The sequence below is a fragment of the Schistocerca serialis genome, chromosome 5, assembly GCF_023864345.2.
Source record: "Schistocerca serialis cubense isolate TAMUIC-IGC-003099 chromosome 5, iqSchSeri2.2, whole genome shotgun sequence".
In the NCBI taxonomy this organism is placed as follows: Eukaryota; Metazoa; Arthropoda; class Insecta; order Orthoptera; family Acrididae; genus Schistocerca; species Schistocerca serialis.
Window position 1 is genome coordinate 723,344,626 of NC_064642.1, and position 72,089 is coordinate 723,416,714.

A 72,089-nucleotide genomic window follows, 5' to 3' on the forward strand; every position below is an offset into this window, starting at 1 on the left:
TACACTTCGTACCCTCGGGCGGTATCTGGGCTTTGACGTCAATCAGTTCCTAGATTGATGTTGAAAGGGGTAGTAGTTTTTAATGGCCACTTCCGTGGTTCCATAAGAGAATGTGGAGGAAGCGCACACAAGAAGTTTCTCGCGAATGCGGTGAGTGTCTATTGTCAAAAAAACTGAGTCGCCTCACAGAATTGTGCAGTTCATGTAGTATATAATCCATCGACGTCTGCACTCTGGCCAGGAAATCGTTCTTTAAAATGACATCCACGCTGTATTCCCTAACTACTTCCATGTCATACATCCTCCCATCACTTCGCAAATCTACCAAACTAGTTCCTGAAGGGATGATTATTTCGTCACCTACACCACTAATTTTGCAACGTGGCGATTTGGGAACACGTTTGTTATTTTTGAAACAATTAGCACATTGGCTTCTAAAACTGCCGAGTGAAAAATTTCATTCTGGAAACATCCGCCAGGCTGTAGCTAAACTATGTCTACGCAATATACTGTCTTCCAGGAGTGCTATTTCTGCAAGGTTCGCAGGAGAGCTTCTGTGAAGTCTGGAAGGTAGGAGACGAGGTACTGGCAGAATTGAGGCTGTGAGGACGGGTCGTGAGTCGTGCTTGGATAGCTCAGTCGGTAGAGCACTTGCACGCAAAAAGCAAACGTCTAGAGTTCGAGTCTCCGTCTGGCATACAGTTTTAATCTGCTAGGAAGTTTGGTACATGTATGTGGTTGGTTCGCTATATTCCACTGTATAATGAAAAAAAAAAAAAAAGATGTCGTGAGACTAGGGCATGCCGTCGGGTGGACTGGTCACCTGGTGCAAATCTTTTTAGTTGACGCCAATTCGGTGACTTGCGTGTCGATGGGGATGTTATCAGGATGATTAAGACAACACAACACCCAGTCCCTGAGCGGAGAAAATCTCCGATCCAGCCGGTAATCGAACCCGGGCACCTTTGCATGAGATTCCGTTGCACTGACCACTCAGCTGACTGTATAATTCAATATTGATATTGTCACTTTTCGTGGGAATTGTTGAACGATCCTTTTTCTATTTATTACAATAGAAACTATTTCCTAATTAGTTATTTCAGTCCATAAAATGAAACCAAGTGCACAAAGTATGATTCGAGGATTGTTACATATTTTTGTACAAATCTTGCACTTAAAATCATTAAAAAATCACCTAAGACCATTATCACATAAATAAAACTTCCTCCAGAAAAACATTCAGATCTGAAAGGTCAGGTTTGTCCATTATTTTGTCTATAATCAGAAGCAGGACAAGACTGCTCTTTGACACAGGGCATCAAATGTTACACACAATTAGGAATCTCTGTCTAAGTACAGTCCATCTTTGCGTCATGAAAAAGAAACTGACAATACCTTCGGGAGAGAATTCCTGTTAGTAGAGGTGGCTATTGTGGAACCCTCGGACCTTTCAGTGGGGTAAATGGAATTTCGAACAGTGAAACGAGAGTCTCATCGCGAGAGAAATTAGATGTCCTTTTCTTTTGTTTGCCTTACAGTAGTGATGGATCTCCACAAAAGACTGCTCATCTGTTGATTAAAGGATCTCGAACCATTCTGCTTCATTTCATCTTCTTTTTGGAACACCTTGTTTTCTCATTGTGACACTCGTAAGAGTAATGAATTTGTGTTCCTGACGTTTAAAGAATTTCGCACTTCGAAAATTTTGTGCTGATCCAGCGATTTTGAACAATCTCCCACTTTCCAAGCTATCGATACTTACTCTTCTGTACCGAGTACAATCAGTTACTTTAAGTCCCATCTATAGGCCACTTTGGAGAACAACATCGTCTTGTTCCTGCAAAATCTGCCAGTGTTTTATACAACCGTTCGCTCAACGAAAGATCCGTACCCAAAGACTGGAAAAATGCACAGTTCACACCGATATTCAAGAAAGGTAGTAGGAGCAATCCAGTAAATTGCAGGCCCATATCGTTAACGTCGATATGTAGCAAGATTTTGGAACATATATTGTGTTCAAACATTATGAGTTATCTCGAAGAAAACTGTCTATTGACACATAGTCAACATGGGTTTAGAAAACATCGTTCCTGTGAACACAACTAGCTCTTTATTCACATGAAGTGTTGATTGCTATTGACAAGGCATTTCAGATCGATTCCGTATAGCCCGCATCTCGTGGTCGTGCGGTAGCGTTCTCGCTTCCCACGCCCGGGTTCCCGGGTTCGATTCCCTTCGGGGTCAGGGATTTTCTCTGCCTCGTGATGGCTGGGTGTTGTGTGATGTCCTTGGGTTGGTTCGGTTTAAGTAGTTCTAAGTTCTAGGTGACTGATGACCATAGATGTTAAGTCCCATAGTGCTCAGAGCCATTTGACCCATTTTTGATTCTGGATTTCCGGAAGCCTTTTGACGCTGTACCACACAAGCCGCTCGTAGTGAAATTGCGTGCTTATGGAATATTGTCTCAGTTATGTGACTGGATTTGTGATTTCCTGTCAGAGAGGTCACAGTACGTAGTAACTGACGGAAAGTCATCGATTAAAACAGAAGTGATTTCTGGCGTTCCCTAAGGTAGTGTTATGGGCTCTTTGCTGCTTTTATCTATATAAACGATTTGGGAGACAATCTGAGCAGCTGACTTCGGTTGTTTGCAGATGACGCTGTCGTTTATCGACTAATAAAGTCCTCAGAAGATCAAAACAAACTGCAAAACGATTTAGAAAAGATATCTGAATGTTGAGAAAAGTGGCGGTTGACCATAAATAACTAGAAGTGTGAGGTCATCCACATGAGTGTTAAAAGGAACTCAAACTTCGGTTACACGGTAAATCAGTCTAATCTAAAGGCCGTAAACTCAGCTAGATACCTAGGTATTACAATAACGAACAACTTGAATTGGAAGGAACATACAGAAAATGTTGTGGGGGAGGCTAACCAAAGACTGTGTTTTGTTGGCAGGACACTTGGAAAATGTAACAATTTACTAAGGATACTGCCCACACTACGCTTGTCCGTTCTCTTTTAGAATACTGTTGCGCCGTGTGGGATCCTTACCAGATAGGACTGACTGAGTACATCGAAAAAGTTCAAAGAAAGGCAGCACGTTTTGTATTATCGCGAAATATGGGAGAGAGTGTCACCACAGAAATGATACAGGATTTGGGCTGGACATCATTAAAAGAAAGGCGTTTTTCGTTACGACAGAATCCTCTCACGAAATTCCAATGAGCAACTTTCTCCTGCGCATGCAAAAATATTTTTTTGACACCGACCTACGTAGGGAGGAGCGATTAGCACGATATAATAAGGGAAATCAGAGGTCGTACGGAAAGATATAGGTGTTGGTGTTTTCGGCACGCTATACGAAATTGGAATAATAGAGAATTGTGAAGGTGGTTCGATGAACCATCTTCCAGGCATTTAAATGTGATTTGCAGAGTATCGATGTAGATGTAGAGCGTATGGTATCTGTTGACAAGTATGCGGACACTTCTATGTACTGCAAGACTGACAGCTAGATATGAAGAAAGACGGAACTGCCCGTCCAAAAGGAGGCAGGGACTTGATTTGTGTCAATAGGGAAGCGGTAACAGTAGACTAGGTTAGCCAGGAGAGCTCAGTGGCACCGAACATGGACTAGTCATTTGATGTCAGCTGAATAAGAAATCCACCAGGGACATTTCAGCCCTTCTAAAGCTGGTCAAGTAGACGGCGATGTTATTGTGGGATGGAAACACCAAGGAGCAACTACAGATAAACGAAGGCTAGGCAGGTAGGTCTATCACGTACCGCAGGACAGGGACGGTTGAGCATTGCAGATGATGGCTGTAAACAGTCGAATGAAATCGGCGCAAGGAGACGCTCATGAGTTCCAAAGTGCTACCAACTGTCCAGCTGGTACGATTTCTTTGCGAAGGGGATTAAAAAAAGGAGTAGAACGGTCGATTAGCTCCTCATAAGCTACACATTTCTGTAATCAGCGATAAGCGACGCTTGAGGTGATGTAAAGAACGATGCCACTAGACAGTGGATGACTGGAAACCAATGTTTTGGAGATATAAATCACGCCATAGCATGTTGCAATCCGACGGAAGGGTTTGCGCTTGGCGCATGTCAGGAGAAAGTTGCCTGCCAACACGTCCAGTCCCAGCAGTGAAATACAGAGGAGCTCATGTTACGGTGTGCGTGCGTTTCTCGTCGTTAGTGTCCCCTTATTGCGCTTAAAAAAACGTTAAACGCAAAAGAGTATGCATAAACTTTACTGCCTTTTGTACTGCGTGCGACAGAGGAACAGTCCACGGACAATGAAGGTTTATGTCCGTTTGGTAATGCACCCTGTCGTATAGCAGTATCTATGAGGCAATTGTCTGTGGACAATATCATTCCAGAAATGAGCTCCCCTGCTCAGAGTCCGCACCTAAACCCAATGGAACAGCATTAGGATGAGTCAGAACGTCGACCTCACTCCGGACCCCAGCATCCAACACCACTACCTTCTCTGAGCTCTGATCCTGAGGAAGAATGGGCTTACGTTGCTCCATAGACATTGAGAAACCTCGCAGAAAATATCCGAAGCAACGCTCAAGGCGCTATAAAGGCAAATCGTGGGCGCATTCCATATTAATCTCTACTAAGAGACGCGCGGGTACTTTTGGTCATATAGTATAAATTCACCAACTTCATACGAACTTACGATCCATTGGAGATTCGACGCGGTCAAATGTGATGTCATCCTACACCGAACCTGTTCCTAAACATGAAACAACCATTACTTGCTAGTGACTTCGAAGAGCAATTTTTTTTTGTATTTGATCAGTATTTATTGCAAGACTGTGTATTTCACGATAATCGTTCATTCAAATAAAAGGAACGAAAACGGCGATTATTCTACTGCATTATAAAAGTTCATTGGTAACAGTAAAATAGGTAAAGTAAAGTAGAACAAGGCGTAAAAATACAACAATGTTATACTGCATACAAAAGAAAAATGTGGTAAATGCGTTGGAATCGTATGAAGGAAACATTTTTACCTGTAGTGGATACATTCTGAAAATTGACGATTCATGTTATCCTTTATATAAATCTTATAATCGCTTAATGAACTCGCTTAAAACAGCGCAGTATGAGTGGTAAGGTCTGGGATTGGTAAGCGGGATACATGGGCTGCTGGAGACAAAAATTTATTTTCACCACGTTAATTAAAACAGTGCACTGGTAACAACACAATGATTAATTATTATTTCCAAATTTTGGTGATCTACACCGATTACTCAGCTGTATAAAAGCAATTAGAATAATTTTAAAAAATTTAAAGAAAAACAGCCTCATGGCCTCAACTTTACGTTAATAAAAAATTAGTTTACACAAATATAGCCTTAACATAAATACAGATCTGAGCTCACTAGTCAATTATTAGGCATTGTTAATATGAAAAATAAAAATTTGTAGAAACTATTAAGTTTAAAAAAAAAAAAGTTCAAATAGCAGAATCTCGTAAATACGTGAATTAACTATTATGGAAAACATTCGGCAATATGATATAATAGCCTGAAAGGTCTACGCAGCAATCAGCACATTCTCGTCGTCTGGCGTTCACATCGGTCTCGCGTCTGAATTCAGTGCTCGAGAGCTCAAGTGACAACAACTGGCAGGGAGGTCTGCGCACACCAGTAACGGCTTCAAGAACACACAAACTCAGTAATAATACACAGATCACTAAAATACTAAAACCAACAGCCAAGAACTGGGTAGCGCCAAATGCAGAAAGAGATGTTACACGTTATAATGTGACAACTGCAGTTACTATTAAAGCAATAGTTCATTACACAATCTCCGATGACGTGAAATTTCACTTGATAAATTTATAGGCAACAACTAGTTTAAGGTGTTAATGACCAGACAATCTGCACACAACCTTGAAAACAAAAGCACCGGTCTACAGAGCAAAATTTTTATAGCTGCCAACAATAAGGAAGTTGGCAATTAGCCGGCCGGGGTGGCCGAGCGGTTCTAGGCGCTACAGCCTGGAACGGCGCGACCGCTACAGTCGCAGGTTCGAATCCTGCCTTGGGCATGGATGTGTGTGATGTCCTTACGTTAGTTAGGTTTAAGTAGTTCTAAGTTCTAGGGGACTGATGACCTCAGAAGTCAAGTCCCATAGTGCTCAGAGCCATTTGAACCATTTTTTTGAAGTTGGCAATTCCAATTTAAATTAGCGGCTACGGTTTTATAAAGAGAATAACTTTGATTCATAAATGAATAATAAAAAAGGAATCACCGAATATCGGGCACACTCGTTGTGCTACAGAACTAAGACACAGCGCAGTTACATGGACTTGCAATACCAAGTATCCCGGATTCACGTCCAAGTGGCATAATGAAAGACTAGCGAAAATCAAAGTTGCTACACGGAGCAATGACATCCAAAAGTTCCACCACAATATGGCTCACTACTTAAAGTTAGTCCAGGAGCTCGCCATTAACATGCACGCCATGGTAAACTCCCGCGCTCTCCTCCGGATTCGAGATAGACACGACTCTTAACCAGAGCCTATGTTGATCGGCGACTGCTTCCGCACTCCACTTGTGCTCGCCACCAGACCCAGGCGCCGGAATGTCAACACCGTGCGTCCTCGCAGTACACCGAGCACCTCCTGGCTACTGGCGATGCTCCTTGCACTGCCTTCCCTCTCACTGTCGCCAACCGAGTCTCCGCCACTGCCCCGACAGTCTCTCCCTTGCGAGCCGCGGCTGTCCTAAGTAGAGGGCGCTAGTCAACCAGGACGCCGCAAAGTTAGTAGCTTCGACAGAGAAACTATACTGCCAAGAGCATCTTAGGAGGTCACGGCTCAGTGAGAATCACCAAGTGAAAGAAAGTTATCAATAATGCCTACTCAAAATAAATAGGCGGAATCATCACAATGCCGTGACAACTGTGTTCAGATTACAGTCGTGGAAATATTTATTGCATGACAAGGCCCCCGGAGTAGACAACATTCCATTAGAACTACTGACAGCCTTGGGAGAGCCAGTCCTGACAAAACTCCACCATCGGCGAGCAAGATGTATGAGACAGGCGAAATTTCCTCAGACTTCAAGAAGAGTATAATAATTCCAATCCCAAAGAAAGCAAGTGTTGACAGATGTGAAAATTACCGAACTATCAGTTTGATAAGTCACTGCTGTAAAATACTAACGCGAATTCTTTACAGACGAATGGAAAAACTGGTAGAAGCCGATCTCGGGAATATCAGTTTGGATTCCGTAGAAACGTTGGAACACGTGAGGCAATACTGACCTTACGACTTATCTTAGAAGAAAGATTAAGGAAGGCAAACCTACGTTTCTAGCATTTGTAGACTTAGAGAAAGCTTTTGACAATGTTGACTGCAATACTCTCTTTCAAATTCTGAAGGTGGCAGGGGTAAAATACGGGGAGCGAAAGGTTATTTATAATTTGTACAGAAAGCAGATGGCAGTTATAAGAGTCGAGGGGCATGAAAGGGATGCAGTGGTTGGGAAGGGAGTAAGACAGGGTTGTAACCTATCCCCGATGTTATTCAATCTGTATATTGAGCAAGCAGTAAAGGAAATAAAAGTTCGGAGTAGGTACTAAAATCCATGGAGAAGAAATGAAAACTTTGAGGTTCGCCGATGACATTGTAATTCTGTCAGAGACAGCAAAGGACTTGGAAGAGCATTTGAACGGAATGGACAGCGTCTTCAAAGGAGGGTATAAGATGAACATCAACAAAAGCAAAACGATGATAACGGAATGTAGTAAAATTAACTCGGGTGATGCTGAGGGAATAAGATTAGGAAATGAGACACTTAAAGTAGTAAAGGGGTTTTGCTATTTCGGGAGCAAAATAACTGATGATGGTCGAAGTAGAGTGGATATAAAATGTAGACTGGCAATGGCAAGGAAATCGTTTCTGAAGAAGAAAAATTTGTTAACATCGAGTATAGATTTAAATGTCAGGAACTCGTTTCTGAAAGTATTTGTATGGAGTGTATCCATGTATGGAAGTGAAACGTGGACGATAAAAAGAAAATAATAGAAGCTTTCGAAATGTGGTGCTACAGAAGAATGCTGAAGATTAGATGGGTAGATCAAATAACTAATTAGGAGGTATTGAATAGAATTGGGCAGAAGAGGAGTTTGTGGCACAACTTGACTAGAAGAAGGGATCGGTTGGTAGGACAGGTTTTGAGACATCGAGGGATCACCAATTTAGTATTGGAGGGCAGCGTGGGGGGTAAAAATCGTAGAGGGAGACCAAGAGATGAATACACTAAGCAGATTCAGAAGGATGTAGGCTGCAGTAGGTACTGGGAGATGAAGAAGCTTGCACAGGATAGAGTAGCATGGAGAGCTGCATCAAACCAGTATCAGGACTGAAGACCACAACAACGACCATGAATTACTTTGTCTTTTTGTCTTTTGCAGCAGTTTGCTTCAGGTTATACCAGTTCCATTGTTGCTAAACTTTGTTGACATATTCTTGCCTTTATATTCTGACTTCTTCACGCACGTTTTCCAACAATGCACAAGTCTTTGTTGTTATTTGGTTTTGCAATAAAACCTGTGTTTATACTGCCATTTTGAGTTGAAACTTTGGAGTGAGAAGATGGGCAGGTCAGTTGAATTAACGACGGAAAAGAAAGCTGCTATACTTGCTTATTCTCCTGTTGGTCTCAGCACCAGAGACATAGCCTCTAAGACAGGATTTAATCAGTCTACGATTTCGAGGTTACTGAAAAAATACAGGGAAAAAGAATAAGTTGATCGTGAGAAAGGAAGAGGTCGGAAACGGGCTTCTACTGTCCAATAGGACAGGGTATTGAAAACGCTTTCACTCAGCGATCGTCGCCTGTCATCAACTGAAGCGAGACTGTGAAGAAATGTGCGACATCTCAGTAACCTGAAGAACTGTGAGAAATAACCTACTGCAGGCTAGACTCTCAGCCCGTCCCGCTAGAAGAAAGCCTTTGTTGACCAGGATAATGTGACAACAGCGACTAAAATGGGCAAAGGCACATGCGACATGGACACCAGAGATGTGGAACAAAGTAATCTTTTCAGACAAATTTAATCTGCTTGGCTCAGATGCAACAGTGTTCATGTGTCGAAGAAAAGATGAAGAATTTTTGCCATCATGCGTAAAACATACAGTCAAGCACCTTCAAGGACAGATGGTCTAGAGGTGCATTTCCAGTGGAGTAGGTTGTCTGGACTTCAATGGCACTGTCAATGCAGATGCCTACATAAGCATCCTTGAAAGAAAGCTTATGCCAACCATTAGAGACCAGTTTGGATACGTTTCCAATTGCATTTTTCAGGATGTCCCCACTCCTTGTCATAGAGCTTTGAAGGTGAGTCCTATGACTAATATTTGTACCAAACGCGAAGCAGATTACTTTCTTGGTTAATTTTCACGTACTTCTACATTTCAGGTAAAAACTTTCCTTCGACAAAATCGGGTTCGAGTATTAGAGTGGCCTGGAAACAGCCCTGATGTGAATCCTATTTACAACTGTTGTAAGGTTATGGGAAATGCTATCGCCAAAAAGAAGCCACGGAATAAACGGGAGCTGTAGGAGACCCTTGTGTGTGTGTGGTTTCATGAACTGAGTGAGGAATAAATTAAAACTTAAATTCTTTCAATTTCTTCACAATGCCAAACGGTGATTAAGGCACGTGGTGGAGCAACAAAGTATTAAACGCAACAGTGTGTTCATATGAGACAACACAAACTCTAAAATCCATCAGTGTTATGTTACAAGATTAATGTGCAGTGATTCTTTCAGCATTGGTATTCATATTTCAGAATAGCAAGCAGAATATCTGCCATATCCACTTACACTCGTTTTTTAAGAAAATGCTCAGTTATATAAAACAAACATTTTTATAGAAATAAAAATTAAGAATAAAATAAATTGACAAAAATAGTTGTGCATATTCATTTCTGATAGAAATCAAGAGAAATAAGGCAAATTTAGCTGAGCTATTCAATGGGTGTAACAAAAATTGTTCATTGTAAGAGGTGATGCAATAAATATTTCCACCACTGTAAGTCATAATTTTACACACTGGAGACTAATAGCACTTATTTCTAAATTTTCAGATGATGCCAGAAAACGGATTCACCGCTGAAGTGCCAGAAATTACTGAGCAGCTGTTGCTGGCCAGTAAACCATTCCACCGGATATGCAAGTTATTTGGCCTGATGCCATTCACAGTTGATGTGAAAACTGTTTCACTGAAGAGATCAAAGTCAGATGTAGCTATACTGACATTCACCAGCATCGCACAGCTGGTTTCTGCTTGCATTTTACTGTTCTTTGCTATCAGTATGACTCAGACATTTTCTGCAATAACCATTATCGTACTTGCAACACTTTGGCGATATCCAGTATTAGTCTTCGTTTCCATAACTTCTGATGCCTTTTTCAATACAGAAAATTACGAGAAAATCCTGCAGCTCATAGCGTTATGTGATAGTACACTGACTACATGTATAGGGCCTGTCAGTGTTCGCGTAAGGAGTGCTGCAAAGCTGCAGCTAATATATTTAGTCTGTTATTATTGTTTGTTATGCTTTCTTTATTTTGCTGTTAATGTTACTCTGAATCAGTCGTTGTGTGCATTATCCAGTTTGTATGGCCTAGGAGCAACTCTACTAACACTTTTAAAATTTGCAAATTTACAGTTGGTAATAAGGCATAGAATCTCACTTCTTAATACCTGTTTACTCGATATGCGATTTAATATGTCTGCCAAACGTCCTGCGGAAGATTCTTCAAGAAACCATCTGATGCTAGTTGATAATCTACGAGTAAACTCTGGAGATGTACGTTGCTTCCCATTATATATAAGATCCCTTAGGCGAGCATATGCATCTGTTAATGAGTCGGCAGCTGTGGTGACCTATGTTCACAGATATTTTCTGCTGCTGTATTTAACAATCCTTTCGCTGTTAACTGTAGTGCAGATTTACTTCCGTATAACGAAATCTCTATTGTCTGGTTCGCCGAGTTCTGGTGGCTGGCAGCTGTGGGTGGGTACAACTCTAAGTGTAAGCACAATAGCATTTGTGGTGCTTCCCGCGCACTGGGTAGAAATGGAAGTCAGCCACACTCAGAAGCTGTGCTCGCAGTTGCTGCTGGAAGGGCGGCGGGTGGGCGGCGCCGCCCACCGCGAGCTGTGGCTGCTGGCGCGGCAGGTGTCCTCTGGTCGCCCCGTGGTCAGCCTGCTGGGCGTGCTCACCGTGCGACTCAGCCTCGTCGCCACTTTCATCTCCGTAGTGACCACCTACAGCACCCTGCTGCTCACCTTCTGGCCCTCAGGTAACGTGTTAGTAAGCTTCCGATACTGAAAACGAGTTAGTGACTTCGTAAATTATTAGTGATGTACACTGGAAAATATCACAACACCAAAAAAGAATTAATGTAACGGGTGATCAAAAATTCAGTATAAATTTGAAAACTTAATAAACCACGGAATAATGTAGATAGAGAGGTAAAAATTGACACACATGCTTGGAATGACATGGGATTTTACGAGAACAAAAAAAAAAAAAAAAAACAACAAAGTTCACAAAATGTCCTACAGATGGCGCTGGACAGCAAAACGTCAGTGACTGCGCATGACAATCGTGTATAAAAGGAGCTGTAACGAGAGAGAGAATCGGATGCGCCAGCAGTAGCAGCATGTTGACGTTACCTGAAAAGGCGCTTTTAGTGAAGCTGTATTATCAGAATGGGGAATGTGCTAGTTCAGCGTTACGATCTTATCGCCATAGGAAGTGGATTAGAACGGGTAAAGGTCCGTTGACAAATGCAGCTGTGGCGAGAAAGATTTCGAAGCTCGAAGCCACGGGCTGTTTAAACGATAGACCCCGTAGTGGCCGACGGAGCACAAGGCGTAATGCTGCTGAGACATTTCAGGAAGAAATGGAGACTGTAGCGGGTTCGTCTATGCACGGGTAAGTCAGCGTTTTTGCAGTCGCACGTCGCACCGGGATTCCATACACTACTGTTTGGTTGGCACTTAGGCGTACCATCAGATGCTATACGTACAAAATCCATCGGCATCATGAACTGTTACCTGGCGCTTTAGTGAAGCGGAGGGCATTTGCGGTGTGGGCGTTTCGAAAGATGGCGGAAGATGACCATTGGTTGAATAACGTGTTGTGGACCGACGAAGCTCATTTCACGCTCCGAGGGTCTGTCAACGCCCACAACTGCAGAATTTGGGCTACCGAAAATCCTCGAACTGTCGTAGAAACTTCACTGCACGACGAGAAAGTCACGGTATGGGTTGGATTTACCACATCTACCGTCATCGGGCCTTTTTTCTTCGCGGAAATGCGTGATTCTGGTTTTGTAACTGCTACAGTGACGGGTGAGAGGTACGCCGATATGTTACCGAATCGCATCATCCCAGCCTGGCTGATAAACACGTGCTGGAATGTACAATGTTTATGCAGGATGGCGCTCCATGCAATATTGCTAGACGCGTGAAAGATCTCTTGCGCACGTCGTTTGGTGGTGATCGTGTGCTCAGCCGCCACTTTCGTCATGCTTGGCCTCCCAGGTCCCCAGACCTCAGTCCGTGCGATTATTGGCTTTGGGGTTACCTGAAGTCACAAGTGTATCGTGATCGACCGACTTATCTAAGGATGCTGAAAGACATCATCCGACGCCAATGCCTCACCATAACTCCGGACATGATTTACAGTGCTGTTCACAACATTATTTCTCGACTACAGCTATTGTTCAGAAATGATTGGAATATTCCCCGTTTGGTCCCTCGATTATGTCGTTCTCCATATTACCCTTCACTTCCTCCTACCCAGCTTCTCTTCTAACTAACGGTTCTGCACACGATTTCATCTTGAAAGGTTCATGCTGTCACTTCTTAATTTGATACTGACCTCACTTTATCTATTCAAGACCTCTGGAATATACCTCTGTTTGCATATGTAACGCTTCTCGCAATTTTCCTTTATACGATGTCGGCAAGTAAATCAGACCGTTGATCTTTTCTCGTATTTTTGACACGACTTCCTAATATCCTTCTGCTCTCATCATAGAAACTTTATGCTTCAAGTAAACTAGGGCTTCTACCACGCCATCTATCTTCTCAATAATTTTAACTCCTATACCTACAGGGAAATACGGAAATACCTAGACCATGCAATACTAGTTGGAGGCGAACTTAAGTATACCGAGTTTAGATTGGGATGTCTATGGATTAATTGTGCAGGGTGCAGACAGTCGTGCGAAATACTTTTGAATACGTTTTCTGAAAACGACCTTGAGCACCTAGCTCGGCAGTCTACACGCAATGGAAATATTTTCTTAGATCTTGTAGCAACAAACTGGCCGAACCTTATCGACAACGTCAGTATAGAAAAGGAGATTAACGAGCATGATGTCATTATAACAACTATGATTACGAAAGTTAATAAATCAGTCAAGAGGGCCAGGAGAGTGTGTCTGCTGGGTAGAACAGACCAGCAATTATTATCATCTCACTTAGGCAGTAAATTGGAATAACTTAGTTCCAGTAAGATGGATGTAGAGGAATTGTGGGTGAAGTTTGAGCAAATTGTAAGTCGTGGTCTGGAGAGTTATGTGCCTATTAAGTGGATACAGGATGGGAAAGATCTACCATAGTTTAATAACAAAATTCAGCGGATGTAGAGGAAGCAGAGGCTGTTGCACTCTCGCTTCAAAAGGGGACACATAAATGACGACAACGAAGATTAGTAGAGATTTGTGCATCTGTGGAAAGCTTTATGTGCGAAGCATAGAACAGCTAACACCGTCGTATCTTAGTAAAAGATCTGGTAGGGAACCAGAGAAAATTCCGGTCCGATGTACAATCGCTAAGCGGGGTTAAGGCTTCCTTTCAGATCCTTGTTGACCAGTCCGGTGTGGCAGCTGAACATAGCAAAACGAAAGCCGAAGTCTTGAATTTCACGTTCATGAACTCGTTCACGCAGTAGAATCGTACAAACATACGGTCATTTGATCATCGGACAGTCTCCCGTATGAACGACATAGTAAAAAGCATCCCTGGCGTGGAGAAACAATTAAAAGATTAGAAGGCAAATAAATCCGAGGTCGGTTTTACAAAGAGCTCTCTACGGAATTGGTCCCTTACCTACCTTGCATTTTTCGCGAATCTCTCGCCCAGAACAAAGTCTCAAGCGACTGGAGAAAAGCGAAGGTGACTTCAGTGTACAAGAAGGATAAAAGAACAGACCCGAAAAATTGCAGACCAGTATCCCGAACTTCGGTTTGTTACAGAATCCTTGAAATATTCTCAGTTTGAATAAACTTTCTCGAGACTGAGAGGCTTACGTCCACAAATCAGCAATGTTTTAGAAAGCGTAGGTCGTGCGAAACTCAGCTTGTCATTCTCTCACATGACATGTGCGAATTATACAGGGTGTAACAAAAAGGTACGGCCAAACTTTCAGGAAACATTCCTCGCACACAAAGAAAGAAGATATGTTATGGGGACATGTGTTCGGAAACGCTTACTTTCCATGTTACTCATTTTATTACTTCTCTTCAAATCACATTAATCATGGAATGGAAACACACAGCAACAGAACGTACCAGCGTGACTTCAAACACTTTGTTACAGGAAATGTTCAAAATGTCCTCCGTTAGCGAGGATACATGCATCCACCCTCCGTCGCAAGGAATCCCTGATGCGCTGATGCAGCCCTGGAGAATGGCGTATTGTATCACAGCCGTCCACAATACGAGCACGAAGAGTCTCTACATTTGGTACCGGGGTTGCGTAGAAAAGAGCTTCCAAATGCCCCCATCAATGGAAGTCAAGAGGGTTGAGGTCAGGAGAGCGTGGAAGCCACGGAATTGGTCCGCCTCTACCAATCCATCGGTCACCGTATCTGTTGTTGAGAAGCGTACGAACAGTTTGACTGAAATTTGCAGGAGCTCCATCGTGCATGAAACACATGTTGTGTCCTACTTGTAAAGGCACATGTTCTAGCAGCACAGATAGAGTATCCCGTATGAAATCATGATAACGTGCTCCATTGAGCATAGGTGGAAGAACATGGGGCCCAATCAGGACATCACCAACAATGCCTGCCCAAACGTTCACAGAAAATCTGTGTTGATGACGTGATTGCAGAATTGCGTGCGGATTCTCGTCAGCCCACACATGTTGATTGTGAAAATTTACAATTTGATCACGTTGGAATGAAGCCTCATCCGTAAAGAGAACATTTGCACTGAAATGAGGATTGACACATTGTTGGATGAACCATTCGCAGAAGTGTACCCGTGGAGGCCAATCAGCTGCTGATAGTGCCTGCACACGCTGTACAAGGTACGGAAACAACTGGTTCCTCCGTAGCACTCTCCATACAGTGACGTGGTCAACGTTACCTTGTACAGCAGCAACTTCTCTGACGCTGACATTAGGGTTATCGTCAACTGCACGAAGAATTGCCTCTTCCATTGCAGGTGTCCTCGTCGTTCTAGGTCTTCCCCAGTCGCGAGTCATAGGCTGGAATGTGCCGTGCTCCCTAAGACGCCGATCAATTGCTTCGAACGTCTTCCTGTCGGGACACCTTCGTTCTGGAAATCTGTCTCGATAGAAACGTACCGCGCCACGGCTATTGCCCCGTGCTAATCCATGCATCAAATGGGCATCTGCCAACTCCGCATTTGTAAACATTGCACAGTTGCAAAACCGCGTTCGTGATGAACACTAACCTGTAGATGCTACGTACTGATGTGCTTGATGCTAGTACTGTAGAGCAATGAGTCGTATGTCAACACAAGCACTGAAGTCAACATTACCTTCCCTCAATTGGGCCAACTGACGGTGAATTGAGGAAGTACAGTACATACTGACGAAACTAAAATGAGATCTAATATGGAAATTAAGCGTTTTCGGACGATTGTCCACACAACATCTTTTCTTTATTTGTGTGTGAGGAATGTTTCCTGAAAGTTTGGCCGTACCTTTTTGTAACGCCTTGTAGATGAAGGGGAACAGCTAGATGCAATATTTCTAAATTTCCTGAAAGCATATGACACGGTGCCACATTGGTGGCTGTTGACGAAGGTGCGAGAATATGGAATAGGTTCACAGACATGTGAATGGCTCGAAGACTTCTTAAGCAATAGAACGCATTATGTTGTCCTCGACGGCGAGTGTTCATGACTGACAAGGGCGTCGTCAGAAGTGACCCAGGGAAGTGTCATACGACCGTTGCTGTTCTCTACATACGTAAATGATTTGGCGGGCGGGGTGGCAGGAGCCTGCGGTTGTTTGTTGATAATCCGGTAGTGTACGGTAAGGTGTCAAAGTTGACTGAGTGTAGCAAAATACGACTTAGACATAATTTCTAGTTGGTGTGATGATTTGCAAGTATCTCTAGATGTGGAAAAATGTCAGTTAATGTAGATGACTAGGGAGAAAAAACATGTAATGTTCGGTTGCTGTAGTACTAGTATCCTGCTCGACACAATAAAGTCGTTTGAATATCTGGCTTGACGTTGAAAAGAGATATGAAATGGAACGAGCATATGAGAAGTGTGGTAGGGAACGTTGGAACGCGAACAATCGACTTCGGTTTGTTTGGAAAATTTTAGGAAAGAGTTTTTCACCTGTAAAGGAGGCCACAAAAAGGACGCTGGTGCGACCTATTCTTGAGTACTGGTCGAGTGTTTGGGATCCGTACATGGTCGGATTGAAGGAAGACATCGAAGGAATTTAGAGCTGGCGGCTAGATATGTTACCGGTAGGTTCGAACAACACGTAAGTGTTCCAGAGATGCTTCGGTTACTCAAATGGGTATCCGTGGAGGGAAGGCGACGTTCTTTTCGAGAAACACAAAAAATGGTTCAAATGGCTCTGAGCACTATGGGACTTAACATCTGAGGTCATCAGTCCCCTAGAACTTAGAACTACTTAAACCTAACTAACCTAAGGACGTCACACAAATCAATGCCCGAGGCAGGATTCGAACCTGCGACCGGAGCGGTCGGGCGGTTCCAGACTGCAGCGCCTAGAACCGCTCTGCCACACCGGCCGGCTCGAGAAACACTATTGAGAAAATTTAGAGACCGGCATTTGAACTGACTGCTGAACGATAGTACTGCCGCCAACATACACTGCGCGTAACGACTACGAAGATAAGACTCGAGAAATTAAGGATCAAATGGAGGCAAATAGTCATTTCTCTCTCGCTCTGTTTTCGAGTGGAACGGGAAAGGAAATAATTAGTAGTGATACAGGCTACCCTCAGCCACTCAGCTTACGGTGGCTTCTGGAGTATCTGTGTAAATGGTGATGAAGATGTAGATGTAACGTAACTTATGCCAAATTATTTGCCCTTTATCAGACTCTGAAAGCTGGTGATAAGCTGCATGCGCACGTCTTCTGAGCACTCAGTGACGCTTATGGCCTCCTCTAAAGATCCAGTTACGTTAGATATACCAAACACCCATCATTCATCTTCTATAGAAAAGTCTTTTTTCTGTACTGAGAATAACGAAAATAAACTCGTTAAGAATAAAATTTTAATGAACATAGCACACAAGCAGAGGAATACTGAATACCAATTTTGTAGCGTTTGGTAAAGGTGTCAGTGGCGTGACAGTTTCTAGTCCGTCACAGTGTGTGGTACAGATATGTGAGGAAAGGTGCCGTAAACGGTGTAGACGGATGTTCAAATAACTAACGGGTATGCAGCCGGCTGATGTCGTCGACAACCGCCGATATTTCGACAGGAGCCATCCGTTTTCAAGGATGAATGGGCAGGCTATGCTCCTGTCGACATATTGGCGTTTGTCGACGACGTCAGTCGGATGCAGTCCCATAAGTTATTTGGACAGTGTATACGACGTGAAAAACTAAGGTCTCACATTGTAGACGGAGTTATTGTATTGAATACAAACAAAACTGATGTGTTCATCTTACATAAAGTAGAAACGTTGCATTCTTCTTTGGTAGAACTGCAGCACAAAATAAAACTTAACGTAGAAGCTGGTCTTCTCTTAAAGGCAGTTTTTTTTTAAACTAGTCCAAATATAAAACTGCCATTGTGTATAACAGACGTCGTTTAAAATTTACACTTCTTTTCTTACAGGTATTGCTGATCGTCCTGAGTCGTAGACATATAGAAGATGGTCTACTTTATTCGGAACTTAAAATTTTGTGAGGTTTGTGAGAGCATTCATTTGTATCGATTTTAGAAATATTTCGTTTCTCAGCGCTGATGTAATACTCTCAAGTTTTCTTAGAGTGTATAAATCTCTAGAAGGACGTTCCGCTGTCAGAGTCCTCTGAGAAATTTAAAAGTTGTTGCAAACCCGTCATAAATTAATTCAAAAATCTCTGAGTGTATCATACTGTAGAAATAAAAATGATTATGAAGCTCGTTTTCTTTTCTCTTCTATCTGCCTACTTCGCATCCTATCTTTGTGATATCTCGTCAGCCCGTGACAACTCTCATTTTGATGCACGAATACCACTTTCCCGCCCCTGGCTGCAATTCCAAGTACTTCCATGACATATCACAAGCAGAATTAAATATCCCAATTGCAGCACATGACATTGTTGTGTACGACTTCATACACAGTGCCTAAGGAGAGGTGGCTACAGAGTGGCAACTGTCATCATAGTATAGCTGGACTGGAGCGGAAATAATTAGCGAACAAGCTAACACAGAAACAGAAGATTTACTTAACTCGTGTTTCTCCAAGCGTGTGAAGACTCATTACAAATCATACAGTAGGAATCAGAGTTTAGCTATTGCAGTGTCCACAGGTATCTCTGTACCGAAACATGGACGATGGTGTTGAAGCCGTCTACGTGGCATGACGCTGTGAAGGAGCTTTCGACTGCAAGTGTGGCAGAGCAGCTGCCACTGGCCATCCTGTAATGCGGCTGCGGGAGGCGCACGTAGTCCAGAGCCACTGGAGAATCTCCTCAGCAGAAGCACACCACTGGGTCGACCAGGTCATGCACGACAGCTGTCGGCGTCAGACGGAAACTTGCAATTCCATTGCCAACAATGAGGCCTGTGAGGTGGTATCGATTCGTGATGCCACAGGCATTAAAGAAGTACTTCACAGAAAATGTAGCACATCCACAGGTCACAACTGTATTACCTATTGATAGCTCAAAGAATGCCCCCTCTGATGTACAGGTATCCTTTGAAGCATTCCCAACTCTCTTGTGGTTCCCTTTTTAGGTAATCCACATCGACGTCTGCTCGTAGATACCTATCGTCCGTAAGTTTTCCGGTTTTACTTCCCGACGTGACAGCGACGACTCTCCGATGAGGTGCGGGCCTTGAGTTTTGCTATTACTGCGAGTCTTGTAAATATCGCTTTTATTTAGTAATTTGCCCGGCTAAAACTCTCCTCTTTTATGATTAAGACAGCCTGCGCCACCTTTCGGAGGGAGTGGGGACGTCAAAGAGTCACAAAAGTTTATATTAAGCAGTCCGTAAAACACTTAAACGTTCACTTCAGTTAGCGTGTTAGTTAATGCCTACGCTTTCCGCTAGATAGTGCTGACTTACTGCTGAATAGCTTTGGTTCCGTAAAACCTTCACTGATTAATTAAAAAATGAAATAAGTACAACACTCTTGTATTTCACCTTCACTCTATATTCAAGGATTAAGATGGTGATGGTCTATTTAAAAGGTTCCTAGCCTGGAGGAATCTAAATAGTCCGCAAATGCAGATATACACGCGCTTTACGTCCAGATTCGCAACTAAAGGCACACATCAATATCTGAATACCGGTATCTCTGAATTCACTCGTATCAGCAGATAATTTGAGTTTCTGTCGTCTATATGTCCGTAAAGTTGCAATCTAGCACTAAAGTCCTAAAATCCCCTTAATACCCCGTTGCTACCAACAGTCAGAGATCGTACACTACATCACTTTTAATCTCCGTAATATTGTAACAGTTTATCGTGAATCTTAACACGATAAAGTCTAATCTAATTATTGTCTCGTTGACTGACACAGGCACCCCGCCCTTTAACGAAACAATCAAGGAAAAAAGGCGGTAGTAGTGATGATCAGGCCTTTTTATAGGTTTTTCATCACAAGAGTTTAACGTCACTACCTTCTCCACGACGGAGCTTCCGTGGCTTTGCTGTACTTAGACGTTAAACTACTTGCTAAAATACTATAATTTTGATCTGAAATTACCGAACTCTGGTTCTACACTATTTTCCCCTCTAAAAATTCTGTTCTTAATGAAAATTATTCTTTTTATAGCTTTTATCACTGTAAACTGAACCGAGGTGTTACACCTTGTAACCGTTTATACCACTATCCAATTACAATGTTGCTACCCTGAAATGTGGAAAACTTCCCAAACCCTACTTTTCCTCAGCTCACAGAAACCCTCTATGGCACGTCCTCCTATCGTCCCACCAGCCACATCTCAGTGGTTTGCATCCTCTCCTGACGCATCTACCAACGCCTGAACTTTCCCATTAAACATTATGACCTCCATCCCACAGTCTCCTCTGATAACCAACTCCTGCGCCTAACCCTATCCCATCAGCTCAACGCCTGAAAACGCGCTATTCTTGTCTCCCACGGCCCAGAGAAAGAGTACGATCTTGCATGGATTTCTGGTTTTCTTTCCAAACTCGCGTTTATGCATCTACATCTTCACCTGCATCATACTCTGCAATCCACCGAAAGATGTGCGGCAAAGAGTACCTGTGGCACCATTATCAGTTCCCCCTTACTTGACCGAGCGAGGTGGCGCAGTCGTTAGCACACTGGACTCGCATTCGGGAGAACGACGGTTCAATCCCGCGTCCGGCCATCCTGATTCAGGTTTTCCGTGATTTCTCTAAATCACTCCAGGCAAATGCCGTGATGGTTTCTTTGAAAGGGCACGGCCGACTTGCTTCCCCGTTCCTCCCTAATCCGCTGAGACCGATGACCTCGCTGTCTGGTCTCTTCCCCCAAAAAACCCAACCCCCAAACCCCCGTTACTTGTTTCACTCGCGAATGAGCATTGGAAGAACGATTATCGATAAGCCTCTCTATTAACTCTAATTTCTCGAAATTTCTCGGCGTCGTAATTTCGCGGGATGTATGTGGGTGGAAGTAACATGTTTTCCGACCCTTCTCGGAAAGTGCCCTCTCGACGCTTCAGTAGACAATCTCTCAGTAACGCAAAATGTCTATCTTGTAGCGTCTGTCGCTACAGCTTGTGGAGCGTCACTATAAAGCTCTCGGGCGGACGAGACGATCTTGTGAAGAAACGCGCAGCTCTTCGTAGGATCTTCTCTATCTCTTCTATCAGTCCTACTTGGTAAGAATCACATACTGATGAACATTACTCAGGGACCGGTAGAACAAGCGCGTTCTAAGCCATTTGCTTCGTGGATGTAAATTTCCTGAAGATTCTCCTCAGAAATCTCAGTCCTTCATCTGCTTTCTCCTGTTGTTTGTGTTATATGTTCATCTCACTTACGAGCGTAGTGGATAGTCACACCTAAATTTATTACGGAAGACGCAGTTTCCAGCAATTGGGACTGAACAGTGTAGTTGTACAGTACTGGATTCCTTTTTCCTGTGCATGAGCAATATGTTGCAATAATTGACGTTCAGGGTCAACTGCTAGAATCTGCATTAGTCATTAATCGTCTGAAGGTCATTCTACAAATCAATACTGTTAGCTGATGGCGCTGCTTTCTTATAGACCACCGTATCAATAGCGATCAGTCGTAAAGAGCTTCCGAAGCTCTCTATTTGATAATTTGTATACAATGTAAAGTCCTATTACAATTCCCTGGGGTGCACTTGATATTACTTTTATATCTGTCGACTTTATTCCGTTAAGAGCGGCAATGCGGGACAGCTTTCACTAAGCGGCAGTGCGGGACGGTGTAAAATGTCTTCTTCAAGTCAAGGGAAACGGTCTCACCCTGAGCGCTGTTGTCTGCTGGGATATGGATTTCAAGGAGGAACAGAGCGGGCTGAGCTTCTCAAGAGCTCTGTTTGCGAAATCGATGTTGATTTTTATAGAGGAGATTTTAATTCTCCTCGTGAGGACAAAACATGTTCCATAATTCTACGACAGACTGAAGTCAACGATATTGGTCTATAATTACGTATGTATGTCCTACCTTCCGTTGCTCAAGCGATTTACTGTAAACTGCTGCTAGAAGGGAGCAAGTGCTTTTGAATAATCTATGTAGAATCTTATAGGTATCTCATCTGTTCGTAACGCGTCTCCACTGTTAAGCGATTACAGTTGTTTTTCTATTCCGCGATCGGTTATCGCGATATCTGCAGTTTCAGCATTCTTACCGTGTTATGATATTCCGTGGTGAAACAATTTCGAAAGATCAAATTTAGGATTTCTGCCTTATCTCTGTTACCTTCTGTTTCGGTGTCAGTGCGGCCAACGAGTGGATGAATACAGGATTTCGAACCGCTTAGTGATTTTACGTAACACCAAAACCTGTTAGAGTTCTTACTCCGATCGGTTGACAAAACTTTACTTTCAACGTCGTTGAAAGCATCTCTCATTGCTCTTCTTACGCTCATTTTCGCTTCCTTTACTTTCGTTTATCAGCTTAGTTTTGACTGCTCTTGAATCTGTGATGGAGCTCTCTTTGTTTACGTTGTAGTTTTCTAACACTGCTATTAAACCACGGTGGGTCTTTCCCATCCCTTAAGACCTTGCTCGGAACATACTTGTCTAAGCCGTGTTGAACGATTTTTTTGAATTTTTACCTTTTGTGCTTCACATCTTCGTCCTCAGCACTGAATATTTGATGTTGACTATCCAGATATTCTGTAGTTTCTATCCTGTCACACCTTGAAACTAAAAATATTTACCTGGCTTTCTTATCATCCTTTAAAGACCCGTGATCATAGTTACTATCATAGCCCTATGATCACTGAATCCTTGCTCTACGTTAAATGATTTGACAATTTTAGGACTGTTTGTTGCTAAGATGTATAAGACGTTAGCTTCACGAGCTGGTCCTCCAATTATTATCTGCTCGACGTAATTTTCGGACAAGACTCTCAGAATAATGTTGCACGAATTTCTGTCTCTGGCACCACTTTTGTTTACATGACTCTCCCAGTCTATATTTGGTAAGCTGAAGTCACCCCAATCACAATGGCGTTCCGGAATATTGTTATCGACGTACTGCAAGTTCTCTCTGAAGTACTCAACTACTACAGCTTCAGACACAGGTGGTCTAGAAAAGCACCCGATGACTATTCCTGAGCGACCTCTGATGCTTAACTTGACTCAGATCAGTTACATTCGGAACCAGTGATGACTTCCGTAGATATTATGAAATTTCTTACTGTGATGAATATGCTGCCGCCATAGGCAACTAACCTATCCTAGCGATAAATATTAGAATCTGAACATAGCATTTCATTGATATTCACTTCGGTATCCCAGCAGCTTCCTGTTTCTAATACAGTTAAGCAGTAATAGCCGTCAATAACCAATGCTAATTCTGGCACATTTTCTTGGATGCTCTAGCAGTTTCTAGTATCGTATTAACCTTTTCTCTAACCGATCTTCGAGATCAAGTATTCCCTGAGATCATTATTGCTGATGTAATTTCGGTTTTGGCAGGTAGTTCGTCTCCGATCCCAAGGGGGATGTCTCTAACCAAAAATCCACCATGTGCACGCCTGACTTATTAAGGGGAACGCTACACTTCTCATCCAGAAAGTGGAGGTCGAGAAGGCAGAATTCGATACCGTCACAGAGCTGTCTATGCCTCTGGTTTAGACTTTCCATTTTGCTACAAACCGGTGGACAACGATCGACCTTGGGTATCATACCACAAATAGCTTTGTCTGCACCCTACGTGCGCTGCGAGTTGCCTTCAGAAAATCAGCCATCCACCGAAAGGAACAGGGAATGGCCTCAGAACCAAGGTGTCTGATGTCATTAGTACCGACGCGTGCCAGCCTGTTGCTCCCATTGCGTTCGATAGGCGCCGTCAGAGCCTCCTCCACGCCACGGATACAGAGTGTGCACTGGCTTTCTTTCTCGTCCTGCAAGCTATTTCCTTGAGAGTATCTATTACTCGCCTAACCACCTAATGTTGGAGCTTCCAAAGACACGCATACCTGCCTTGTCCGGACTGGGCAGCAGTTAGGTATGCCTTACTGCAGCCTTCCCTTCTGATCGCTCATCCTTCATCACAGTCTACAACATCGATTCCCATACCTTCCATCCCGTTCGAGGAGTGCCTTAGTGCTCCCTCCTTGCTCCTCTCCTTTATCTTCTCGACACTGCTGATATATCCAAGCCTCCATCCACAAGTCCATCTCCTACGGCATGCTGATGATACTATTTTCCTCGCCCTCTATCCTATACATCAGAGCCCCAACAATACAATAAAATGAACCTCAATCAGTTTACTTACTAGTGCAACCAACGGCTCCTGAAGGTCAACCCTTCCATAACGAAGGCAATAATAATAGGATGAACCATCTGCACCTTTCGTTCCCATGACATCGGCCTTACCATTTATGAGTGTGCTATCCACTTAACTAAGGCACTAAAATATCTTGGACTAATCACTGACCGGCAGCTAAAATGGAAACCTCACCTACTAACTCTGCAGTCCTAAAGCATCGACTGGACATCGACCAGTGCAGCATCTCGAAACGGCAACAAGAAGGTGCTGACCCACGACCAGTGGAAAGAGTGGGCAGTGCCACACCTCCAGGAAGACAGAGTTGAGGGTCACCTGTCAGTGCTGACTTAACCAGCCACCCATCGCTGATCAGGCACAGTTTTGTCTGTGACTTCGACAGCATCAACACCGAGAAATAAAAAGATGATACTGCGCCTGCATTCTGCAAGTAGTAATAGAGAAAAGTAATAGCATGTAGGAGGCACAGGAATTACGTCGAGCCACTTCATAACGAGAGTTAAGCCATGTTCCTTTTCTTCTTAGAAATAAAGAGTTGTATTAGTTTGGAAGTTTAATGTACAGATCATTATGGGTTTGTGACACCAGCCATCGCAACTTCTCTCTTTTCTTCTTTGTGTGGGTGCAGGCTTCCAAAGTAGCCGACACAACACTAACCATCCAACAAAGGGGGATGTTTCTTCTCTGAGGAGCCCAGTCGTTCTAGAAGTCGCGCAGATGGAGTCTCAGATATTTCTCCCTTATATTTTGTTGCAGTTAATCCACAGGTGAGCATGCCACAACTTGAATAGAAGATTATCATTCTTAAAACCAGTGTACACCACGTACTAACACGTCAGCAGTCCCATTCTTATCATGTACACCAACACCAAGAATTGCGTAGAAATGATCTCGAGAATAGTCCATATGTGAGTCAGTGAGCACATCAGCAAGTCCTCGCCAACTAGAACTTCTACTTAGAGTTTATTTTTGCCGATGAATATTCTTAAACAAAGGATGGGTAAATATAATGAACACGCATTACTGGTGCATCAAAAACCCACGATGGGCCAGGAAAATGGAACAACAGTGCGAATGGAGACTGTAGCCAACACATGAAAATGGGTGTCCGTTCCAATGGAGAGATTCTGTACCACACCATGGTCTGTTCGTCAGGCAGTAATCCCATATCTATGTAGTGTTTAATCCGTGGCTTTTGGACGCCACTGTATACTGAAAAGATGGTATCGTAGCGTCACCTCGAAACAAGTTAATGTATTTGTATCATTATTTATTATTTTCTGTCATTATGATACCATAATATGTTTTCTTTATGTACACAATTAGATTTGATCATTAGTTGTACTAGCGATGAAATACGAAGCTGCCTACACGGTATTAACACCAAATGGTATTTCAAAAACATTGGTTAATTTCTCTAGTTACATGTACGTGGTGGCTGTAAACAACTAATATAGAAGTAGTAATTATATTGAAATGGGATGGAAAGAGAGCAGGCTCCTTTTAAAAAACCAAGCAGTGATAAATTTTGAACCTGTTCATTAAAATATTGCTTGTACTTTAGTTATCTATAACACACAGCGCATGCACAGTTTATCGTAGCTCTCTTCATCTGTGTAGAAGATAGTCTTTAATGAGTAATACAACATACACAGGTGATTTCACATAGCATTTTTCTCAATTCATACGGTCACATTAGATTGTACACAGCTTGAGAATCTAAAATTAGAGTGAAACTAAACAAAACACACTCAAGGCAGCTATTGGCGACTTGCAAATCGCTGTCACTAATTATTGTAGCATCACTCGACTACTACTCGTACCATAGCGGATTTGCACTATCGCCACCTCTCACAGTATTTCTACACTACTCGCCATCAAAATCACTACACCACGAAGATGACATGCTACAGACACGAAATTTAACCGACGGGAAGAGGATGCTGTAATATGCACATGATTAGCTTTTCATAGCATTCACACAAGGTTGGCGTCGGTGGCGACACCTACAACGTGCTGACATGAGGAACGTTTCCAACCGATTTCTCACACATAAACAGCAGTTGACCGACGTTGCCTGATGAAACGTTGTAGTGATGCCTCGTGTAAGAAGGAGAAATGCGTACCATCACGTTTCCGACTTTGACAAAGGTTGGATTGTAGCCTATCGCGATTGCGGATTATCGCATCGCGACATTGCTGCTCGCGTTGGTCGAGATCCAATGATTGTTAGCAGAATATGGAATCGGTGGGATCAGGAGGGTAATACGGAACTCCGTGCTGGATCCCAACGGCCTCGTATCACTAGCAATCGAGATGACAGGCATCTTATCGGCATCGCTGTAACAGATCGTGCAGCCACGTCTCGATCCCTCTCAACAGATGGGGACATTAGCAAGACAATAACCACCTGCACGAACAGTTCGACGACGTTTGCAACAGCATGGACAACAGCTGAGATAGACAGGAGCGCCTGCGATGGTGTACTCAACGAATAAGCTGGGTGCACGAAAGGCAAAACGTCATTTTTTCTGATGAATCCAGGTTCTGTTTACGGCATCATGTTGGTCGCATCCGTGTTTGGCGTCATCGCGGTGAACGCACATTGGAAGAGTGTTTTCGTCATCGCCATACTGGCGTGTCACCCGGTGTGATAGTATGGGGTGCCATTGGTTACACGTCTCGGTCACCTCTTATTCGCATTGACGGCACTTTGAACAGTGGACGTTACATTTCAAATGTGTTACGACCCGTCGCTCTACCCTTCATTCGATCGCTGCGAGACCCTACATTTCAGCAGGATAATGCACGACCGCATGTTGCAGGTTCTGTACGGGCCTTTCTGGATACAGAAAATGTTCGACTGCTGCCCTGGCCAGCACGTTCTCCAGATCTCTCACCATTTGAAAACGTCTGGTCAATGGTGGCCGAGCACCTGGCTCGTCACAATACGGCAGTCACTGTTCTTAATGAACTGTGGTATCGTGTTGAAGCTGCATGGGCAGCTGTACCTGTACACGCCATCCAACCTCTGTTTGACTCAATGCCCAGGCGTATCAAGGCAGTTATTACGGCCAGATGTGGTTGTTCTGCGTACTGATTTCTCAGGATCTACGCACCCAAATTGCGTGAAAATTTAATAACATGTCCGTTCTAGAATAATATATTTGTCCAATGAATACCCGTTTATCATCTGCATTTCTTCTTGGTGTAGCAATTTTAACGGCGAGTAGTGTACAATCAGATTTTCTTCTGTGAAATGGAAGTTCCTACTCACACATCATACTAGCCACATATTCAAGCGAAATTAAGCAAATGACTAATTTAGTCCTTGTTTCTATCCTTTAAATACCATTAATAAGATTCACAGGCTACCATTTGAAAGACACCCTACATACGAACCCGTTCGTCCATGAAACCTTCCTCTGTTGATCCTCATGGCGGTGAAGTCTGACCACTCTAAGTGATGTTACTCATTGTTTCTCGTAACTAGTCGATATGGAAATCATGACAAAATTTAAAATCGTGTCCTGTATTTCTCGACACATATGTCTGTCACAAATTTCTGCTCTTACGCTATACAAAATGTCCTCTGTAGCAGATAAGCAGGACAGCTGATATTTGGTTTGCACGTTACCACTTCATCGCGCTGCTCCATATTGGTTGAATTCGGGGTCCACCAATCCTTAAAACTTTGCATCGACAGAATACCACAGCAAACAAAACACTTGCAACCATCTCTCTTACCAAATAACGGTGCTTTCTACCTGCGGGTCTTTGGTTTCTTCGATTTTACTGCACTCTGTTAACTCATTCTGTCGGAATGTGTCTAATTGTGTCGGAAATTTGTATCTACTTTTGCCTATCCTTAAGTTGAAAGCGTGACGTCACGTAGTTATTTGCTGTTCCCACGTAATGACAAGCGCCGGCACGTTGGCTTGGAATGTTACAGCAGAGAGGGCTATGAGAGGATGTATGCCAATAGCACGCTGACAGACCCTTCTCTAGGACGACACTGAGGCAGGAGCGCCATTGTTTTTCTTCTTCTTTATTGTACTTCAATTCCCCATTTGGGGCCGGCTGTCAGCAGCATATGTGCTGATATTCAGCTATAAGACGTTACTTATACAATAGAAGACATTTAAAATTACAAAGGAGAAAATATGACGTACATAAATATAAAAAGGGGGAACATAATGGTAGAGAACAGTGTAGCGGGACTTTGAATTTCGCCGCGCTACACTCGTTCCTTCAGATAAAAAATATCCCGTCGCCGCGGTATGAATTAACTCTAAGCTACGCCATTTCCCCCTGTCAGTTACATTTTGTTATTCTCTGTTCTTTTTCAATAATTTTTATAGTGGAAATTGGTTTAACTTGTGCTCAAAAACGCCACAAGGACCACCCCAACAATAGCTTTTCCGAGCCACTAAGTCCGATAGCTTTTCTGTAATACGAAGTTCGATCTGCATTTCTTTCTTTCTTTCCCTTTTTTCACTGTCATTAACGATTTTGAAAAACCCATTTTCACTTACGATTTCTTCCCACATTTTCAACCTTTTTCTTTTCTTCTCTCTTATTTTTCTTTTTTTTTTAATTAACCACTACAACTGGCTCCCGCGACAGGACGCAAATTTCGGATGTGTCGTTTTTGAGCAAATTTGAAATTTTAATTTGTATTTTTTCCCAACAGAGAATAACCAAAAATCCTGAAGATTAAAGGGTAACGAAAAGACCAACTTTATTGTACCTAAGCAAATGATTATACAACAATATTGTAAAGAATTTTTGTAACTAATTCAATTTGTTTTTCCTTTCATGACATATGTTGATGCAAAACTGTTATTTTGAGACCTTTTGGTGACTACCCGATGGAGATGTATTAAGAAAATCCATTTTTTGACAAATTCGATTTACGCAGAAGTGATTGATCAGCCGCTGCAGGACAGAAAATTTAATGGTGAGTCACACAATTATGTTTCATTCAAGCATTCAAAAGCCAATTGCAGAATCCATTTTTCCCTTTCCACACATTCTGTAGTTTTCTTCAAGACTTTTCAAAATTATGTATCTCTATTGTAGTTTGTGGTAATTATAGTATTGTTGTAGCATATGAAGATCGTGATTTTGACCGCCAAACAGTCATTTGTTACGAAAAATTTTGTCCGCCCGTTGCATGTTTCTCAACCATTGTTTACAATAGAGCAATCATTTACATTGTCGAGAAAATATTTCAACCTAAATCTGAGTCAAGTCCTTATTACTCAGACTTATATTATTCCCTTTTTGACTTACGATTATACATCCTATTACAATGGAACGCGGTAAGGTAGTGATAGTTTCGAAAGATGAGTTAATTGAACTAGATTCATCGTTCAACCAACAAGAACGTCCGCATTTCCCTCCATGGACCAGTTCACAGATCAATGCAATGATTTTGCCTCAAACTCGCAACATTTGTGATAATACACAGATGGCGACTTTAAATGACGAAATGTGGAATGGACGCGAGACTAGACCGTCAGCGCCATTGTTAACATCAATGTCAGAACCGAATATGAGACAAATTCAGCAATGTGACACAAATCGGACACAGGAAACTGACAAACTGAACCGACTATTAGAGTTATTTGCAGACATGAAACGAGACGTTGGTCAGAAAATTGACGCAAAACTGGACGCACTTGGTCAGGACTTTAAACAAAGGCTAGATAAAAGCGACGAAAAATTTGACGTATTAAACCGTACTATGACCGAAAATTTTGAACGAACGACAAAACAGATGACAGAATTACATAACACCAGTCAACAGCTCAGCCAGCGATTTGAGACATTGTCCGATCGAGTCACTAAACAGGAAGAAACTTTGGTTACATTCACACATGAAACAAAAAACAGTATCACCCGATGTGAGAATCAGTTAACTCAAATAGTTAATGTGCAGCAGGAAGTGAAAACTCGTGTGGAAGAGTTAGCTCAGGCCCACACTTCAGCTAGCTCCACCCAAGAAAAGCTGACTGAAGAAGTGGGAAATATTACCAAACAGCTTACAATGGTACTTCCTAAACAAACCCACCTCAAAGAAAAGATAGAAAAATTAGAAGATCGAGCGGACCTCGCGTCACTAAACAACGACGCCAACATGGCCGAAAGAACTGTACACGAATGTAAATTGTGTGACGACTATCTGGACCAAAAACTTGAAACATTTACACAGGACATACTTTCAAAAACAAAGACACATGTTAAAGACGTGACAAAACACATAGAAGACGAAGTGACAAAATTACGAGACAATGTTGTGCCGTGTTTGGCGATTGGTGCAAACGCATCGTCAGGAAACGACAAAACAGCTAAAACCATGGCTAATGACACAGACAGAACACCTATAGTGGAATCACCTATTTGAAATCAAAATTACAATGTGCCACTTTCTTTTCCACCAAACGAGTAAAATTACGGTACCACACCTAGAGTAGCAGGGACCTAAATCACATTAATGCAGTTATGCCAACCGGCATGGCCGATGACACGTTTGTACGACATGGGTATTTCCAGACATTTTCCAGTGAGGACAAGCACAAAGTCCACCCTATTGTGTTTATTAGATCATTTGACTGTGTTTTTCCACGTAGTTGGTCAGAAGTCGATAAAATCAGATACGTCACCAATCTCATGAGAGGACGAGCAGCTAAGTGGGGTGCCGCTATGAAACGGCGGTGCCTTACGTTTGAACAGTTCGAACAAGCCTTCTTGGACGAATTCTGGTCCGAGAATGAGCAACAGAGTCTAAAGAGAGAAGTGTGCAACCTATGACCCTAAAAAGGAGACATTAAGACAATACTTTGAGAGGTACCTAGACAAGACACTGTACTGGTCCAAACCAGCCGACTTGCCAGCGATAATTGACACTTTAAAGAGCCACTTACCCTTTCCATACCGAGACAGATTAATAGGAGTACCGGAGAATGTCATTAAGAGTTTTTTAAACTTCTTAGATCAAATGGACGTAGTTTACAGAGGCGATTCATGCCATTCAAATTTTACCCATACTACTAACCAAAATCAGCACCCACCCCAAAGGAACCGTAGGGACGATGGTTGGTGGACCATCCGTCCGCGCCGCGACACAATACGATGCCTGCGCGCAAAACATATTCAAATGGAAACGTGTATGACGGTAGGAACAACCGCAGAAATTCGTGGAATAATAATAACAACAATAATTATCACCCATAACCGGTACAACCCGGGCTACTTTGACAGGAACATGCCATATAACAGATACAATTACCATTAAAACAATAACAATCCCAACAATCACCGACAGAATATGTGGAACACACAAAATTCACGCATGACAAATCATAACCCTCCACGGAATCCGCCGCCGTTCCACAGTACAGTTATGCACTCCCCGCCACGAAGTAGCAATAACAATTGCGGCGCGCCATCAGCTGACGCGTGGGCGCCAAACGGCCGGAATGTAAACACAGTGGAGATGGTCAATGAACCCGACCAAACACAGCAGACGACGGAAAACTGTCGACTACCGAGCTAAGCGCTCGTGCTTCGATCGTGAGGTTTTGTAAGAGCGCAACGGCTGAGACGGTTTGTTTCCTCAGGTACGACGACAAAACGACAGCAAAACAGGAATTAACCAACCTATCAGGTTGATGACCTTGTTCTTTTGAGTTCGCATCCCAAGTCTACAAAATTAAAACAACTGAACAGAAAATAGCAGCTATTATATTCAGGTCCTTTCAGAATAGCAAGCCTACCTCACCCACTCCCTAGAATACCCGTTATCTCACAAGCCGAGGGGGCTGCATCCCCACAGACATTTGAAACCCTTTGTGCACTAAAACAACATAATATAATGGTAACTAAGTTGAACATGAGCAAGTTGCTGTGAAAACGAGATCATAAATATTTGTATTGAATACACGAACATTAAATTATACAGCCTAAGAACACAAACATTTATTTGTGAAAATTATATACTGCAGTTACGCTTGTACACATAATTATGAAGGGAATGTAAACCCAGGTGAGTGCACTTACTGAATGAGAAAAGATATTCATATAGGAATGAGATCTACACAGGTTACATTTGTTGTTAGGCCTAATTGTAAATTATAAGGTGAATCAACAATTAGTTATTTCAAGGCACTCTAATGACAGAAGATAATAGCTGTTGAAATCAGTAATGACGTAGGTATGTAGCAGAATGAATGAGGATGTAAGAATGAATGAACAGTATGAATGAGTTAATATTTAAGTTAATATAAGAAGGTAAGTTACTGTGAAGTAGTTGATGGAGACAAGAGATTGTTTGAGGAAAATATTATTGGAGTTTTATGAGAATGGAAGTGCCCCACGTATGTGATATATTAACGTTTGATGAGGAATATGTTTAATGTATAAGGATATATATATTATGATGAATATGTGAGTAAGGAATGAGTGAGAATGTTTTGGTAATATTGTGCTACATAGAGAAGTGAGTAAACAGTCTACATCTTTAAAATTACAGAAGAATTTCAGTTAGAAAGAAAACAATTGTGATGAGTTAGAACACGTGAGTACAAGACGCTAAATGCGAATCTATTTTCAGTGCCCTTGAAAATGAACGAATGCAAGAAAAGCAGAGTGAACATGATGATTACAGCTGTGGAAATATGTGTAATAAGAATGTAGCTTGGAAACACATTAGCTTTAATTTATTGCAGAAGTGAACTTGGTAACCTTTCGTTAAGTTTTGTTACGCCACTGTGTGGAAGAAAACATTTATAGCTCGTGTTCAGACAGGAGAATGATATTTTAAGGAACTTAAGTTGAAATATAGTTTTTACACAGCCCTCATGTGAATACATTTGTATAAAAAAAATTTTTTTTTACGAAAGTGAAATTTAGTGCAATGTTAGCCTTTATTATACTTACACACGACAGAAAACCCTGAGGAAGCAAAAGATAGGTGAGTTATCAAGGCCGTTTTTGCAACTAGTACAACACCTCCACTTAGCGAACAGATGACAAAATTACATCTACTTTGAAAACTACATTTGACTTTTCAGGTAATGCAAGGTAAGTGCAAAGAAGAAGTGACCACCCGTGCAGCCGACGTCGAGCAACGGACACTGAGAAACAGACATTTTACTGTCAATTATAAGACTACATTCTTTATTTATGTTTTATAGAAAGAAATGATATATATATATATATATATATATATATATATATATATATATATATATATATATATACAACATCCATAAAGTTTAACCTTCATTAAAGTAGAAGAAAGTTCATGGTTGAACTCTTGAGAGGAAATTTGATATGTTATTATATTATACACATTATGAGGGAGACAGTCTCTGAGATACATTTTCCATTTGTATAGACGGTATCCATAAGAAGTGGAGATATTGAGGATGAACTGAGCAGATATGTGATTTACTCATGCAAGGATTTGTTAAGGTATAATACACTAAGTCACATGAACAATCACAACACAAACAGAGAATCTGTCATGATGTTACACTACACAGACTTGACGTAAGGACCCTTACATTTACCCATGATTTGGTAAATTGCAATCACCTCCTCTCACACACCCCCTGAAGGTGATGCAAACGTTATAATGTATTATGTTCTCTTTTTTATGTATTAGCTGTAGGATTTGGTAGTTTTTAGGTAGTGAATAGTTTCTTCCAGTCTATCTTTCTTTCTTTCTCCATTATCCTACCACCTCCTGCAGCTGGGTATTGTTTGTTTATGGAATGTAAGAACATTTTGTGTGACAGTAAACTTTCAGGTATGAATTAAAAGACATGAAGAAAATTGAGTATGGCATTACAAGCCTAGTCAACCACTAACCATGATATGGAATCAAAAGAAAGAGATAAATAGTAAATGAAGGAAAGCCCATGCTTTAAGTATTAAGTCTGATATCCCTTGGCACGCCCAAACCCGAATAAAAAAAAATTAATACCCCAATAAAAGAAAGCCAATGGGACTTAGTATAATTTTTTATTGTAAACATTTCACATGCAGATTCTTGTAAATTTATATGTATTTGTATATGTATTAAAACTTTGCATATTGTCAACATATTTTGAAATGTGGCCACGAAATAAAAGCTTTCATAATTAACTATGTAAACATGCTGGGACACAGTGAACTTTATTAAAATGTAAATATGGCAAAAAAGTGTTGCAAACTGTGTTAAACTGCGAACGTTATAAACGACGAATTTTGTGTTATTTGTGAAACTTATGGTGCATAAACCAAATAACTGTTTGTAAATCGACATAAACTGCAATTTACTTCGACGATAATGAGGATTTTCACACTGCAAATGAACTTTTGTTGGCAAGTGTAAACAACGTGGTGAAACACACCTACCTTTGCGAACATCGACGCCGTTGTTCCTGGGCGGCCTTCAGCTGCTTTGGAGACAATAAACTCAGCACCTGTCGTAGGCGATGTGGAGGCTAAAAACTACATCGACCATATATGCCCCGGGAACAATAGTCATGAATACGCACAAGGATCTGGAGTGTTGTGTCGTAACAGAAGACATGGACGTTGCTTCAGATCACGCACACGCTCAATCTTATGGTGTCACCGGACTTAACACGCCAATTATGCTGGAATAACAACTTTTAATGAACACTATGTGAAAGTGAATACTGTGCAAGATTGTCATAACACAGCGATTTTGAAACTGCCGCACGCGAAATTCAGTGATGCTATTGTGCATGCGCAAAGACTACGTGCTGCCAGAGATGCATTGGGAAACCAACGCTGGAAGCGCACAACATTAACTGCGCTGGCGAGCAGCTTGTTCAAACAAACTGTATATAAATATATATTAATCGCGTAAAAAGGATCAAAACTGTAACAATTGTATGTAGTATATAGATTTAGAAAGTAAGTATTGACACGTGGCCTTTCCTAAGAAAATATGTATAATTGACATTTAGGTATATCTATTCTATTGTTTGCTAGCCTGCCACGCTAAATGTTTTAGCGTGACAGTCGAGGGGGCGATGTAGCGGGACTTTGAATTTCGCCGCGCTACACTCGTTACCTCAGATAAAAAATATCCTGTCGCAGCGGTATGAGCGCTCGACGGCAGAGAAAATACTAAAATTGTAACTTTTTTTTTGTTTTCTATCCGTTTTTTGATTGTCTCTCGATAGCGGAAGCTTAATGCAGACGTAAAAAACTTGATAGCTAGTCTTGATCTGATTTTAATGTGTAGACATATTGAGGAAGTTGTTATGAAATTTGGAGAGAAGCAACGTAAAATAAATTACATTTAATATCAAGACGGTTTTGTGTACGTTAGAAGTTCCTGGACAATGAAACTTATTGCAAGATTTCGGAGCAGACTTTTCACGCAGAAATGAAGTAGGAGATTTTTGAAGACTTGGACGCCGCACGAAACAAGAAGACATGTTAACGTGGTAAAGAATTAACTCTAAGCTACGCCATTTCCCCCTCTCAGTTACATTTTGTTATTCTCTGTTCTTTTTCAATAATTGTTGTAGTGGAAATTGGTTTAACTTGTGCTCAAAAACGCCTCAAGGACCACCTCAACAATAGCTTTTCCGAGTCACTAAGTCCGATAGCTTTTCTGTAATACTAAGTCCGATTTGTTTTTCATGTATCCCCTTTTTCACGGTCATTTACGATTTTAAAACCCCCTTTTTATTCACCATTTCTTCCCACATTTTCAACCTTTTCTTTTTGTTTTCTTCTCTTCTCTCTTTTATTAACCACTACAACAGACAAAAAGGAGGCGACTGTAAAGTGGGGATAAGAATCTTAAAAAATTATTGTGCACAAAAAACCTCACACTGGGACAATTAAAAGAACACAAGCCGAAGTACGGCTGGAGCATCAACGTAGCTTTGGAAGGCATAGCACATAACCATCACTGACAATAACACTATGTACGAGTCCAGCACACAATTAAAATCACAGCTCTGGATGCACAGGAGAACAGCAGCAAACACAAGACTGATGTGGCACACTGATGATGATGAGAAAACACAAACACAGGGTATGGAGATGATAGAAAAGGGAAGAAGGGAAGAAGGGAGGGAGGGGTGGAGATGGGGGCAGACGGGTGGGGGTGCTTCAAAGATGGCTGGGGATGGAAGCACATGGGAGGGACACAGGCAAGGATGGGTTGCAGGGACTCAGGGGGGGGGGGAGGAGTAAAATCCGCACTGGGAGAAGGAGGGAGAGGAAAAGGGGGGCCCTGGGGTGGGGTGGGATCAAGGCCAGGTTACAGTTGGAAGGAAGGGTAGGTGCCACAGCAAAGTTCAACATCTGGGAGGGGAAGGTGCTGGAAATTACCCTGAAGAAGGAAATGGTGGGTGTGGAGGTAGGGAGGGATACAGTGATAGAGGCGCGGCAAAGGGGGAGGGGTGGAGAGGAAGGAGGAAACTATGGGGTGGCAGGGATCAAGCCTGTGGACAGAGTAAAGAATGCAGAGATGTTGGAAGAAAAGGAAGAGGTGGGGGAAGGTTATGAGGTCATACAGGAGTCATGTGGGGGAAGGAAGGCGGATACAGAAGGCAAGGCAGAGCGCATGGCATTAGAGGATTTGGAGGCCCTTGTAAAAGCGGGGAGGGGGGTAGCGAGGGGGCCGGAGATCCAGGCGATGCCGGCATAACAGAGGAAGGAGCGGGCTCTACATGAAGAGAATATAAGCGCCACGCCGTCTAGCTGTGGGCGGAGTTAAGTCGAGCCGACTTATGAACACTACAGCAGTGACTTATAAACTGTGTTGGTTCACTTGTATTACGAAATGTATACACTGAAGAGCTTGCTTATGCATGTCTGTTGCCCCTTGTTAAGCACTGTAATCATTCCTTTTTTAATAAACATTAATACGATTTGCTTGAATTGTTGGCTAGCGATTTGAGAAAGCAGTTTCCATAGGCACCTAATATTAGACGAGAGGGCAGAACACAAAATTCACCACAATTATTCTCGTTAAAATATGACAAGCATGTGCTCCACTTAAATTACTTTCACAAAATCATTAGCTTCAGCAGATAGGCCACCTGGTCTGTCGCAGTTTGTTATTGACTCTGCTGTATGTCAGCTGCTTTAGTTATCCTACACTCATGCATGCGCTGTATGTGCGTTAGCCAGTTGTTCCTCTATTTCATTGTTTTATTATTACTGTATCAGTGAGTAAGGTGATATCAACACCAACAGAAAATTTCATAACGAGACTGCGATTCGTTATCATTAGGAAGGCAGGATACACAGTGAGTTACTATGAACAACCAAGAGACAGGGTTATTCTCATTAGAATCGACCGAGCCAATACTTCAGGTATACATGCCGATGTCACAAGGAGATGGAAATGATTAGGAATCTCAGTATTTAAAGGGAGATGAAAACATAATAATCATGGGGGACTGAAACGTGGCAACAGAGAATGGAACAGAGTGAAGGGAGGATTTGGGCTCAGATATAGGAGTGGAAGAGGAGAAAGACTAATTGAGTACCGCAATAAATTTTCGCCTTTGAATGAATACACTACTTATGAATACAAAGAGGAGTTCTCGTAAAAGGCCTTGAGATACGGCATATTTCGTGTTGGACATCTTGATCAGACAGATGTTCCGAAATCAGATACTAGATTGTAAGTCACACCCGAAGTGGATAGAGACACGGATCACAATTTAGTAATAATAGTACTAGTAGACTGAGTTTAAGAGAAGCGTTTGGTAGAATCAGTCTGGAAATAATTCGGATCCTGAGGTACTAAGGAATGATGATTTCTGAGGTTGCAGTTACTTGATAAAGTAGTTCAGTTGAAGAGGAGCTGAGTATCTAAGAAGAAGAAACATAAAGATTGGAGGGAGATATTTAGCAACATATTAAGTAACAGCGAAGGAACTTGGGGAACCGATAAAGTATTTCTATTGACCGATGAAAGAAATAAGTACAAATCATTGAGTAACAGAGAGGAGTACAGCAATATAAATTACTTAGTAATGGAATCTACAAGAGCCGCAGGAGACCTAAGGCGAAATGGCTGTAGTAATAATGTGAGCAAGTCCAAAGGAATACACAGATTCAACTTATGGAATAGTAAAGAAAAAGAGGCAGTTCCGACATCGTGCTTGATATCGGGAGCAAGAAATAAGTGAAATAAATACATGTCCATAGAATGTTTGGGCGTCGAAAACGTGCTAGACAATGCAAAATACTCGAAATTCTCAGAAAATAGGTGTAAGCTATAGGCAAACGCGGATAATATACAAGATTTACAATAACAAAAGGGGAAAAAAGACTGGAAGACCAAGAGCTAATTTCTGGGATTAAAAGGAATGCAAGACAAAGATAACAAAAATACAGTTTTCCCCCTACTGTTCACCCTGTACATCAGAGATGCAATTACGAAATAACGATTCAGGAGTCGGATTACAATCATAGTGAAAGGATATTAACGATAACATTCGCTGATGACACCTGTTAGCCTCAGAGAAACTGAAGGAGAATTGCAGGGTCTACATCAACAACTACATACATACTCCGCAATCCGCCATACGGTGCGTGGCGGACGGTACCTCGTACCACAACTAGCATCATCTCTCCCTGTTCCACACCCAAACACAACGCGGGAAAAATGACTGCCTGTATGCCTCTGTACGAGCCCTAATCTCTCTTATCATGTCTTTGTGGTCTTTCCGCGATATATAAGTTAAATTGAAGAGTTGATTGAATATCCCCCCCCCCCTCCCCCCCGGTAGCTGAATGGTCATCGTGACAGATTGTCAGTCCTCTGGACCTGGGTTAGATTCCCAGCTGGGTCGGGGAACTTTCCGCCCAGGGACTGGGTGTTGTGCTGTCCTCATCATCCCTTCATCCTCATCGCCTGCAGGTCGCCGAAGTGGCGTCAAATTGAAAGACCGGCACCCGGCGAACGATCTGCCCGACGGGGGGCCCTAGCCATACAATCAAATAAAAAATTGAAGAGTTGATTGAATGACGCTGACAGCAGTCCATCTACACCAACCACGGCATTTCCTGCGATCAGTTCCCACGCTTGCATTCCGAAACAACAGGGCGGGCTACTATGAACTGGCCATCGTTGTATCTGGTCACATGATCAAGTTAGTTCTTGCTAAAGCCAGATTTATTTTCTCTTCGCCAAGAAATATCAATAATATAGGAAGCAGTGTATTTAATCAGAGTATTAGATGAAGAGATAAATTAGTATGGTGTATTGAGATACTTACAGTCTCCTACTTTACGAACTGACGGTGAAACCACTTACGACATCCATGGACGGCACAAACATAAACGTTTGTATTGGTACTATATGGGTGATACATAATGAACTGATACACAACACCATAATCGTTATAATCACATATTCATCTATATTGTAACTCAAATACAATTGAAAATAATATTTTGTTATTTTTTATAATTACAAAGCATGCTGTCTAATACCGAAGTGTAAGAATCTATGTGAATTTAGCATTTATTAAAACTTTATTATGAACTAGCCATCCATAATACAAAGACGTGTGTGGCTTGTGATATTGTGCTGCTTTTATTACCTAAATGGTGAAGCGTTTGGTTTGGTATTATGATACTATGTTAATTTACAAAATGTTAAATAATAAAGACAGAACTCTACAAAGAAAGTAAACTTAAAGGAAGCTAGATATACTGATGGCCTCTTCCTGTTCTGTTCTTGTTCGACATGGACATTTCATGTAGTGATGTATAGCGTATGGAGGTACTTTAGTTGTAAGTATATCGAAGTGCACACTACTGTTACCTCCCCATCGTGCTTCTCAGGCATAGAGTCGACTGTGCTGCCATTTTTCCCATATCTTCAGGTGCCTGGTAATAGAAACGAAACATCAACTACTTTCAGGCAAGAGAATATCGCTGTCACTGTACCTGAGGGCCAGAAGGTGAGGAACACGGTGCTGTATGTGGTCACAATGGAGATGAAAGCAGTTACAAGTCTCAACCACAGGGTGAGTACGTCCAGCAGGTTGGCCACGGGGCGTCCAGAGGACACCTGCCGGGCCAGCAACCGTAGCTCGCGGTGGGCGGCGCCGCCCACACGCCGCCCTTCCAACAGCAACTGCGAGCACAGCCTCTGCATGCGCCTCGCTTCTGTCTCCACACAGTGGGCGGGCATTACAAGTAGTGTCAACTGAGCTAGGGTGACGAACACATATAGCTTCCCGTCTCTGGTATTGGTATTACTCGAACCAAGGAACCATAAATCCGTAGCAAGGAAGTAAATATTAAGTGTACCGAACAGTGAAATTCCTATGAAGTACAACACTAGAAACATCTCATGAGCAGATGCGACCAACTGTGACAGTTCACAGAGCTTCGCATGCGTTCGTGTGAGAGATCGCACATTGGCTGACATGCCCAAAAGCAGTCTGTGGTGTGACTCTAGGTTCCCTTTGTTCAAAGAGCGCTTCTTTCCAGGGACCTTACCACAGAAACCAGCAAGGACATCGTTTCTTGTATCATGGAGACAAACATTTAGAAGTGAAACTCTATACCTTATTACTAATTGTAAATTCGCAAATCTGAAAAGGGATAAAGTGAGAGCAAGAAAACTGCCCACAGCAAATAAAAGACTCAGCTTGTGGTCTTGATATATACTATTGGTAAACATCGATGTGTACATTGAAAAAACATAAAAAAATAGTAAAACCAATTGTAGCTGTACTACCTTTTCCTCATACGTATTCACAGGACCAATATAGGTCGTCAGAACTTTGTCACATGACACTACCAACTTAAGCATTTTCCCATAGAATTTTTTAGTGTAGAACACATCTGATGCTATCGAAACGTACGTCAAAGCTGACATATTAGAAACACTGAAAAGTGAGATAATATTTACTACAGAGAACGTCTACAACGATATGTAATAAACTTCTGCCAAATTGCATGCAGAAGTCAGATGTAAGATGCTGGCAAGGGCCATGATAATCAAATCTGAAGTTAATCTCTCCAATGATCCTGTTTTCATCTCGATCGTAAATGCCATCAGACCAACAAATTTGAATGTGAATTGGAATAACCTGATGGCCAAGAAAAGTTTCTCAGTATTTTTTGGCAGCAGGGGGGTAGCATTGTTGGCTGGCATCACCTGCAAAATCGAAAAAGAGTTTAAACTTTCAGTCAAGGATGGTATCATACGTATAAGCTGTGTACTTAAGTAAATAATTTATAATTCACAACAATTTACAATGGTACGTATGTAGCAAAAATCTTTTAAATACATTTTCATGCTTACTTTCCCCACTGCGTGTAATGATGACTTTATGTTGAAAAGTAATTTGTACTTCACAACAGTATAAATTTAACAAAATAATTGTTGACTTTTCTTTTCGTTTCACCCCAAAGTGTAAAGATAAATTCCGAAAAGGTGTGTATTTATTGTATTTAAATGAATGTGGTATAGTTTTTTTCGAGCTGCATATCAGGTTATTGGCAAGCTATTCCAAGGCTATCTACATACCAGCATCAATTAGCATATTTTCTTGGTAGTTGATCAACTGTTCTAGTGATCATTTAAATTCCAGTAGGACTTCCTACGTCAACACCAACCCCCCCCCCCCCCTCCTGGCAGCCAACGCATAATCCACAAGGTCTTAGACCCCAGAAGAATAGGCTGAATTTTTTAGAGAATTTGCAGTAAAACCAGTACAAAAAGAAGTGAGACACTGACATATTGAGGAATGATGGTGTGTTTGTTTCATGTTGTATGAAGCTGTAGGTACTGTGATACTGAAAATCACAGTAGGTAGTCATTTTAATACTAATGATATATCTTATAAACATATTCATATAAACCAGACAAGACAAATAATTGTACGAGGAACACGAAAGTGATGGAAATGTGGACAATAGGAGAAACACTGTAGTTGATCATTAAAAGAAGGAAATACAAACATTTTCAGATCTAGAAAGGAATAGATCATTGTTTTTCATACAGGCACGTAATATATATATATATATATATATATATATATATATATATATATAGTCAAAATGAAATATCATGCGAAATATCATGTAAGCCAAACGAAATGTCGACGAAGCATAATGAAATGATGTCTGGGCAAAATGAAATGTCATCGAAACTGATAAATTTGTCGTCAGTGTAGGATGTCTCTTAACAACTGAAATTTCAGAATTGAAAACTGAACACTAGGGCATTCCTGATGCCATCACAAACACATATAAAGAATTCTATTGGCAAGCTAAGAGCAAAAATAGATAATTTTACTGCTCAGCAAGAGCTTAAGACTAGGGAACTGTTTGATACGTAGATTTTTCGATGTGGATTTCGCATTTCAGCTCAACAAAAAATACAGTTCACTACAGGTTTTAGCCAAGGGGAAGCTGCCCTTTGGGCAACTGAAAGGACTGAAAGCCATCAAACATGCGAGAAATTTTAGAAAGCCTTCTTATAGAAGTATTGGTCAATTTGTGTGCAGGAAAGATATCGCTAAGAGGTGTTTCACCAAGAGCAGTTCCGCAGGAAGCAAGGGAGTCTTCTCAATCGTTTCGAAAAATATTGAAATAGATATCAGGATGAATCTACTCCGGACAGATATGTGTTACGAATACTAAAAGACGAAGTTGCCTCTTGACATAAGAGAAACGTTAGTCCATGTTCTACTAGAGACAAAACTTACAAAAACTCATACTCATACTAGGTTCTACTGATTTAACACGTGAAGTTTCTTAGGAGAATAATAACAGTAATAATAAAGGTGGCATGGGTCAATCCATTCTGTCTCACACACAGAGCTGTAGAGCTGTAATTATGGGAGACTAGAAGACTGTTGCATTCACTTTGTAGCTCAGCCAGCAGCACCTTCAATGCATAATGCTCAACCTGTTAACTATTGCGTACTGAATTTCTAAGAAAGAGTAGAATAACAGATTACAGGTACCATCCTAGGTGCTACAGTGATGGAATAGGTCAATGGAAATGCAACAACAATAGTAATCAGTGGAATCACATTGTGAGAAGCCGCTGTTAGATAAATGTAAGTCGTACTCACTGGCAAAGTGATCCAGTAGAAAAGTGCAGCTGTTTACATGAGCTTGCTAGGACAAAGTCCAACAGTAAATATGACTGAGGTGACAGGAGTAACCAACCCACAGCTATGACCAATTCAACAAACTTGATCTGGCTGTATTAGGCTCTCCATAGATGATCGTGGGATACAATGGGGGGTGGAGAACACAATTCAGTGAACCTGTTTAGGTATAATGAAGACACAGACATCAGAGATGACTTATGTACTGACTATAGCTGCCATGACCAACTGAAAGATTTAGTTCAAGCTACTACCAATTCTATTGTAGAAAGAAGTTCCAATTACAGTATTTGTCTTTGACACTTGTGCTGCATGAACGTGACGTGAACGAGATTATTCAGTAAGGTTGGTGAGGTTACGAGGGTACTTACTTACCAGTTACAAAATGGAAGGCTTTTGTGGCGACTGGTATCAAGTTGTGACCTGTTAATGTGTAGAAATAGATAGAGGTGATTTTAGGAAATGGGGCCATAGTCTGCACATTTCTTTTTGTAAACGGATTAACAGTCGAATGCATTTTTAAACGGATTTTTTGAGAGAGATGTGTACAAATATGTCCTCCCCTAAGGCAAGAGCTATATGAGTGTCAATGGTGAAAATATTATTGTAGATTTGATAAAAACGAAAGACAAAGATTGTAAATACTGTCAAGGCTTAAGAGTTAAGCTTATTAAGACAAATGTGCACAAATTAGTAGCCAGACTCACTGTAGTTCTGTGAAGGATGACAAAGATACCATAGTGACAAAGTGGCATACTCTTCAACTACTAATGACCAACAGCAAACCAAACTGAAAGACGTGTTATTGAAGTACATAGACGCCTTTAATTAAGAGTGCGGTATCCTGTTTATCAATATCACATGGAAAAACTTCCAAACTAATGTACATCGCACGGACAAAACGAAGTTCAATACCACAGAAATATCACTGATGTTAGATTGGAGAATTACTAAACCATCACAGTTATCTCATTGCAGCTCATTATTAGCAATAACTAAACCCAGTGGTAATGTCTGCCTTGTACTATATGCCTGAGCTATTAATCAAATCATTATCTTAGTTCATAGTAGATGAACAATTCAAACAATTTATGGTGTTAAACTCCTTACAAGCATTGGTCTGATTACTTTGCACTGGTGGGTGAACCACTCAGAAAAACCTAGGAAATGTACAGCATCCTTATTTACAGGAACGAAAAAATCAATTATTGGTGTTACCTTTTAGATCAGATACAAGTTCAGGTGTCTTTATCATTGAATCATAACTGTGTTAGGGCTTGCCATATTGGACAAGATATCCTTCATGTAGATGACTTATTAATAGCTACCCATAGTTGGGAAAAATACATTGATTTCTTAGACAGGACATTACAAAAGTTTTCAAGTGCAGGAGTCACTGCAAACCTCCAGAAATCAGTTTGGAAGAGACCAGGTCAAATTCATTGGCCATGTGATTTCTTCGACAGATATAACACAGGGTCCAGATAAGTGTAATAACGAATTTTCCAAATCCAAGAACTAGGAAACAGCTTAAGGCATTGCTAGGATTATATTCATTTTTTGACGTTTCATGCCTGATAAGCTTCTAGCCAATAATTATTAAGCTCATTAAAGAAAAATGTACCCTGGTTTTGACAATGAACTGTCAGGTGGACGTTGAGGCAATCAAATATGTACCAGAGAATTCTGAAATTTTACATCACTCTGACATGGAAAAGGATTTCTGTTCTGTCACTGATTTTGTAACATATTAGAAGTCCCTAATCAGGAGCGAATTATTTAGTCTCACCTGTGTGTTAATATAATTTACTGGACACAGTTCTTGCGTTTTCTTCCGGGTCAACAATAGAGTCCCATACCGTGTGTCGATTCTCCTTGTTTGTCTGTGTAGTGTAATTTTCCACGATCTTTAGTATTGGATAGTTCATGGATAGTTTGGTTGGTTGGGAAGAGGGGCCAAACAGCTAGGTCATCTGTCGCAATGGATCAGGGAAGGATGGGGAAGTAAGTTGGCCGTGCCCTTTCAAAGCAACCATCCCAGCATTAGCCAAAACTGATTTAGGGAAATCATGGAAAACCTAAATCAGGATGGCTGGACGTGGGTCTGAACCGTCGTCCTCATGGTTAGTTTCTTTCTTAGTGCGCGCTACCGTTTTTCGTGTCCAGTTACTAAACATGTTTCAAAATGGAAGTGAATTAAATTCAGCATTTAGTTTCCTTTGTTTGCTATTCATTTGCAGAAAATTACCTTTTCCTAATTAAGCTGGTGCCGGTGTTTATTTTGCATGACCACAACCTTTACGTTCCATTTACAATATATTTGGTTCGATTCCTATTCGAACGACTTTGCTTCTTCTCAGTATTCAGACTTTCAAATGACGAATTACAGTCTGATGGCTTAATATACACGATCACGGTGTGCTTAAGATCCAGGGAAAGAGGTAGCACTGTTGGATGGATTTACATGTGTAGTAACGCCATAGAATGTTGTAAGGGGCTCTCCTGGTGGTCGGCGAAATATGTTACAATGCTAATCTCAGCCTATCGATCTCTTGGTCTGAAGACACAAATGATAAAAGAGTTTATATTCTGAAATAATTTAATAATACGGCTACACGAAAAGCAGACAATTTTTATGTTAGTCTCAGATAATTTAATTTTGCCCTCATTGACTAATTTCATCAGATACTACCGAAACTTTGTTTGGCACCGTTTGCTTCCTAATCACTATATTAGGATAATAAGAATGAACACCAACGTCACTTATATGAACATGGGCTAAGGCCCCTGATCTCTACTGGGTGTACTCCCTCGATATGTAGGTCAGCTCCCTCCGAACCAGAACTGCTGTGATAAACTGTGCACAACGCAAACAACGTGAAAAGTAACGGTCCCGACAAGAAAGTCGTTAGTAGGCCATTGTTGAAATCAGTGGTAATGAATGGAATAAAGGGGTTCATCTACATACTGAAATTTAAATAGGTGTACTTTGGATAGACTGTAGTTTACTATAAAAACATTCCACAGTAGGCACAACACATGATTAACAAATGTAATGGTTAACTCTCACACCAAATGCAGATAAAGGAAGTCAGAATATAAAATGCGTATAGTTCACAGAATTGATAAAAACTGGGCTCTCGAAGTCCGTGGGGACCGGAAGAAAATAATCTAGTAACTAACTCGCAAAATCATCTAAATAAATCAAGTACACTGTTTCACAAGAATCATGATTGAGCACTTGCCCGCGAAAGGCAAAGGTCCCGAGTTCGAGTCTCGGTCAGGCACACAATGTGCCAGGAAGTTTCATATCAGCGCACACTCCGATGCAGAGTGAAAATCTCGTTATGGAAACATTCCCCAGGCTGTGGCAAAGCCATGTCTCCGCAGTATCCTTTCTTTCAGGAGTGCTAGATCTGCAAGGTTCGCAGGAGAGATTCTGTAAAGTTTGGAAGGTAGGAGGTGAGGTACTGGCAGAAGTAAAGCTGTGAGGACGGGGCGTGAGTCGTGCTTGGTTAGCTCTGTCGGTAGAGCACTTGCCTGAGAAAGGCAGAGGTCCGGAATTCGAGTCTCGGTCCGACACACAGTTTTAATCTGCCAGGAAGTTTCACATGCACACTTTATCATCTGATTGTCAGCGATTTTGTCTGCCAGGTGGTCGTAATCCTCCACTTCGTATGTTACATCGAACAAGTGATGAAGGCTCCATCATGGACATAAGTAGTGCTTCAGCAACTTTTTCAATAGTCGCACTTTATGGATAGCCTTAAATATCCATAGCAAGGACAACAGGCTGTATCTCAGTGCCTGCCGATTTGTATTATTGCAGAATCCATCATTATACTGGGCGTCCTGGGTCCACACGGACCCATCTGCTTCACTTCGTCGGACCTGGTGATGGGTTGTTTCACGTAGTCATACTGAGTGTCATCCAGCTGAAATATAAACTGTATGCCCATTGTCGTTTCGCCCTCACGATAGTGGAGCAGAAATAGTGTCAATCCTGAATTGTTTTGCTTCAATGTGTTGTATGCGAATGTCATGAAGGTACTATTACACCCCAGTCTCTCTGCACAGCATCAACGTACGTCATGAGAGTGTATGTTAACGTCTTACTGAAGCGTTCTGTGGGTTCTAGAAACTTGTCGTCCTGCGGACGATATCACAACATGAAATTACCCTAATCCTAGTGTCGACTGCAAAACTTTTCTACGATCAGAGGTCACAATGCAGGGTGCTCATTGGTTCAAAATATCTTCTACAACGAATTTCACAATTATCAGAACTTCAGCAATATAGCGGGTGAAGCAATGATGCAGTCTAATATTCATCCATTGCTGTTAGTCCTTTTCTGGATCCTCCCAGGGAAATAGATTCAGATTCGTTTGAATAGAAATGAAGCAGGCGGGATTGTTATCAAGTGCTCTGAGGTATTAGTGGTATGTGATTCCGCCTTTGGAATTCCTTACAGTGGTTCGCATGGTGTCTAACAGATTAGTGGAAACCTGGTGCCCCCATCTAATTCTGTCTGGAGTCTTCACGAATTCTAGGCGACTAGAAGTTGGTGCGTCATAGAAATACCTGAGGATAGCTGGTTGTAGATGAACTAGGATAACGAGGAACCATTTCTGCCTCATTGGATCGTAGATCCTCTGATACATACTCCGTTAGTTAATTGGAAGTCTCGTTTGGTCGGTTCCTTTTTTTGCCATGCTTCTACTGTTTGATATGTGTTGGATTTTCCCTCTCTTCAACAGTAGTGTCATACATAACAATCACTAAGATGTTATCCACACTACTCTGTTGTGCCAATGGAATCCTTGAAAGCCATTCGGCAACCTTACGCTTGCGTCAGTTATTGTGACCCACGGGGACCTTATACGCTTGAACCCTCAGCGCCCATCTCGCCAGTGGACTCGGCAGATCATTGTTGCGCTAGTAGCCTTGGGCCAGTAGCTGCAAGTGTGTCGACCTGTGGGTTGCACACTGAGGTGGCGAAAGTCATGGATACCTCGTTTCGGACATCCTTCTGGACTGCGTAGTGCAGCAACTCAACGTGCATGGACTCAACTAACCATGGCAGAAATTTCGAACCATGGTGCATCTATAGCCGTCCGCAATTGCGAAAATGTTGCGTGTGCACGATTTTCAGCACACACTAATCTCTCGCAAAATATCTTCTAAATGTTCGCCGGGATTCATGTCGGGCGATCTGGGTGGCCAAATCATTCGCTCGGATTATACACAACGTTCTTCAAACCAGTCGCGAACAGTTGTGACCCAGTGACGTGGCATCCACGAAAATTGCATCGTTTTCTGGTAACATGAAGCCGATGACTAGCTGAAAATGGTTTCCTGGAAGCCGAACATAACTGTTTCCAGTCAATTATCTGTTCAGTTAGACCAGAGGACCCAGCCTATTTCATGTAAACACAGCCTACACCATTATGGAGATACGACCGGCTTACATAGTATCTTGGTGACAACTTGTGTCCATTGCTTTATGGAGTCTGCGCCACATTCGAACCCTACCATCTGCTCTTACCGACTGATATAGGGACCCATCTCATCAGGACACAGCTGTCCAGTCGTCTAGAGTCCAACCTATATGGTCAAGATCCAAGGATAGGCGCTGCAGGTGATTTCGTGCTGTTACTAAAGGAATCACGTCGGTCATCGGTAACTGTAGACCATTAACTCCAATTTCGCCGCACGTTAGAAATGATTTGTGAGGTAATTTCACACCGAGTTGTTTGTTTTTCAGCACTACCAACTCCGCAAACGCCATTACTCTCGGCCACTACGTTGTACGTGATGAGAGTTTGGTATTCTCAGCACACCCTTGTCAATGTGGATCTCGGAATTTTGAATTCCCTAACGACATCCGAAAAGGAACGTCCCATGCATCTATCTACAACTACAATTCCGCGTTCAAAATCTGTTAATGGCTGTCGTGGGTCCATAATCACTTCAGAAACCATTTGACGTTAATCACCTGAGTAAGTATGACAGCTGCTGCAATGTCCTGCCTTTTATACCTCGTATACACGATACTACCACCTTCTGCGTATGTACATATCGCTGCGAAAGCAAAGAGAGCTTCACTGCCAGTTAAAACGCAGCCAAAACCTCTCAGACAAACAGAAGCTAAACGATGTCAAACTTAGCGTAAGGAGGGCCATGCGTGAAGCGTTCAGTGAATTCGAAAGTAAAATTCTATGTACCGACTTGACAGAATATCCTAGGAAGTTCTGGTCTGACGTTAAATCAGTACGTGGATCGAAACAGCATATCCAGACACCCTGGGATGATGATGGCATTGAAACAGAGGATGATACGCGTAAAGCTGAAATACGAAACACCTTTTTCGAAAGCTGTTTCACAGAGGAAGACCGAACTGCAGTTCCTTCTCTAAATCCTCGCACAAACGAAAAAAATGGCCGACATCGAAATAAGTGGCCAAGGAATAGAAAAGCAACTGAAATCATTCAACAGAGGAAGGTCCACTGGACTTGACGGAATACCAATTCGATTCTATACAGAGTACGCGAAAGAACTTGCCCCCATTCTAACAGCCGTGTGCCGCAAGTCTCTAGAGAAAGGGAAGGTTCCAATTGATTGGGAAACAGCACAGGTAGTCCCAGACTTCAAGAAGGGTCGTCGAGCACATGCGCAAAACTATAGGCATATACCTCTGACATCGATCTGTTGCAGAATGTTAGAACATGTTTATTTACTCGAGTATCATGTCAATTTCTGGAAACCCAGAATCTACTCTGTAGGAATCAACAAGAATTCCGGAAACAGCGATCGTGTGAGACCCAACTCGCTTTATTTGTTCATGAGACCCAGAAAATATTAGATACGGGCTCCCAGGTAGATGTCATTTTCCTTGACTTCCGGAAGGTGTTCGATAAAGTTCCGCACTTTCGCCTGATAAACAAAGTAAGAGCCTACAGAATATCAGACCAGCCGTGAGGCTGGATTGAAGAGTATTTAGCAAACAAAACACTGCATGTTATTCTCAATGGAGAGACGTCTACAGACTTTAAGTAACCTCTGGCGTGCCACAGGGGAGTGTTATGGGTCCATTGCTTTTCACAATATATATAAATGACCTAGTAGATAGTGTCGAAAGTTCCATACGGCTTTTCGCGGATAATGTTGTGGTATACAGAGAAGTTGCAGCATTAGAAAATTGCAGCGAGATGCAGGAAGATCTGCAGTGGATAGGCACTTGGTGCAGGGAGTGGCAACTGACCCTTAACATAGACAAATGTAATGTATTGCGAATACGTAGAAAGAAGGGTCCTTTACTGTATGATTATATGATAGCCGAATAAACACTGGTAGCAGTTACTTCTGTAAAATATCTGGGAGTATGCGTACGGAACGATTTGAAGTGGAATGATCATATAAAATTAATTCTTGGTAAGGCGGGTGCCAGGTTGTGAGATCCATTGGGAGAGTCCTTAGAAAATGTAGTCCATCAACAAAGGAGGTGGCTTACAAAACACTAGCTCGACCTATACTTGAGTATTGCTCATCAGAGTGGGATCCGTACCAGGTCGGGTTGACAGAGGAGATAGAGAAGATCCAAAGAAGAGCGGCGCGTTTCGTCACAGGGTTATTTGGTAAGCGTGGTAGCGTTATGGAGATGTTTAGCAAACTCAAGTGGCAGACTCTGCAAGAGAGGCGCTCTGCATCGCGGTGTAGCTTGCTGTCCAGGTTTCGAGAGGGTGCGTTTCTAGATGAGATATCGAATATATTGCTTCCCTCTACTTATACCTCCCAAGGAGATTACAAACGTAAAATTAGAGAGATTCGATCGCGCACGGAGGCTTTCCGGCAGTCGTTCTTGCCGCGAACCATACGCGACTGGAACAGGAATGGGAGGTAATGACAGTGGCACGTAAAGTGTCCTCCGCCACACACCGTTGGTTGGCTTGCGGAGTATAAATGTAGATGTAGATGTAGATTAGGTGAGCACTGGTATATAAGAAAACTGTTGTTTCGAGAAAGGTGAGGGATCGAAGACATGTATTTGCACTGCATGTGAAGTGTTCTAATTGTGGACGAACAAGTCATATGCAGAGACAGTGCTACAGCCACGAAGGCGTGACTAAGTTATAAAAGTAGAGATACCCATGATGTAATGGGAATGGTAGTAGGACAGCTGTAGGTCGCCAGCATATATTTTTTTTGGTCATCAGTCTACTGACTGGTTTGATGCCGCCCGCCACGAATTCCTTTCCTGTGCTAACCTCTTCATCTCAGAGTAGCACTTGCAACCTACGTCCTCAATTATTTGCTTGACGTATTCCAATTTCTGTCTTCCTCTACAGTTTTTGCCCTCTACAGCTCCCTCTAGTACCATGGAAGTCATTCCCTCATGTTAGCAGATGTCCTATCATCCTGTCCCTTCTCCTTATCAGTGTTTTCCACATATTCCTTTCCTTTCCGATTCTGCGTAGAACCTCCTCATTCCTTACTTTATCAGTCCACCTAATTTTCAACATTCGTCTATAGCACCACATCTCAAATGCTTCGATTCTCTTCTGTTCCGGTTTTCCCACGGTCCATGTTTCACTACCATACAATGCTGTACTCCAGACGTACATCGTCAAAAATTTCCTCCTCAAATTAAGGCCGGTATTTGATATTAGTAGACTTCTCTTGGCCAGAAATGCCTTTTCTGCCTTAGCGAGTCTGCTTTTGATGTCCTCCTAGCTCCGTCCGTCATTGGTTATTTTACTGCCTAGGTAGCAGAATTCCTTAACTTCATTGACTTCGTGACCATTAATCCTGATGTTAAGTTTCTCGCTGTTCTCATTTCTACTACTTCTCATTACCTTCGTCTTTCTCCGATTTACTCTCAAACCATACTGTGTACTCATTAGACTGTTCATTCCGTTCAGCAGATCATTTAATTCTTCTTCACTTTCACTCAGGATAGCAATGTCATCAGCGAATCGTATCATTGATATCCTTTCACCTTGTATTTTAATTCCACTCCTGAACCTTTGTTTTATTTCCATAATTGCTTCCTCGATGTACAGATTGAAGAGTAGGGGCGAAAGGCTACAGCCTTGTCTTACACCCTTCTTAATACGAGCACTTCGTTCTTGATTGTCCACTCTTATTATTCCCTCTTGGTTGTTGTACATATTGTATATGACCCGTCTCTCCCTATAGCTTACCCCTAATGTTTTCAGAATCTCGAACAGCTTGCACCATTTTATATTGTCGAACGCTTTTTCCAGGTCGACAAATCCTATGAAAGTGTCTTGATTTTTCTTTAGCCTTGCTTCCATTATTAGCCGTAACGTCAGAATTGCCTCTCTCGTCTCTTTACTTTTCCTAAAGCCCAACTGATTGTCACCTAGCGCATTCTCAATTTTCTTTTCAATTCTTCTGTATATTATTCTTGTAAGCAGCTTGGATGCATGAGCTGTTAAGCTGATTGTGCGATAATTCTCGCACTTGTCAGCTCTTGCCGTCTTCGGAATGGTGTGGATGATGCTTTTCCGAAAGTCAGATGGTATGTCGCCAGACTCATATATTCTACACACCAACGTGAATAGTCGTTTGTTGCCACTTCCCCCAATGACTTTAGAAATTCTGATGGAATGTTATCTATCCCTTCTGCCTTATTTGACCGCAAGTACTCCAAAGCTCTTTTAAATTCCGATTCTAGTACTGGATCCCCTATCTCTTCTAAATCGACTCCTGTTTCTTCTTCCATCACATCAGACAAATCTTCACCCTCATAGAGGCTTTCAATGTATTCTTTCCACATATCTGCTCTCTCCTCTGCATTTAACAGTGGAATTCCCGTTGCACTCTTAATGTTACCACCGTTGCTTTTAATGTCACCAAATGTTGTTTTGACTTTCCTGTATGCTGAGTCTGTCCTTCCGACAATCATATCTTTTTCGATGTCTTCACATTTTTCCTGCAGCCATTTCGTCTTAGCTTCCCTGTACTTCCTATTTATTTCATTCCTCAGCGACTTGTATTTCTGTATTCCTGGTTTTCCCGGAACATGTTTGTACTTCCTCCTTTCATCAATCAACTGAAGTATATCTTCTGTTACCCACGGTTTCTTCGCAGCTACCTTCTTTGTACCTATGTTTTCCTTCCCAACTTCTGTGATGGCCCTTTTTAGAGATGTCCATTCCTCTTGAACTGTACTGCCTACTGCACTATTCCTTATTGCTATATCTATAGCGTTAGAGAAGTTCAAACGTATCTCGTCACTCCTTAGTACTTCCGTATACCACTTCTTTGCGTATTGATTCATCCTGACTAATGCCTTGGACTTAAGCCTACTCTTCATCACTACTATATTGTGATCTGAGTCTATATCTGCTCCTGGGTACGCCTTACAATCCAGTACCTGATTTCGGAATCTCTGTCTGACCATAATGTAATCTAATTGAAATATTCCCGTATCTCCCGGCCTTTTCCAAGTATACCTCCTCCTCTTGTGATTCTTGAACAGGGTATTCGCTCTTACTAGCTGAAACTTGTTACAGAACTCAATTAGTCTTTCTCCTCCTTCATTCCTTGTCCCAAGCCCATATTCTCCTGTAACCTTTTCTTCTACTCCTTCCCCTACAACTGCATTCCAGTCGCCCATGACTATTAGATTTTCGTCCCCCTTTACATACTGCATTACCCTTTCAATATCCTCATACACTTTCTCTATCTGTTCATCTTCAGCTTGCGACGTCTGCACGTATACCTGAACTGTCGTTGTCGGTGTTGGTCTGCTGTCGATTCTGATTAGAACAACCCGGTCACTGAACTGTTCACAGTAACACACCCTCTGCCCTACCATCCTATTCATAACGAATCCTACACCTGTTATACCATTTTCTGCTGCTGTTGACATTACCCGATACTCATCTGACCAGAAATCCTTGTCTTCTTTCCACTTCACTTCACTTACCCCTACTATATTTAGATTGAGCCTTTGCGTATCCCTTTTCAGATTTTCTAGTTTCCCTACCACGTTCAAGCTTCTGACATTCCACGCCCCGACTCGTAGAACGTTATCCTTTCGTTGATTATTCAATCTTTTTCTCATGGTAACCTCCCCCTTGGCAGTCCCCTCCCGGAGATCCGAATGGGGGACTATTCCGGAATGTTTTGCCAATGGAGAGATCATCATGATACTTCTTCAATTACAGGCCACGTGTCCTGTGGATACACGTTACGTGTCTTTCATGCAGTGGTTTCCATTGCCTTCTGCATCCTCATGTCGTTGATCATTGGTGATTCTTCAGCCTTTAGGGGCAATTTCCCACCCCTAGGACAAGAGAGTGCCTTGAACCTCTATCCGCTCCTCCGCCCTCTTTGACAAGGCCGTTGGCAGAATGAGGCTGACTTCTTATGCCGGAAGACTTCGGCCGCCAATGCTGATTATTTATCAAAATTTAGGCAGAGGCAGGGATCGAACCCGGGACCGAAGACGTTTTGATTATGAATGAAAGACTCTACCCCTTTTTTTTTTTAATCTCATTTTGTTCGTTTCTGTTCGTTGAATCTGCTCGGGGCGGACGTCGTAAGACATCCCTTTAAGTTCGTTGTTGATCGATTAACTCGATTTTTTTATTACAGAGGGCAGCTAACGCTCTGACCGAACACGCTGAGCTACCGGGCCGGGTGTTCCAGCATGCATAGTAGTGGTAATAGCGGTGGTCCAGGGGGAAGGAAGGGTCCATTTAAGACAGCAACGTACCCATGGGCTGCCGAAAGGAGTAAAAGTGAATGCAGTTAGTAAGGAAGAAGAGAGGGAATGTGTCATAATGGGTGTGTGTCATAATGGGTGGTAATAAATTTAAAGTTTGGGATATAGGGGTGCGTGTGTCAATGGCCTCAAGAGAGGTAGTAGGAAACCATTATAACTTTCATGGGGCTGGGTCATGTGACGATTGGGGTAAGTGGTGATGAGTTTTCTGTCGAGGCAATGAGGTTTAAACAATTTGTGGGAATGGTGTCTCATGTAAGTGAGGGCTACAGAATGCTCCTAGGATTAAACTTTTTGTATCAACTTCAAACCACAATTGACTTTTGGCGATGTGTGGTAGAACTTAGTGGGAAGGCATCTAACTGGGATAAACAATTGTCAATGTTGATCTGGCACAAGGAATGTCTGTTGCATGAATCACTCCAGTTAAGCCACGAGAAGAGACATTCGCATGACTATGTATCAGGAGGAACCAGGAAGTCGCTTTGAGTGAATGTGGAACCTGAATTACCGGTTGATATGTTTTTCGTAATATAATTTTGCGTAATAGAACAGCTGGAGGGTAGTGAAATATTGGATGCTTCGTGTCGTTTGGTGAAACGTAGTACTGTACCCGTACAAGAGAGGGACGAGGCAAAGTAGTACTCATAAATGTGGATACTTTTAATGCTGAAGAAGCTGAGTTGCTGAATGGAAAGTTATTAGCTATATTAGGGATTCCGGATGAGGAAGATTGCCACAAAGGGAGTGTTTGCTGTAATGAGGCGTAGGATGCTGCTAGGACTGCATTTGCGAGATATTAAAGGGTTTAAGGGGAACGGATAGGACGCAGATAGAACACCTGTAACTAGAATTTCAAGATTTGTTTTTTCCGCAAAGTCCATTGCCTCCTACGCCAGTAACACAACACGTAATTCCAACAGGAAAAGAATCACTGTGGTATTGGTGGGTGTACCGAATCCAATGATCGCAGCAAGCATTTATGGAGAAATTTGGAAACCAATAGTTGGCTGATGGAATTATGGAAGTGAGTACTATACACCAGGGATCAGGAACTGTATTCGCGCTTAAAAGGTCTGTGGATAACTCAAAGAAATATCAGTTTTGTTGCGATTACCACTACCTGAAACTACAAACTATGTAGGAAAGCTAATCCAACGGCAACAGAGAATTTTTTAAACCTCGTTAAGGAACAAGAGTGGCAGGATGTTTACAGTGCGGATAACATAACGTAGATGACAAATATAATCTTTCCTTAAAATATTGCCAGCCTGGGTGGCCGAGCGATTCTAGGCGCTTCAGTGTGGAACTGCGCGACCCCTACGGTTGCAGGTTCGAATCCTGCCTCGGGAAATCATGTGTGTAATGTCGTTAGGTTTAAGTGGTTCTTAGTTCTAGGGGACTGATGACCTCAGATGTTAAGTCCCATAGTGCTCAGAGCCACTTGAACCAGCCTTAAAATATTTCTAAGGTTCTTAGACAGTTGTCTTCCCTTAAAACGTTCTAAACGGGGTACTAGCAGTAAAACGCAGCCTGGGATAAGAATATCATGTAGAACAAAGGCGAATTATATCAAAATGATACAAGTATTCACAATCGAACTACAGTAGACCATTGCAATCAGTATTGTAAGGTGCTTAAAATTTTATTATGAAGGCAAAGAGTATCTGATAGGCAAATAGAATAGCTAATTCACAGGATAAAATTAAAACGAGATGGTCAGTTGTGAAGGAAGTGTCTGATCAGCAGCACAAGGTCGATGATTTAAAGTCAGTTCGTAGTAAAAATATTTCTGTTACTGATAAGTCAGACATATCTACAGTATTTAACAATCACTGTCTCAGCATTGTTGCTAAATTCAATAAAAAACTTAGTTTCTACAGGGAATCATACAACTCACTTGGAAATTGCCTTTCCGAGACTGATGTCTGAAATGCTCCTCTGTGATACCGACAAGGGGGAGACTGAGTCAATAATTAAATCACTGAAGACTCTCATACATATGATAGAGCGATTAGCAGAATGTTAAAGTACTGTGCTGCACATGTCAGCCCTGAACTTAGCCATATTTGTAATTTTTAGTTTAAGAATTGTCAGTTTCTTTAACGATGAAAGTTCTCAGTAGTAAAGCCGCTTTGTAAAAATGGAGAAAGGAGTAATGAAGACAATTTTAGGCCTATCTATGCCATCAGTGTTTGCTAAAGTTATTGAGAACGCTATGTATGTAAGGATAATTGGTCATTTTATATCACCTAATTTGTTATCAAATGTACAGTTTGGCTTCAGAAGTGGCTTAACAGCTGAACAGCTCTTTTCTATGTGAGGTACTAGATTGATTAAACAACAGGTTTCGAACGCCAGACATATGTTTTGATTTAACTAAGGCATCTGAGTGAGTTGATCACAAAATACTGCTCCAGAAGTTGGATCATTGCAGAATACCAGGAGCAGCCCACAATTGGTTCACCACTTACTTCAACAACAGACAGCAAAAGGTAATTATTCACAGTGTTGAGAATAGCTGTGCTGTGGGATTTGAGTGGGGTACAGTCTAATGGGGAGCGCCCCAGGGCTTAGTGCTGGGGCCCCTCCTGTTTCTTATTAATAAAAATGATATGCCCTCTAGTTTTGCTGATGACACTAGCTTGGTAGTAAAGGATATTGTGTGCAGCATTGGCTCGGTTTCAAATAGTGTGAATCATACGTTTAAGGTTTGTAGAAAAGAAACTAATGCCAAATCACAGTAAGAGTCAGTTTCTATAGTTTCTGACACGCAATTCAACAAAAACCAACGATTTAGTTTCAGAAAATGGGCATATTGTTTGTGAAACTGAATAGTTCAAATTTATAGGTGTTCAGATAGGCAGTAATCTTGATTGAAAGCCCACAATTCAGAATCTTGTCGAGAAAGTTAGTGCTGCCATTTGTACTATTCGAATGGTATCTGAAGTAAGCGATCTTTCGACACGAATATTAATCTGTTTTGATTATTTTCATTTGCTTATGTCGTATGGTATTTTATTTGGAATGACTCTTCCCATTCTAAAACAATATTTTTGGCTCAGAAGCGGGTAGTTCAGGCAATAAGTGGTATAAGTTCGCGAACCTCTTGTCGACCCCCGTTCACTAGTATGGGTATTATGACACTGGCCTCTCAATATATATATTCTTCGTTGCTTGTTAGCAATAGCAACTTATTCCCAATAAATGGAAAAGTGGAAATGAGCGTATGGCATCGTTGGCAGGGAGGCCCCTGTTCGGGGAAGTTCGGCCGCCAAGTGCAAGCCTTATTTCATTCGACGCCACATTGGGCGACTTGCGAGCCTGGATGAGGATGAAATGATGACGAGGACAACACAACACCCAGTCCACGAGCGGAGCAAGCATCCAACCCAGCTGGGAATCGAACCAAAGTCCGCTTGCATGGGAGGCGAACACGTTACCACCCAGCTGAGTAGGCGGACTATTCCGAAGAATTAGCAGCTTTCATTCAGTTAATACTCGGCATAAATCCAATCGGCATTTGTATCGCACTTCTTTAACTCTTTTGCAGAATGGTGTGCAGTGTACTGCTGCATTCATTTTCAGTAAGTTACCACAAGAGTTCTAAAGTATTAGCACTAATCCACGCGCTTTCAAATCGAAACTGAAGTTTCCTCGTGGGTCACTCCTTCGTTTCTATTGAGAAGTTCCTTGAAAAAGTTAAGCTATATCTTATATTACACTGTTTATTGCGTTTACTTAAGCTATGGTTTCACTTTGTTGGGTTCATAAAATTTTTATTTTATCTGTTGTTACTTTTCTGTTGTAATTTCATGTACTGACACGTTCCTTGAACTTGGATTTGCTCCTAAATTTGTTCCTACGGAACTAAACGTGTGAATGAATAAATAAAAAACAACAACAGAAGCCAACCCAATTCCAAAAATCACGGAGACGGTAGATAACGTAGAGTAATGCCAGTACTTCTCGATAGTGGACTTAACGAGTGGGTACCATTAGTTAGAAGTTGCTCCAGTAGTGAGATCGAACAGGGTGTTTTCAGCAACATGGTTACGCTATCTGTGTATACGGATGCCCTTTGGGTTGAAAATGCAACGGCAACATTTCAGCGTCTGCTAGATAGACTGCTGAAGGTATTGTACCGTGGCAATGTCTTGTACATCTTGATGGAATAATTGTCTTTTCCGGGTTATGCAAGATCATAGACAGGGTATGAGTAAAGTATTCAAAGGTTACACGCAACCAATCTGGTATTCTGCACGGAAAAATGTCACTCTGCGTTAAGAAACGTGGCCTATCTGGGCCATATAATTAGTGTGAATGGTGTGAGGACCGATGTGACCTTAACACAGGTGGCGCAAGACTTTCTCGTACCTCAACAATCTTTCCTCGGTCACGCAAATTATTACAGAAAATTCGTGAAGTGATTTGAGGACAGTTCCAGGCTTTTTATGCTGTTGCTGAGGAAGTAAATTGAGTTTCCATTGTTGGAAGAAGTGCAGTAAACATTTGACGATTTGAAAGAGGTGTCAATGTTGAGCGCGGTGTTGGCGTTTCCTGACTTTAGAACGGAGTTCGTACTATCGTGTGATGCATCGAAGCACTCTCTGAGGTGTGTTTGGAGCCGGGAGATCGACGGGGCTAGAGCATCATGATGCCTATGCATCAAGACAGTTGAACACAGCAGAGGAGAATGAAACTGGGCAACACTGATTTCACTGCATGGAACTTCTGAACGTTTTAGGATGCAACTTACCCAGAGGACCCACATTTCAAGTCAGAAAACTTATCACGTTTCCCAAGATATTACAGTTTAAGAATTTCCATTATCTGAAATTTTCAGAAAACCTTTTTCTAACAATAACTGAAAATCTGTGTTTTTTTTTTTAAAATCTAATTTTGTATGTTCTTTGGCCTTAGGTCACACAATATTGTACGGCCTCGAAATAATGTGTTCGAGCATTAATTCAAAGTGTCACATCCAGGGTGCAAAAACTGTCTAACATTTTCTGTTATGCATGCAGATACTTTACTCCTACGATGCAGCGACGGAACGTAATTACATTTTTGAAGGAAGAATCTTGTCCTTATTTAGGCGTACAGATTGACGACCGGGACAAGTCGTGGGCTCCACATAAAGCATGCAACTTGTGTGGCGAACAACTTCGACAGAGGTCCAACGGATGGTTCGAATGGCTCTGAGGTCATCAGTTCCCTAGAACTTAGAACTATTTAAACGTAACTAACCCAAGGACTTCACATTCATCCATGCCCGAGGCAGGATTCGAATCGACCGTAGCGCTCGCGCGGTTCCAGACTGAAGCGCCTAGAATAGCTCGGCCACAAGGGCCGGTGATCCAACGGAACTAGATAATATTGCTCTCTGCGGTGCTCATGATATGGCGCGAACAAAGTAACCGTGGAACAGATTGTTATTTTTCCTGCTGCAATCTACCAGTGTGTATTGCCAGAAACAGGCAGAACATAACATACCCAAACATTCTGTCTGCTGTTCTGCGCACGCCCCATGGTTCAGGTGTATCTGTTGCAAAAGCACACAATTTTTCCGCACCAATGTCTGAAACAGAAATCTGCAGTAGTGAAGTAGGCAGTGACGGCGGACCAGACGATACCTCTGATGCTTCACACATCCCCAGACCTTTGACTCAAGCAAAAGTGAATGATCTAGTTCATGATCTTGGGCTCTCTAAGGAATGAGCAAAAATACTGTTTTCCAGGCTTAATGAAGAAACTTTGCCCACGCACGGTTGGTTCAGAAAACTAGAATTTTCTCCATATTATTCAGAAGAAAATAAACTAGTGTTTTGTGACACATCCAGTAAGTAATTCTTAGGATGGGGGCTACCTAATTACGAACTTACTGAATGGAGACTTTCTATTCGAAAAGAGTATCCTACACAATGGAAATTCATACCCTTCACTTCCAGTTAGTTGCCCAGTGATTCAAAAAGAGCCTTACGAAAATCTCGAACTACTGTTGAGTAAGACAAAATATGAAGAACATAAACGGCAATTGTGTGGAGATTTGAAAGTTATCTCACTCTTGCGGGGTCAACTATTGTTGTTGTTGTAGTCTTCAGTCCAGAGACTGGTTTGATGCAGCTGTCCATGCTACTGTATCCTGTGCAAGCTTCTTCATCTTCCAGTACCCACTGCAACCTACATCATTTTGAATCTGTTTGGTGTATTCATCTCTTGGTCTCCCTCTACGAGTTGTACCCTCCATGCTGCCATCCAATGCTAAACTGGTGATCCCTTAATGTCTCAGAATATGTCCTACCAAGCGATCCCTTCTTCTAGTCAAGTTGTGCCACAAATTTCTCCCAAATTCTTTTTAATACCTCCTCATTAGTTATGTGATCTACCCATCTAATCTTCAGCATTCTTCTGTACCACCACATTTCGAAAGCTTATATTCTCTTCTTGTCTAAACTATCTGTCGTCCACGTTTAACTTCCATACATGGCTGCACTCCATATAAATACTTTCAGAAACAACTTCCTGACACTTAAATCTATACTCAATGTTAACACATTTGTCTTCTTCAGAAACACTTTTCCTGCCATTGCCAGTCTACATTTTATATCCTCTCTACTTCGACCGTCATCAGTTATTTTGCCCCCCAAATAGCAAAACTCCTTTACTACCTTAAGTGTCTCATTTTCTAATCTAATACCCTCAGTATCACCCGATTTAATTCGTCTACATTCCATTATCCTCGTTTTGCTTTTGGGTCAACAATTAAGTTATACAAAATATCCTTCTTTCAGTTGCGAGTGGTACAGATGGGAAAGGGCGGAGCACTGGATAATAAAGGAATTGCCCCAAAGACAAGTGAATGTGGGTTTAGAAAATAAGAAGATTAGTCTTATTGAGGCATATGATGTCCTCTTACCTCCTGTCCATATTAAGTTATGACGCATGAAACAATTTGTCAACGTCTTGGACAAGGAACGGCATTGCTTCCTGCATACTAGTGACAAGTTAACGGGTTTAACCAATACGCAAGTGAAAGGAGAGATATTTACAGGCCCACACATCAGGAAGCTGCTTTGTGATGATACTTTTGAAAGTACAGTAAATGCGATACAGTTGTTAGCATGGTAATCAATCTGAGACGTTGTAACGAAGTTTCGGGACAGTAAAAGGAAGCCAGAGAACAAACATTTGATCAGCAATATTCTTATGCTTTGAAGGAACTTGGATGTAATATGAATCTCAATGTCCTTATCCTACACCCTCACTTCGACTACTTTCTCAAAAATGTTGGGGAGATATTCCCCCAAGATCTCAAGGAATTAAAAACAAGATACGATGGCAGATTGAGCAGAACAATGCTCGCTAACTACAGCTGGATGATCAAAAGGGACACACCTAGAAGTGTTTATAAAAGGAGGCCAAACGGAAGAAGCTTCACGTGGGAAAAAAAAAAAAAACGAGATCAAGTTGAGTACATCTTGCCTTACCAAATTTGTGTGTATTAGGCAATGCTTCTAAAACCTCAGTGTATGTACTGTGACATGATGACTTGTGATTTATATGACCCCATACACAATGATGAGGAGAGGAGGGCTTCAGCGTTATGCAACAATTATCATCGAAGGAAAGCTGGACAGGATCAGAAATGATTAGCGAAAAGTTAACGCAATGAACAAAAGATTTATTTAACTTGTGTGTCTACAAGCGTACAAAGACCCATTTCAAACAATGCGGTAAGAATTAGAATCCTGCCACCACAATGTCACAAAGAGGCTCCCTGAACTAAACACGATCGATGGAGCCTGAGAAGTGACTAAATGGCGTCTTCATAGCTTCCCGCTGTAATGAGGCTCCAAGCTCGAGTGGACGGTGTGGGCAGCAGCCGGCCATTCTATATTGTCGTGGCAGAGGGCGGTGATAGCACAGAGCTGCCGGAGGTGTGGCTCAGCGGGCGCGCATAATTGGGTCCGCCGCATCCCTCGCTACTGCTGTCAGTGGTAGACAGAAACTTGCAATTCTGTTACCAACTTAAAGACGCTGGTGTGGTTGTATCAGTCCATGATACCACTGTTTGGTGTACAATTTTCAAATTTACGTCATGTTAACGTTTGTTTATAAGCAATTGGCTTATAATAGGTACCTAAAATTGATAATATTGCAATAGTTAGTAATTTCTAACAGTAAATGTATTATTACTTTACTTAAAACATCTTGAAAGAATTTCGTTTTAAAAACACTGCATTTTTGTGTTGAGTGTTACACTAATCTCTGTACCGTAAAAAAAATCCTGACATGATGCAAGGAAACCATTTGCAGGTTGGAATCCAGGACACCTGAAATATATTAAGACACATTTGAAAGTTTGTGGAGTGTTCTGATAGTAAAAATTTGTTTCCCAGCGTTATTCTACAACAGAAAGGGTAACGCTTAGCTAGATAAATAATGTACTTGTAGTGCTACCTCTATGGAAGGCAGTTCGAGTTGGTGACAGACCATGCTGTTTTGAAGTGGTTGCTTGGTTAGAAGGCTCTGTTGATACACGAGCTGGAAATCGAAACTCGTGCGCTTCAGTCTGGAACCGTGCGACCACTACGGTCGCAGGTTCGAATCCTGCCTCGGGCATGGATGTGTGTTATGTCCTGAGGTTAGTTAGGTTTAACTAGTTCTAAGTTCTAGAGGATTGATGGCCTCAGATGTTAAGTCCGATGTTCTCAGACCCATTTGAATCATTTTTGAAACTCAGGGAGCTTCAGTACGAAGTAATCCACAGAGCAGGAAACAAGCAAGGAAAAACAGACTGGCTTCGGAGAAAAAAAGCTGTAATACAAGCACTAGGTCACGACCTTCACGAATAGCAGACAGCTCAGAGCGGTGATGAATAGAGTAATCAGTATGGTCAACAAAAGTGATTTACTTCTTTAAAGTCAGTACCGCCATTAGACTGTTTTTTTTATTTGCAATGTTACATTTACACGATCATGATTTCGGCTCTACAATACCATTATCAGGTGTTTTAATGTTATACAGTGCCTAAGATCACATACTGTCGTATTTAAAGTACACTATTAGACACACTTAGACAATGTGTCTAATAGTGTATTTTAAATACGACAGCATGCCATCTTAGGCACTGTATAACATTAAAACATTTGATAATGGCATTGTAAAGCCGAAATCATGATCGTGTAAATGAGATATTGCAAATAAAAAAAAAACAGTCTAATGGCGGTACTGATCGAAAGAAATCTATTACGACTGTGGCCCCACATTATGAAAAAAAAAAAGATTAAAAGTGATTCAGCATGCACGATGTACTATCATGTAGAGAGACGAAACTGGAAGAGTGAGTGTGTCAACCAAGCTGAAACTAGAAAAGTTACGTGGGATGGGTGGTCGCATTTTATTGGGCCATGAGGGACGTCAGGTACAGAATCAGAGAGTGGCAAAAGACGAGAAGATGAGCCAGGAAGTATATATTATGATGGTAACGAACAGGTAACTGGAGCGCTGTGGTTGGGAAATGAGTACGAAAGAGAGTTATGGTAGAATGAGGACTGGGTAGTAGGAACGACAAAGCAGAAGGGCTATTTCAATTCTGCAGTAGAGCTCAGCTATTAATAACGAATACACTGTTCAAAAATCACAATAGGAAGAGGTATAATCTGAACAGGACAGGAGTCAGGGAGCTAACAAGTTGGATTACATCGTGGTGAGACAGAGTCAGGAATTAGTTTCTGCTAATAGTTAGCAACATATGCCTTATTATTTCAAGCACCATTTCTTTCCACATACTAAATCTGCATGAATGGGACAATTAGGAAGCGATATTAAATATCATGTCCTTTAAAACTCCTGCAGCTATTTTTACACCTTCTAAATCTCCAAACAGAGTATAATTCTAGTTGTCCTATCACCAGAAAATTAATTATGACTTCATTATAATCTCTGCAACAAATAATTTAAAGACTATTAGCGATTGACTGCAAGTGCAGCGTATGGTCTCAAGGACACTGTATTTCCATGAACTACAAATTATTAACTTTTCGCAAAGAACTAAATTGCCTATCATCGGATACTTACGGCTCGAATGGACATCTGGGACGTTTAAGAATTGCATGAAAATACTTTATTTCCTGGTTGGCAGGAAACTAAGAGATAGAAACAAATAACGATAGCACAGCCGTGCTGGTAACGCAACGTAGATGAACCCTGCGTCCAGTTAACAATTAATTACATCAATATCCACTTTCTCCATTACTTAATTGCGCTGGGCTCGTAAGATAAGAATCACACAACATCGCACAGTATGACGATCTGACTGCCAATGTATTCTGGCGTCCTTGTGAAGGGACGATACGGTCGGTGGTGCATCAAGGTCGGGTCGAGGTCAGGAAGAGCCCAGTGGATGACCACCCAAGAGACGCATGTGCAGGTAGATTCCTGTGTGAAGCCCGAAGGCGTAACTGAAAAGGTTTTACTATCTTAAATATTTGTTGCCCATGCTGTGACCTGCCTACTCGTTGAATGTGGGGTGCATAGGAAACCTGCTTTCTCGAATCGCTAGACGACAATTCAAGCAAATCATATTAATGAATTTTTGGTTCAAATGGTTCAAATGGCTCTGAGCACTATGGGACTCAACATCTTAGGTCATAAGTCCCCTAGGACTTAGAACTACTTAAACCTAACTAACCTAAGGACATCACACACATCCATGCCCGAGGCAGCATTCGAACCTGCGACCGTAGCAGTCGCGCGGTTCCGGACTGAGCGCCTAGAACCGCTAGACCACCGCGGCCGGCGAATTTTTGGTACAGTAAGATAAATGACAATACTTAACTTTGAGAATTTACAATGGTGTGTCGCGAGTAGTGGACGACAGACAAAATAAGAAAATCTCTTCAGTATACGCAACTCCTAATACAAGTGAAACAACACAGTTCCTAAGTCACTGCTGTAGGTCTCGTAGAACGGCTAGTCTTCAACTGGGCTGGGATCAGGAGGAGTCGCGCTTATATTCTCTTCGCTTAGAGGCTGCTGCTGTCTTGGTGTCGTCCTAGAGACAAGTCGGTCAGCGTACTATTGGCTGGAATCTTCTTCACAGCCCTCTCTGCTCTACTGTTCCTGAAAGTCGTGCCGGCTCTTAACTTTTACGCCGGAACACTCCACAAAATACAACAGTTATTGCTTCGACGTTCAGGCAGCAGTGTGGGCAAGGTCGGCGGTACTGTACCGCCGTGGAGTGTTCCGATCAGCACTTGGCATGCAGTTGGTGACGTGTCGGCTCGTAACAGTGAAGTCACAGGCCAGTCACCTCGCTTGCGTTCGCGCTCCGCCTCGTCCGCGTCAGCTGAGGCTTCTGGGAAGCGACGGCCCTTGCATCCATGGACTCAGACGGGAGTTGCAGCAGTGGCTGCCCTTCTGGTTAGGCCTCCAGAATGCTTACCAGATGGTGACGGCCACAATTCCCCATCGGCCTGTACTCGGTAGCTGACGCCACAGCTCACAGAGACGAAGTCCCTCTAGACAGGCCTTGCTGCTCCGTAGAAGACAGAAAGCAATGAGACGAGCAGAGCGTCGACCGTCAGAAGCCCTTCCTCTGGAGAGGCGGCGAACATAACTATCGTTCTTGTTTTGCCAGCTGATCATAGCTTCTGCTCGCTTCAGAATTTCACATCTTTACCTTTCAGACACTCATTTCTGCTGTGTTAGTTGAGCTATCTTATTGCTCAAATTACGTGCTAGAGAAACGAAAGTGCAATTTAACCATAGCGGCACGAAGGAGATAGGAAGCTAGGGGTTTTTGCGGATGGAGAAACTCGTCGTTGGTATATAATTTTAACTTCAACTACAGGACAAATTTCATAATTACAAAATTACAAATCAGAATAACAATATGAACATTTAATTCGGACCTTTGTCCTCTTAAGAAAATATACAACTGACTTTAACCAGATAAACTATGTGATTGGATCATGAATTAATATAACAACAGTATTCCAAAAATAATAATTATATATGATTGCAAAAACAGACTATTAAGTTCATTGCTTTCATAATCAAAATTTACACATCACTAATGGTTCAGCTTGAGTTACTTAAGAAACGATCTCGTCCGTCCCGGCGGGCAGACCGAACACTTACAAAAGGATGGAGGCTCGGCTTATACACGCTGGTACTCGGAACAAACGAGTAGAAAGCAACGGCCAAGCAGTATCGAGGTTCGCAGGAGAGTTTCTGTAAAGTTCGGAAGGTAGGAGACAAGATACTGGCAGAAGTAAAGCTGTGAGGACCGGGCGTGAGTCGTGCTTCGGTGGCTCAGATGGTTGCCGGCAGGGTAGATCAGCGTGTTCGGTCAGAGGGTTAGCAGCCCTCTGTAATAAAAAAAAAAAAAAAACTGAGTTAATCGATCAACAACGAACTTAAACGGATGTCTTACGACGTCCGCCCCGAGCAGATGCAACGAACGAACGCGAACAAAATGAGATTAAAAAAAAAGAAAGATGGTAGAGCACTTGTCCACGAAAGGCAAAGGTCCCGAGTTCGAGTCTCGGTCGGGCACACTGTTTTAATCTGCCAGGAAGTTTCTTATCAGCGCACACTCCGCTGCAGAGTGAAAATCTTATTCTGGGAATATCGAGGATTATCAGGCTTCAAGGCAGGACAGAAAACACGCCGAACATGTACACGATGTCAGACTGCCCGCCAAGGCGACAAATCACAGCAGCCCCACATACCAGACAATTTCTGTAACAGCAAATAATTCACTCGGCAGACAAACGCAACTCGTGATTCACCTTTTTCAAGACCATGCAAAGCTTACTAACTACGTGACTACCTGTAACGTGAAAGGAACACCCATAGATGCTTACAGGCGTTGACATACGTCAAAGGGGGCAGATGAAAATGTGTGCCCCGACCGCGACTCGATCCCGGGATTTCCTGCTTACATGGCAGACGCTCTATCCATCTGAGCCACCGAGGACACAGAGGATAGCGCGACTGCAGGGATTTATCTCTGGCACGCCTCGAAAGAACAGATACCATCCTAGTATATACAGGGTGTTGCAAAAAGGTACGGCCAAACTTTCAGGAAACATTCCTCGCACACAAAGAAAGAAAATAGGTTATGTGGACATGTGTCCGGAAACGCTTACTTTCCATGTTACAGCTCATTTTATTACTTCCCTTCAAATCACATTAATCATGGAATGGAAACACACATCAACAGAACGTACCAGCGTGACTTCAAACACTTTGTTACAGGAAATGTTCAAAATGTCCTCCGTTAGCGAGGATACATGCATCCACCCTCCGTCGCATGGAATCCCTGATGCGCTGATGCAGCCTTGGAGAATGGCGTATTGTATCACAGCCGTCCACAATACGAGCACGAAGAGTCTCTACATTTGGTACCGGGGTTGCGTAGACAAGAGCTTTCAAATGCCCGCATAAATGAAAGTCAAGAGGGTTGCGGTCAGGAGAGCGTGGAAGCCACGGAATTGGTCCGCCTCTACCAATCCATCGGTCACCGAATCTGTTGTTGAGAAGCGTACGAACAGTTTGACTGAAATTTGCAGGAGCTCCATCGTGCATGAAACACATGTTGTGTCCTGCTTGTAAAGGCACATGTTCTAGCAGCACAGATAGAGTATCCCGTATGAAATCATGATAACGTGCTCCATTGAGCATAGGTGGAAGAACATGGGGCCCAATCAGGACATCACCAACAATGCCTGCCCAAACGTTCACAGAAAATCTGTGTTGATGACGTGATTGCAGAATTGCGTGCGGATTCTCGTCAGCCCACACATGTTGATTGTGAAAATTTACAATTTGATCACATTGGAAAGAAACTAAAATGAGCTCTAACACAGAAATTAAGCGTTTCCGGACACATGTCCACATAACATCTTTTCTTTGTTTGTGTGTGAGGAATGTTTCCTGAAAGTTTGGCCGTACCTTTTTGTAACACCCCGTATATCTTTAACGTGACTGAAAACCAAACTGGGACATTTACCGAATAAAAGAACAATTAAAATTACACTGACTTGACAAAAGCTCTGGCCTTCATCTTAAAACAAAGTCTAACCAAAACGGGGGGAACAGCACACTAACTAACATACTGCATCAAATTAACACTGCGAGGAAGCTTTAAAACAAGCAGTAAAAGTCTATACTTCACAAGCTCAGTATAACACGTAACTGATCTCCGGCAGATACAAGATGCCACCATAGGTTTCACAAATCTTCACAGGTTAACAGCAGAATATGTATCATGCGTAACTTAATGCATCCAGTTACGCGATGAGGAGATGTCCGGTATGAGGTGACGGACCCGCCACCGTTTCGCACGCAAACGCGTCGACTAATCAGGAACGTACACCAGGAGTGTGGCAAAACGGCGAGGAAGGCGAGTCCCAGGCACAGTGGAACGAGACGAGGGCCTGCCTTCAAAACATGTTGCCTCGTTGAGCGCCGACCGGAGAGAGACCCTGCCCACACGCCAAGGCGGAAAACCACAGGCGGAACCGTCAGAGATACAAGGGCAGACGAGTGTCGATATGAGCGACGCAAGTGGAGCCGAACTAGCCCCAGTCGCCGCGGCTCTTTAGTAAAACCGAATACTTTCTCGTCCCTCCGGCTTAAGCCTTCGTGTGTCGCTTTGCACAGTACCTATCTACATTTACATCCACAATCCACAAGACACTGTAAGACGTGTGGCTGAGGGTTCCCTGTACCGTTACTAGTCTTTTGTGTTCCGCTCGCAGACGGAGCGAGGGAAAATCGACTGTCTGTATGTGTCCATGTGAGCCCTAATTTTTCTTATCTTATCTTCGTGGTCCTTACGTGAAATATATGTTAGCGGCACTCGGCTCGTTCTGAAATCAGTTTAAAATGTCGGTTCTCAAAATTTTTTCAGTAGTGTTAGTCGAAAGGAACATCACCTCCCCACGAGGGATTCCCATGTGAGTTGCCAAAGCATCTCCGTAGCCCTTGCGTGCTGTTCAAATCCACCGGTAGCTAATATAGCAGACCGTCTCTGAATTCCTTCTTTGTATTCCTTCAGTTAGTCCGAGAAACACTCGAGCAGTACTCAAGAATGGTCGCACCAGCGTCCTACATGCGTTCTCTTGTATGGATGAACCACACTTTCCTATAATTCTCCCAATAAACCGAAGTATCACAATCCTCACGTTCTCATTCCATTTCATATCGCTTTGCAACGTTGCGCCCAGATATTTAAGCGACCTGACTGTGTCAAGCAGGACATTACTAACGCTGTATCCGAACATTAAGGGTTTGTTTTTTCTACTTATCCACATTAACTTACATATTCCAACGTTTAGAGCCCTTTGCCAATCATCACACCAATTAGAAATTCTGTCTATCTTCTACTCGTATTATTCTGTAATGACTCAACTTAGACACTTTCCGCACACCACAGTATTATCAGCAAACGATCGCAGAATGTGAGACCTTAGTTTGTCCCGGCGTATACAATAATAACTTACGGGAATACAGCCGGTTGCCGCCGTCGACAACAAACGATATTTCGACAGGAGAACACCCTGCCAGTTATAAGGCAAAACCGCAGCAAGTAAGCGCTGTTCAAGCGAGTGTAAAACCTCCATTTTCTCAGAAACTCCTTAAAAATAACACACACATACACACACACACACACACACACGCTGTAAACATTGGTGCCATCACAAACCAAAGGTAACCGAATTATCGATAGTCAACTAAATAATCAACGGTTGAGGTTGCGTAAACATTGTCTCTCTGTTTCTAGACAAGTGAGAGAGCAGAATACCATGCAGCACTCAAACAAAAAGCACCGTCTCTGTTTATAAGCTTACTTGTTAAACTACTTTCAACACTTTCCTTAACAACACTATCCCAATAGTTGGGGCAGTGCATACAAGAATCTCTTCATTGTTATATTGCATAAGATGACCGGTGTTAAGACAGTGTTCTGCAATGGCGGATTTACTAACACTTATGCTCAGTACGTCGGGCCTCCACAGTCCTGATATTCCGACCAATATGAGACAAGCCACAACTGCAAGGAATACGGTAGACACCCGCCTTACACAAACCCAGATCATCCCTTACGCAACCTAAAGGGACCGTGACCTTAGATGGTGGTCGAGAAAAACACTTCACATGATAATTCCGGCCGAGCGGTTCTAGGCGCTTCAGTCCGGAATCGCGCGACTGCTACGGTTGCAGGTTCGAATCCTGCCTCGGGCATGGCTGTGTGTAATGTGCTTAGGTTAGTTAGGTTTAAGTAGTTCTAAGTTCTAAGGGACTGATGACCTCGGACGTTAAGTCCCATAGTACTCAGAGCCATTTGAACCATTTGATAGTTCCGCAAAATACTACCAACCTCGCTCGGTATAATCCATGTCTAAGGCATAAAGGCTGTAGACTTTGATGTTACCTCGGCATTATCACCAGTCATCCGGTGCACAGTTAATCGAAAGCGCAGCGCTCGCCTAATCTGTCGACAACGTCGCGCGGCTGCATTCTCGTTTCTTATTTGAACATTGTATACACCAGCAGAAACTAAGGTCTCTCATTGTTTACCTATACGGGAAAAAGAAGCATCATTGCATTGCGGAGGTTGGATAAATTTCGCAGCAGTATAGTAAGACTGTCATTTGTTGATTGTGACACGTCCACCCAAGAGTAACATCACAGGGGCCGAGAGGGC